A 71,843-nucleotide genomic window follows, 5' to 3' on the forward strand; every position below is an offset into this window, starting at 1 on the left:
GTTATTATATGAACATATATATATATATATATATATATATATATATATAGAGGGTTAAAATGCACCATCCTTTTTGTGCTCCTAATAGCGTGCATCATCTCCTCATATCTTCATTTTCAAAGTTTAAATACTCAATTTGAACCTTTCAACGTGTTGTTCATATTAAAATGTGCTTGGAGACCAAATTTACTATTTTTTCATAATTTTTGAAAATCATCACTTTGCTGAATTTTTTTTTATTGTTTAGTTTAATAAAAAATTCTGAAAAAATAGTAAAAAAATTTCAAAAAAATGTAAAATTTGGTCTCCAAGCACATTTTAATATGAAAAACACATTGGAAGGTTCGAATCGATTATTTGAACTTTGAAAATGAAGATATGAGAGGAGGGTGCACATTAGGAACACAAAAGAGAAAGTGCATTTTAACCCTCCTCATATATATATATATATATATATATATATGAGATGAGCTATGGTGAGCTATAGAGTAAAAGGGGTTTTTTACTCCATGGCAAAAAAATTCCATTTTGAAAATTCAAACAACCGATCCGAACCGTTCATCTTGTTCTCCATATTGAAATGTGCTTGGAGACAAAATTTTATATTTTTTGGAAATTTTTTACTATTTATTAAGCCACTTTGAAAATCGCCGATCTGGTGGTCTAGAAAATTTTACTGTTTTTTACTGTTCAACCGGATTTTCAGATTTTTCAAAGTGGCTTAATAAATAGTAAAAAAATTCTAAAAAATGTAAAAATTAGTTTCCAAGCATATTTTATTATGGAGATCACATCTAACGGTTTGGATCGACGATTTGGACTTTCAAAATGAAAAAATAGCGTGGAGTACAAACGCGTTTTACTCTGCGTCTCACCGTAGCACATCTATATATATATATATATATATATATATATATATATATATATATGAGGTGGGCTACGGTGAGTTGCGAAGTAAAGCGACTATTTTACTTTACGCTTATATTTTGCGATTTTAAAGTTCAAATTGTCGATCCGAACCGTTCATCTTGTTCTCCATGCTTGAAGACCAAATTTTATATTTTTTGGAATTTTTTTACTATTTATTAAGCAATTTTGAAAGTCGCTGATCTGATGGTCCAGAAAATTTTACTGTTTTTTTACTGTTCACAGCAAAACAACAATTTTCAAAAATGCTTAATAAATAGTAAAAAAAAATCCAAAAAATATAAAATTTGGTCTCCAAGCACATTTCAATATGGATTAAACATCTAACGGTTCGGATCGGTCGGTTGGACTTTCAAAATAAAAATACGGCATGAAGTAGAAACGCGTTTTACTTCGCAACTCACCGTAGCCCATATATATATGAAGATATAAGGCTACGCTACTTCGTGAATTAATGAAGGTGTTTTAATTCGCGCTCATATATATCTAGTTTCGAAGTTCAAATAGCCGATCCAGATCGTTAGATGTTTAATCTATATTAAAATGTTCTTGGAGACCAAAATTTACACTTTTTTGAATTTTTTTACTATATATTAAAATGGTTTGAAAATTGCTATTTTTATTAAAATTCTGCCCCATTAAAAAACAGCGATTTTCAAACCATCTTAATAGATAATAAAAAAATTTCAAAAAATATAAAATTTGATCTCCAAGTACATTTTAATATAGATTAAACATCTCACGGTTTGGATCGGCTATTTTAAACTTTGAAACTAGATATATGAGCGCGAATTAAAACACCCCCATTAATTCACAAAGTAGCGTGGCCTTACTCTCTCTCTCTCTCTCTCTCTCTCTCTCTCTCTATATATATATATATATATAGAGTACGGCTAACGCGCTTCCTCTAATATATCAACAATATGCTTCCGGTCTCTAAAATCTATCGAATCGGCTTCAAATAACAAATCTAAACCGTTCAAACCAATGTCCTTAACGAGAGCTTCGTTTCCATATAAAAAAATTTAAGTTTCAAATTTATTTACTATCAAGTCAAGCGGTCAAAAGATGAAGGATCTTATGTGCATTTTAATGCACTATTTTGGTCATTTTTTTGACCGCTTGACTTGATAGTAAATAAATTCGAAACTTAAATTTTTTTATATGGAAATGAAGCTCTCGTTAAGGACATTGGTTTAAACGGTTTAGATTTGTCATTTGAAGCCGATTCGATAGATTTTAGAGACCGGAAGCATATTATTAATATACTAGAGGAAGCGCGTTAGCCATACTCTATATATATATATATATATATATATATATATATTAGAAACTTAATTTTATATTATATATGCTACTAGAAAATAGTCCAATAAATTAAGATCAATTAATTCTAAACAATATTTTAATTCTAAGAAGAAAGTTGTTTTTTTTTTTATATATTTTCCGATTATGATATTTCAAATTTGCATGCTAATATTATAAGTTCTAAAATATTATTTCTGTAAGTTGAGGATCGACATATAATGTCATGGCGGTTATTCTTTGTATCCTAAATTATTCTCTCTTTTTAATTAGTTTAAGTAAATATAGTTAGTGCCCCCAAAACCCAAATGCATCCGGTGTATGCACCAACTACATTTACTAATAAAAAAAAGAGCTATTTGATAACAATGACTAATTAAAATAGCTTAATTACATATTGATACTTAATTAGCAGAACTCCTATAGAGCCATTTAGCACTTGCACGTGCAAAATTGATTCAGTTGAAAAGATAATTAAACTAAAAAAACAATGGTGACAGATATAAAAAAGCGTCAATTTAAAAAATAAAATAATTTCCTGTGAAAAAATTATACTCAGTTGGAAATACGGATTACAACAACAACAACAACAACAACAACAACAACAACAACAACAATAATAATAATAATAATAATAATAACAACAAAAACACTGCAACAAATATTTGAGTCCAAATTTTCTTTATAAAAAAATAAATAAGACAACCGGACATCAACATGTAAATTTTCAAAAGACATCCGTGTGTCATTATTTAGTGAAATCTTAGCAGGCTAAATTCATCTTAGTAGGCTAAATTTATCTTGGTCCATGCTCCATCCAATCACAAAATTGACTCTCCATAATTAGCTGCTGAAACATATCATTAAAACATATTGATCTCTCCCCGTTACTCCAGCGGCTGTCATGGCGTCACAATCATCTCGCTTCTCCCCACTCACAATGCCGCTCGCACCTCTGTCATATACCGCCGCTTTCGTCACCTCTGGGAGGCTTCTCCATCCCTTTATCTCCACTTCCTCCTCCTTCCCAACCCCCGATATAAAAAGTTTATTTCCATGGCGAAGCGTGCGCTTCTCGATCGCAATGCCTCCCACCCCTTACTTAGCTTGCAACTAATGATGTGGCCATGTGACCAAAATTTCTCAATTCTTTCTTCCTTGCTTACCAAGGCCCGCTCTCTCGACTTGCGCCAGCTCACCATTAAGGGTTTCCGTTTGTCAGATATAGTACCTATCGTCCCTATTATCTTCACCATTAACTCTCTTAGGTGCCTCACCCTTGATTGTTGGCCTTCTCATGAAAATTAAAAAAAAAATAGTTTTCCTTCAGGAGCCAATTTAACCTGCCTAAGACGTCTTTCCCTTGGATTAAGTCAAACAGACCCGACCAAACTGAACCAACTTATCTCTGAATTATGTTCCTTGGAAGATTTACATCTTAATATGCAAGGCATGCTTGGGCTTAGCCTTTCCTCCCGCACAATAAAAAATCTCAAACTGATTATTAAATTCACTCCACAACTTGATAATTTAGTGTTATCTCTTCCTTCATTAGAGTTACTTCATTTGGAAACTTTGTATGCCTTTCAAAGTCAGTCTACCATTCATGTAGAAGTTCCTTTGTTGAGAAAAGTCGTGATTAACTTTAGCGATATTTGTGAGAGAGATGTTAGTGTTGCTGCTCGGCTGCTGAATTGTATCTCACATGTGGAAGAGCTAAGCCTGTGTATAAGAGAGAGCACGGTAATAAATTTTACCTTTCTGCACCTCTTAATTTGTTAGGTATGTGTGTTTGAACCTATAAGTCTTTTTTAAATTAAAAGTGATGTGTTATGATAGTCAGATATGCATATGAATTAGGTATGCCAATTTTATATGCTAACTTCGTAATGTAATGTATGGTACAATTCTTGGTTGATGCTTTATTTGAATATACTTGACATGTTTTTTTATTTCTACAGCCTAAGAACTATCCAATTCCTATTTTGTCGAAAATAGGAAAAGATGTGCAACATTTTTCTAATTTAAAGCACTTGGATGTGACCCTTTGCTTTCATGAGTACAATTTAGAAGTTGTCACCACGATGCTCCATAATTGTCCCGTTTTGGAATCTATTAAGTTGATTCATGAGGTGCATAATCTCTTTTATTTTTGTAAACTATATGCTTAGAATTTTTCATTATATTTTCTCTCATATGAATGTTTGATGATTCTTTGACGAAAATAATCAACACAAGAAGGGATCAAACTTTATAATTATAAATACAAGCTAAAACTAACATTTTAGTTATGGAAGCAACATAATTGATAATTCATCATATTATTTATCTGCTACAATAATCTCAATTTAGCGTAGTGGTATGGCTGGGATTGAACTCTTATTTATTTATTTTTCAAAGAACAACTAGGATATATATAGTTGGGAGGATAACAATACATGATTTTATTCAATATAGCCCGTATAATTTTGGCTAAAACTTCCGTCGGTTGTTCTCGACCTTGTACTTCTTTCAATTCTCAATTTTTTTATTTACTGTTTTGTGTTTTAATTATTCTCAATTTTTTTCCTTATAATTTCTTTATGAAAGTTTGAAATAATTCCTGAATGTCCGCATTATTTTGAATTGTCAATCTTTCTTTATATTTAATTGTTTAAATGACCCTAGAACTTTTAGTTGGGTTGAATTGCATTTCTTAGTGTCGCCTCCATTGGAATAGAATGTGAACTAGTTTTAGTTCCTTTACTATGGTTGAGATTTGCTAGGGACACAGTAAAGTTGTTTTACTCAGTTTTTTGTCAATTGCATCATTTTTTATATATATATTTTGTCTTTCCAGATTCTATAGTATATTGCTACTGACTATATAATTATAAAATTTGTTTTTTACATTAGGTTTCCATGTTCAGTTGTTATAATGAACGACGAAAGAAAAGGAAAGAATGGGAATCAAAGCTACCGTGTAATGCTGATGGTAATAAATGCAATGCTTATTTCAGAAATCTTCATATGAAAGAGAATCGTAAAGAAGTCATCAAGTTGCTTTGTAAGGAATGTTCCTCTAAGAGACAAGCTTGTAGCTCCTAGCTTGGGCTTGCATATATATAGTCCAGCTAAATGAAGTCAATTTCATTGCTTTGTTTGTATTGATTATTTTAGTTGGAGCTAAATATCCATGTGTTGTGTTGACATGAAACATGCGTTTGAATTGAAGTTTGAAATGAAGGAGTGGATGGCATATTGAATTGCTTCTGCCATTGTGTTGACATGAAACATCCACTCCTGCGTTACATCCACTACTGCGTTTGAAATGAAGTCAATTTCTCTGTTATGTAAAATTTGACTCAATTTCGCATGCATGCAGGCTGACATGAAACATGCGTTTATTTTTCCTTTTAGACTAAATTCTAAACCAAGTGATATAAATTTCTGCTGATTTTACTCAATTGAAGTTTCGCTTTTAAATTTTACATTTGAGTGCTATTTCAATCTTTCAATTTACGCTGAGAAAGGATATATAGCTAGATTTCAGCCATTCTGAATGTCTGGTTTAGGCATTTTGAAGAGAAGATAACTTCTTAGCCAAATTCCCAGTTATACTAAGACTGTTCCCTAACTCTGTGGCTGAAAATGAAGAGTGTAACCGGTGTCATTATGTATTATATACTAATACTGTTTGGACTTTCAAAATTTTGAAAATGAAGAGTGTAACCGGTGTCACCAAAAAAATGGTGTAACGGATCCCTTCTCATGATAACATAATTGCACTCTTGAAAGAGTGTAACCGGGTTTAGGGTTTAGGGTTTAAATAACATAATTGCACTCTTCATTAAATATCATATCGTAGTCATTTAAATAATAAATATAATATAATATTAATTTAAATATTATATTAATATTAAATAAATATAATACCATATTAGATCAGTATTAAATAAAATATTAGATTAAATATAATATAATATTAGTTTAAATATTTAATATAATACAGTATTAGTTTAAATATTAAATGTAATACAGTATTAGTTTAAATATTAAATGTAATATAATATTAATTTAAATATTAGATTAATAATTAAATAACTATAATATCAAATTAGATTAATATTAAATAAAATATTAATTTAAATATTATATTAGTATTAAATAAATATAATATTAGTTTAAATATTAAATGTAATACAGTATTAGTTTAAATGTTAAATGTAATATAATATTAGTTTAAATATTAGATTAGTATTAAATTAAATATTAATTTAAAAATAAAATAATATTAGTTTAAATATTAATATAATATAATATTAATTTAAATATTAGATTGAAGTATTATTGAAAAATATGATGCTTTATATATATTTAACAAGTCATTATAAATATAAAAGTTAGTTGAAAAAATAAAAACAAATAAATCATTATTATATTTCTTCCTTCCATTTGCTATTCCTAACATACAATCCAAACAACATTTCTACTAATTCGGAATAGCCAAAGTTAGTGCTATTCTTGAATCTCTTGAGTTAGCACTATTCTCAATCACTAACCCAAAAATCGCTATTCTTGAGCTATTCCTTGCACGATCCAAACGTACCAGCATATATATTATTACCTGGGACTACGATGTATGATGTAGCGCATAATTACTAAAGAAACTACAATTAAGAAATTAAAACCAAAAAGAAAAGAGTGTTACATGCAGCTGATCGTTTGGTATTTGAATTGAAAACCGCCAGGAACGCCACCCCTCAACCTCAGCACCATATGCACTGTCCACTCAGCTGAAACATAAAATTCACATTTCTATTTTTGCTCAATAGCCATTTAATAAATAATAAGGGACTGAATTGTAAAGACAGAACTACAACATTACCCTTCTGTATGTCATAATCAGCAAGGGTACGGCCATCCTCAAGCTGCTTTCCAGCAAAGATCAGGCGTTGCTGATCTGGTGGGATACCTAAAATATCAAACACCGATAAGGCCCAATTAATTATAGAGCTTGTAAATAGTTTTTAACATCAGATTGGCACCATCACAACTAAAAGATGTCACTTAAGAAAAACATATCTAAGATCAATTTTCAGAGATGAAATAAATGCTAACTAGCACAAAATGATTTTATATTTTTACTATAACAACAACAAACAAGTCGGGTAGACTAGAAATAAAAATCAATCATAATCATAAAGTCAAGGCCACTGTTTAATTAAAAAGACAATAAAAAAACAAAATCAGAGGTAATATATAAGCAGTTAAGAACCTTGCAAATACAAAAAGATAAACAACACTGCAACTTATCAAGAAATCAGAGTATGTGTAGTCTTTGCACCAATCATAAGAACTTAATACAGATCTATATATGGACCTGAAATTGTATTCTTGTGCATCAATACATCCACTCTCCATAGGCAAAGAATCAACCCAGGTTAAAAGATGTGAATTAATCAGCTTTACGGGAATTGACAAGACAATCAATGTCTGGACGTTGTGAATTAATCAGCTTTAAGAGAATTAATCGGCTTTACTTGTGAATTGATTAGATAATCTATTTTTTTTTAGAAAAGGTAATGTCCCCGGGCTACAGTTAGGGGTGTCAATGGGTACGATACGGGGAGGGTGGAACCATTTTCATACCCATACCCACTAAGAATTGACCTTACCCATATCCTACCCATACCCATTAAGAATTTGTCTTACCCTACCCTACCCATACCCGTTATGATTAACGGGTAACGAAACAGTAGTGGGCGAATAACGAAAATACTAATATAATGGTTCAGACAGCATAAGGTCAATTTTGTCACTTGTTACATTATTTCTTCTAACATTTCATTCCATCTCATTCAATTATTAAATATATATATTCATAGTATAACCTTGAGAAAACTGACATGTGATGCAAAATTCAGACGCTAACACCTGAACTGACATTAATGGATTACTTATTTGGACCAAACAATACATTATTGCCAGAAAATAAGGTGAGGATATATTTTATTTGAAACATGAAATATTTTCATTTGTAGAATTGAGAAAAAGGCAATAACGATGAATAAGGAAGAAAACAAGGAAATGAATTCGTTGATATATATGTCTCTAGTGTTGATACAGGCATACAACAATATGAAAAAATAAAATAAAATAAATAAATTGGATATAATATATTGATATGTTTATATATAATATATTTCATATAATTACCCATTACCCAACGGGTACGAAATAACCTTTACCCGTATCCATACCCGTTTATCTAACGAAAAAAAATCTTTACCCATATCCATACCCAATAAACTAACGAAAAAAAAACTTTACCCATACCCGTCTTATCGAATATAATACGGGTAGGGTAAACGGGTAAACGGGTGTCATTGACACCCCTAGCTACAGTCCCCCAAAAATTCCCGTGTATAAAAGCCTTCCCCTTTTAGCTTAGTTCTGACGCGTTTTTAACTGCCACAACTGCCATAATTTGAACTGCTATAATTTTAAGTACACTATGTATGTTTACAGAATTATATGTGTGTGTTTATAGGATAATATGTGTATGTCTACAGGATAATATGTGTATGTTTACAGGATATTTCAACTTCTATAATTTTAAGTACACTATGTATGTTTACAGGATAATATGTGTATGTTTACAGGATATTATGTGTATGTTCATAGAAGGTGGTCCCCAACAGCTGTCACGCGTTTTCGACAGCTGTCACGCGTTTTCAACAGCTGTCACGCGTTTTTAACCGCTTTCACGCGTTTTTAACAGCTTTCACGCGTTTTTATGTTTACAGAATTTGTTGAATTAGTTTACAGAATTTAGTATTGATGTTTACAGGATTTAGTATTGATGTTTACAGAATTAGTTGAAAATCTTCGGGGATTTTTGGGGGACTGGAGTTGGGAGACTGTTAGGTGCTTCCATTTTTTTTACCCCAACTTTGTATTTGCCCTATGGATGACAAGACAATCAAACTGATCAATAACATCACATAGCTCCAATTTCGTAAAAGACGTTGTACAAACCAACGTCCAGATTTTTTTTTTTTTTTAAATATCTGGACGTGGTAGACTAAAACGGCTAGCTTAAACTGCTAATTAGTGGTTAATGTTATTTCGCTAATTTGGACGTTTCGGTTTATAACGTTTTCTGGACGTTACAGACAATCATGTTTTTATTATATGCCGAATTTCTCCAAATCATTTCTCCATTGTTGATAATTTTTTTTCCAATTAATAAAAATTTTGGTTCTCAGGGGACTTTGGTCTAAAACCCTTCAAATATCAGGATTAATAAAAAAAAAAAAATCTTCTGATAGAGACTTCATTAGTAGAAATTTACATCGGCTTGAGTCACAAAATTGATATTGGATGCAAGGAGTGAACACAAGATGAGCCTCGATATTTTCTGTTTAGTTCAACATAGAAAGAATTCTCTTCTTACTTTAATTCCTTTTTATATTTGGCTCAAAGTCAGTAATCCTTTAATCAAATTATTTTGGAAAATCAGATGGCACGGAATTTTGGTTCAATAGAAAAAAAAAACATTATTTTTTATATTTATTTTTTTGGAAAAAAAAAGGGATGAACTTAAAAATCCTGCGCTAAGATAAGAGTTCTAACGCCCACCGTGGGGCTCGAACCCACGACCACAAGGCTTTATATTATTTTATAATCATTACGGTAAACTACTCTCTTTACAAAAAGAAAAAGGTAATACACACATTGCTGTAGCGGTTGTTTGCTCAACAGTTCGTCCGAACAGCACTGAGAACTGTATATTAAAAAAAAGAGTGGAATTAGTCCACCGATTTCAGTGAAATCCAAACATAGTGTAAGGATTTTTTTTTTCTTTAAATAGAATTCTTTTTAAATTTTTTAACGGAACAAGCACGGTGCGCGGCATTTTTATAAAAATAGCCTCTTCCATCGATTCTAGGAATCAGTCTAGCAAGAAAACAATTTTCTCCTCCACCGATTCCTAAGATCGGTGGAGCCATTTTTATAATAAACTTCACATCTATCCCTAGGATCGGGTGCAAAAATGACTCCACCGATACTTAGGATAGGTGCAAAAAATTATTTTCTTGATACACCGATTCTAGGGATCAGTGGAGGCTATTTTTATAAAAATTCCACATAAGATGCTTGTTCCGTTAAAATGATTAAAAAGAGTTCTATTTAAGAAAAAAAAAAAACCCGTGTGAGGATATCAAGATGTTAAAATTAGCACACAGCAGATTCAGTGCATAGCACATACCAGTATCAAGATGTAAAAGTTAGAAATGCCATCAAGTGCAACAGTCAGAACAGCATTGAGAACTGTATCATTTTAAGGGGGCCTTTTGCTTCAAAAAAAATAAAAATAATAATGGGTCTTTAAAACAAGTAGTACATCACATAAATAGCCCCCTAAAAATGAGCTGCTCCGATTCTCAACATCTATTCCATTTCGTTATTCACTTCCATCAGTTGACAACTACACTACAAAACTGTTTATCAGAAAAGAGTTATGAGTCAAAAATTAACATCTTTTCATTCGCTGTCCTTTCTAAATAAAACATACACAACTAACTATCCCAAGTTGCTATTTGCTAATAAAATAATTAATTTAACCTAATCAACCTTAATGTTACTCAAATTAAGGCTCCTACAATCTCTTCCATCCATGAGCTTTCTAATTCCTTCTTTTACATCATCCACCCCTTCCCCCAATACAGCACAAACTGGGTATATATCCACCCCACAAATCCGTTTCTTCAACTCTTCTAAAACTAAATCAGACCCCTCTTCATCTATCTTATTTGCAACCACTAATGACGGTTTCTCACTCAAACCCTCCTTATAACACTCCAATTCCACCACCAGATCACGGAGCTGTTGCCACGGTGAAATGCCCTTTCTAAAATTCAGCTCAGCTGATAAGTCTACCACATAGGCTAAAATACTAGTTCTCTCTATATGCCTCAAAAAGGCATGGCCCAGACCCCTATTTTCATGTGCTCCCTCAATCAACCCTGGTATGTCAGCCACTTTCACTGAAAAGAAATCGCTGCAAGTCAAGTTGCCAATGTTTGGCCTTAAAGTGGTAAATGCGTAATCTCCAACAGCTGGTTGAGCCCTAGATAGTGCACCAAGCAAAGTGCTTTTACCAGCATTTGGAAACCCGACAAGCCCAACATCAGCAATACTCTTTAGTTCTAATATGAGAATGTTCTCAGATCCTGATTTACCTATGTTAAACCCAGTGTCACAGTTGTTATCCGTCTTATCTTGAAATTTGTGATCTTTGGGTAGAGATGCATTACCAAGACCACCTTCACCTCCTCTTGCAATTAATAACCGTTGACCTGGTATAGTAAGTTCTGCAATCGAATACTTTATCTCTTCCATTTCCGTCTCCGTCTCCAGTCCCAACTCTGTTTCCTTTTCAGATGAAATGCACTCTTCTGCTCTGTTTGTAAGTGGCTCAGGAGAATTGGAAATTTCATTTGAGACATTTTCAGGGTTTGTTTGCAATTCTTCATCAGTACTTATTGGAATATCCCATGGGTTTAAGGATGAGGTCGATTTGTCTTCTATGAATGATGGGGTTTCACCACTGACTAGGTGAATTACTGTCCCAACTGGTACATGAACTACCTGCACCAGCAATTATTTGAAATTTAAAATTCATCTCAAGGTCTTATTACTCGAAAGGGGAAAATGGAATATCATTATAAAATCTAAAACCTTATCTGATCCACGTGTTCCAATCTGGTTCTTAGAAATTCCATGCCCACCTCGCTTGGCATTCTGAATAACAAAAAAAAAAGGAATAAGAGGTTACCATAATTCATTGTCTTTCTCTTTTATTCTAGATAGACAAGTCTGTTTTGTTTTTGTAAAGCTACCACATGGTGTTGTAATCCACTGAAATCCCAAACAGCTTGAGAGCATTCCACGAAAACCTACCACATGGTATTGTAATCCACTGAAATCCCAAACAGCTTGAGAGCATTCCACAAAAACATCACCACCTCTGCCTCCATTCCCACCTAAAATGCAAAAAAAAAGAAAAGAAAAATTAATTTGGTACAGATGTTAACTGAGGAATTAACACAAACAGTTGGTGGGCGCACTGCTCACTTATGAATAGAGATAATGAGGATCTCACCATCAGGCTTGCCACGCCTGTCAGTTCGGGTTCGCCTAAAGCTACAGCAGCCATTTCCACCTTCTCCTCCCTTGGCCCACACACGAAACCTATCAATCATTCTTCTCTCCTGTAAAGGTGCCAGCTTTCCTTTTTTGATGGGAGCATCGTCTGAGTAAGATGTGACCGAAGAACAAACAGACCACCACGTGATATCGTTAGTAGAATTCTTGTAGTATGAAGAGGACCTCCTAGATAACAGGCCATGGGCATGACGAACAGTTAAATTACGCCACCACATGCTGCTCTTCTCTCTTCTAGTTTGATCAAATTGAGAGCAAGTTCTGTCTTTTTATCTCCCTAATTGATCATGATGACCATCAGTGGCGTAGCCAGGAATTTTGCCAGGAGTAGGCAAACATATATGAAAGAATATATATAGTTGCCTTAAAGGCTTAAACCAAACATACCCCAAATCAATTTCTCTTCATGAAATAGATGAAGCATGGGAAAGCACAATTGTAGCAGTTATGTATTCATGCCTCATAAGAAATGTAAAAGAAAGGATGAACAAATGAAAAGGCTATAAATTGAAGGGGGTTGCTTACAGTGCATCAGCAACTTCTGTTACTGCTCTGGTACTAATGCTGATAGCTGACGACCCCGTTCTCTCCCCTTGTGCTTATCAAAGAGTGACCTCAGGAAGTGGTTCAAAAATCTCCATCCCTGCTAAACTTTTTTTTTTTAATATAGTATAAATAATTGAACTTTAATGCACCAAATGTTTTAATTGTAAGTGCATGAATTTTGATACAGTAACCTTACTGATTTACTACACCCCCTTTTATTTCAATATAAAAATTTCTCATTCAAATTATCCAATATATCATCACTCTTTTTGACTCAACATACAATTGACTGTATTTGTTAGAATTTAGCCAAAATAACAAGATCAAGCATCTAATTGGTTTGCATGAATGGTACCAGACAGGAGAAGTAGAATTGTGAACTTGACATGACAAATACTAACTTTTATAGAAAAATACCAACAAAAAGCATAAATTAATGAATTTAATCTGGGCATGATGCAAGTCAGCAAAGACAAATCCTTCATTTGAATATTAAATTGTATAAATTCACTATCCAAACATCAATTAAGAAGATTTCACTGACGGAGAACGGCAAGGATGGAGATTTCAAATAAATCAATCAATTAAGAAACTAACCAGTAGAGAACGGCAAGGAGCAGAGGTCAGAGAGGCGTGGTCACGGAGAGGCGGAGGCAGTCAGTCGCGTGCGTGAGGGTTAGGCGGAGGCGGAGGCGGAGGCGTGGTTCTGAGTGCCGCTGTCTTTCTTCTGCGAATTTTTTAGCATTTGACTGACTTCCTTTTTCTTCTTGTTTTCGGCTGTGAAGCCCGTAGGCAATTTGTCTGATTTCTTCGACTAATGGTTTCTGATTGTGAGTGGGGAGTATTTTGGGCCGGATTTGGAAGGAAAGGATGCTTGTACGGCCCATATTCTTTTTGCCAATATCTACGGCCTCAAATTGTGCTTGGTAATTAGGATGTAAATATTGGTTTGGAATATTTCGCCTCCTCCTAACAAAAGTGCGCAAATATGTCAACCCCGTGAGGTAAGAATCGATATATACTCTGTTATTCAAGGTAAAATCAATACTAAACACAAAATTAGCAGGATCTATGTAGTACTATAAACTGTAATTTTGTTTCCTTTCCTGAAAATAGGTTGCTTTATTATTGCTGTATATGTGTAGTTGTTATAAGTTTGTGAAATATGTATTAAAATTCCTTTTTATTGTTTTCGATTTTAATAGTATTGTGGTGATAATATAAAATCTTCGAGAACTAGACAGTTGTGGATTTTTTTTTTCAGATATAGTTTAGTTATTAAGATCAAAACTTTATTAAATCATGCATGCACACTTTAAACAGTTTTTCTTATTAAAGTTCCAATATACTTATGCATTAATTAAACTAATTAAGTATCGTGCAATGGCGGATTCATGTATACTAAATGGAAGTTAATTGATTCTCATTTATTTTTAAAATTTGTGTATATATCCATATTTTTTTTAAAGTTTAGAATAAAATGTTATAGATACTGTAAAATTGACTTTCCATACTCAGTATGAAATTTTTATATGTATTTGACACGTATAATTTGAAAGTCTGACTCCGACCCTATCTCACGATAAACTACAGGCCATAGGTTTAGTATATATATTTGAATATTGCATGAGGGAATAAATCAATGAAGATAGAACATGCAATGGGCATTAATCTCTCACGCTATCATAAGTGCAATTCCAAACAGAAGACACTATAATAATGAATCAAAGTTATTTCAATCCTAAAATACTGCTTCATGCAATGTATTTGATTTTAGCTTCTAACATAACAAGGTTATCCTTAATGTAGATCACATCCTTCGTCTTGCATTGGTTTCAAAGAAAAACTTGGACTTTAATCTAGCTTTTAGCTCATAAAAATTGTTGATTATTAATTATTAGCTCATAAGATTCCAATGAACAAGTCCAAAATATGCTACGTAGTATTGTGGGGAGATATTGGTGAGAACTAATGAAAACGATACTTATTTAAATTTGCATGAAGCTCTATGAAAATCTCAACCACATGGATGACAAGTTTATTATTTTGTATTGCTTTGGCAATAACTTGTTGCGCCATTATTCTAACTATAGGTTAATCCTTTAATTATCTTTGCTTAATTTAGAATTTTTCTTCACATCATTGCTAAGATCATTTTTCTTTTCAAGTAAAGAGTTTTTTTTTTTTTTTTTTTTTTTTTTTTTTTAAGAAATCAAGTGCTCTCCGCTGGACTTTAATCGGGGAATTTCATGTACATCCCTCAAAAAATTCGAAATTACGTATTCTCACTCTAAAGTTCATAATATCGAATTTACCCTTCTAAATTTCAAAAACTCACAAATTTACTCATTTTATTGTCTTTTGTATTAAAATTCATTTTAAATCTATAAAATACCTATTTTACCTTTTATTAAAAAAAAATACACACACACACTCTTCAAAAATTGCCAGTCATCTAATTGATCATTTTCCGAAGACAAATTATTAGTTTCTCACTTTCTCTACTTATGACGCTTACACAAGCATATACTTAAATGTCACCATAAAAACGTAGAATTAGAGAAATTACGCATTTGTCCTCAAAAACCGACCAATTAGAAGACTGTCATGTTTCTGAAATAGGCTACATATTTTTTTTCCTTTTTTAAATAAACGTTAAAAAGGGTATTTTGTGGGTTTAAAATGAGTATTAATACAAAAGATAAAATGGATAAATTTGAGAGTTTTTAAAATTTAAAAAGGGTATTTTGTGAATTTATGAACTTTAGAGGGGGGAATACATAATTTTGAAGTTTTTGAGGGATATACATAAAATTCCCCCTTTTAATTATCTGAAAATCCTTGTTAGTATGGCACATATTAAATAATGTATTCGTATTTCTATCCTAGAAATAGCTACAATATTCTCAAACGGATCGAATAGAGTTTTGATGATTCAATTTATATCTAATCAAATTTACAAGGACCGCAATTTTTTAATCCGTATTCAATCTATTTTTTCATCAAATAGCTCATAAAGGAGAAAAAATGGTAGGTCACAAGTTCGAAAATCTAGTATAAAAAAAAAATCGAATCCTTACTTTTGCAAATTGAATGGATCTGATCATGACTCAGAAACTTTAAATTTTGATATCGACCGCTAGCTAATTTGGAAAGTGATTCTATCAAAGTTGAAAAGATTCAAATAGAGATCCGTATGAAACGGTGAAAACCAGTAAACGCATGGAACGGTGAAAGCCAGCGAGGAAGGAGCCAGTAGATATACAAATAGGAACACTGGTTGGGCTACTGTCATTCAACCGAGGGATCGATGACACTTGACTCTTACTTATACAAGTAATTTTATCTAGTTAAAATTGAATAACTTTTTATTTGGGGAATGTGATGAAATTCTTTTCAAGTGCTGACCAGTATATTTGAGGATCATAACAATTGGGGTATATATTTATTTAAATTGACAAAAAAAAAAAAAAGTATAACAGTGAACTTTTTATCATCTACATATATACCGATCTTGTATCTAATAATTTTTTTCAATAGTAAAATGAGAATATCATATCATACTCATCATAAAACCAATTAATATGATGCGTACTTGTATAGTTTATATATGTGCATATGAGGGTGTTAATCGGGTCTAATTTAATTAGTTTTAAATCAAACTAAGAGAATTCGGATTAATTAGATTTTTTTTTTCAGTTAAATAGATCGGTTCGGTTCATTTTTTAAAACCAAAATAATTATTTGTTCAGTTTGATTTAGAAATTTTAAAATCGATTAGACTTCAATTTTAAATGCATCATCTCCAAACTTTAGTGATCGAACCGCTCTCTCATCGTGCTCACGCAGTTACCAGACACACTTCACGATGTCTTCGCTAGGTTTTCTCTCACAGTTAGTTAAAAAAATTCAAATAATTAACAAAAGTTGTTTATTTTTATAATTAGTCTATTTATTTTGGTTCAACCGAATTATAGATATTTATTTCGGTTAGTTAATCTCAGTCAATTTAGTTGATAAGTTTATTTAAGTCAGTTCAATTGTATTTTCAAAAATCAAATATAATTTTAATTTATCTATTTTATTTGGATTTTTACGAAAAATTAATGAACAACCTTAATTAAATATCATTTCCCAACTGAATAACATTCTGATACCCGAACCAGAGGTTAAGGTTAAGGAGCGGTTTGGCCCCGTTGGAGAAGAGGGGGGTGTCCGATGCCCATCGGACCAGAGTCTGTTCGATGGGCGGTTTATACCGTCCGATTGGAAATTCTGATCTGTCGCTTAATTAACGGATCAATTGATGAAAATCCAATTAAACCCACTAAAATTTCTCTCTCTTCGTCTCTCACTCTTAGTCGATTTCCTCTTGCGTTGTTAGGAAATTTAATTTTTCTTTTGCTTTTATTTGATACTATACTACTTAATATTCCAATCAAGTGCAGCCATTTGCGAGGAATATTGTGATTGGGCAGAGCTTTTGAAAATTTTCTGATTACTAATTCTAAAGAAAAAATAAAATTGAATTGGGTAAGTTGTGTGTATTTTGTAAATAAAGTTTGTAAGAAACAATGCTAATTAAGCTTTGAATTGCTATGAAAGATGGTGCATATGACAATGTGACTGAAGCAAATTATTAGTGGTGACAAGTATACATGCATGGAACTTAAAATAAGCGATTTGTTAAATTTCAGAGTAAAGAAATTCACTTTCAAGTTTCAATTTTAGCTAAAAAATTATCTCTGCTCCTCATTCGGCTTCACCTCCGACATTAGCGCCCTCTTCGTGCTCTCTCTTCTTGACTCCACCTACCTTAGTAGCCACTAGGTCCACAGCTGCATCTGGACCACTAGGTAAGCAAATTCATTTCTGAAGCATATAGATATGTTCTTGGATTGGTGAGAGAAACCATGCCTAAGATGGAGGAGATCATCTCTGAATCAAGTCGAAGTGGCCAAATAGATGGCAACTAATTACCAAGAAATGAGGCATCCAAGGTCATTTTGGGAGCAACATATAAAAAGCGAACTACAATAAGAAAGAAGGAAAGCGAACCAGAGTCTGTTCGATGGGCAGTAGAAGCCGTTGGATCAGAAATTTGTAATCTTCGCTTGATTAATGAATTCGTTGATGAAAACCCAAAATAAACCAGCTAACGCTGCTTCTCCAGTTCTGTCTTCCTCGATTTTTCTCTCCATCTCCGCTACAGAAGGAAAGTAGGTCGAAGGCATCCCTACCAACACCCTCCTCGAATCCATCCTCTGCGATTCCTACTTAGACCCCTACTCCTATGACAGTAGCCGCAGCCACCACTACGTCCTCTCCTGTCGTTCCCTGCGAAGAAATTGAGTCTTCGATCGTTGTTCTGAGAACTCGCCTAGGGTACTTCTGGTACTAAAAACTGAGACGGGTGACCAATCTCTAGTCGAATGGGTATCCAAAAGCTATGCTTCCTCCCATACAACTACAAACAGTTAGGATAAATTATGTTTAACCGTCTCAGGAACATAAGTCCTTTTGAAGACAATCTCACTGAACTGGCTTGTAAAAGGGTCTCCTCTTTAACCATTAATTTGTCTGAGCGGATTAATTTGATTAGAAAAATGAAAGATTGATCTTCCTCGCATTCAGGTCTGAAACTGATTTTTTTCCTTAAGACATGAATTTCAATGTAGTATATCTAGATAGGCTTTTAGCAATTGATTTCCTTATATCACCAGTTCTGGTTCAGTGAAAGCTCCCTAAGTAAATTTAGTTCAATAGAACAAAGAAAACACTGCCAGAAACAAAGCCAATTAGTACACTGCTAAATAGGGGAGATAGAAAATGTAACAATGATAAAATGTTGTTCCTATTGTGATTTGTTTTTAACTTTCGACTTCATACAAGTGATGAAAATGTGTTCAACGTTTGCAAGATATGGTTGCCATGTTATATGAATTTTTTTAAATGCTCCTTGTTTTTGTTTTTACAAGTAAACAGGCATTTTTAAAGTGAAGTGTCTTTATTGAGAATACAAGAATGGAACAGTATTCACGAGGGTAAAAAGTGACTATTCACGAGGGTATATCGAGATAAAGGTGTTTTTCTATTAGTGACAGTAGTATCCGCAACGATATAAGTATCCCTCGTGGCCATTCTTATTTGAAATTATTTAAAAAAAAGTATGTTAAAATACTAACATTTTGTTTTTTATATTACGTAATTTTGAAGTGATGTGATACTCAATTATCACGAGGAGCTAGAAATAATTAAAAATAGAGACTAATTTGATGTGACAAGATTACCAAAAATTTTATTTACACCATATTCCAAAAAAAAAAAAAATCAAAACACTCTCGTTTGGTCAGAATTCGATAATTATCCGGGCCGTAGATTGGCTGTGCGGCCCCATTTTTGGGAGGCCGTACAACCAATCTGCGGCCCCTGGGGTATATAAAGGGGGCCGCTGGTGCTCATTCCATTTGTCTCATTTGAATTTCAATCTCTTCGAGCTCGGATAAGTTTTCTTCTTCTCTTCTTTTTTCAATTTTTAGTTTAGTTTAGTAATTAGATTTAGATTTAGATTTAGGGTTTAGGTTTAGATTTAGGGCTTATGATTAGGATTAGGATTTAGGTAATTTAATTTAGGATTATATAATTTAATTTAGGACTATACAAAATTTAATTTAGTATTAGGTAATTTAATTTAGGATTAGAACCAAAATTAACTGGAATATGACCATAATTAGTTGTTTATGTTCTAATTTGAACAAAAAATTAATATTTGACCAAAATTGATCGACCAAAATTAATATTTAAACAGAGGGCGTTTTACCAATAATTGTTTGACCAAAATTGATTAACCAAAATTTATTGACCAAAAATGGTTTGATCAAAACTAATTGTTTGACAAAAACTAATTAATTGGTTGACCAAAATTGATTAACCAAAATTATTTTGTAACAATATCAATAATAAAATTAACAATACAGCATGGCATCTAGTAGAGATATACCGTGTTCCAGTACGGATGTACCATCTTGTAGTAGAGGTACACAACATATAGCCACTCCGTACAAGATGTCTCAGTACATCAATGACGCTATATATGGCTAGTGTTTCGGGGATCCAGAGTCGCATTAACAGGGTCAACGACTTTTTGTGGTATCTGAAATCGAAGCACAGAATTTTAGAGGCTACTACTGGGGTAAGTTTTAAATTGATAATATTTCTTAAAAAATGCAGGGTTTGGATGCTTGTACAAGTCATCACAACCGCATGTCGCTCCCCTACCAAACGGCGTACGGAGGGACACTGCGTGCGATGGGGCTGTACCAGTTATCACATATGACCGAGGAGATATTTGATAAGGGATTGTGTTCCGGTCTAATAGAGATAGCGTCCTGAGACACACACCTTTCATCTGCCCCATGTCAAGATGACAGTCACCTCACAGTAAGTCAACTATCAGTAGGATTTGTCCAGGCCACATCCATTCCCTGATTCCCTGAATCCTCCACACAGCTCAATGACACATTGCCTTTTTTGAAAACCAAACTCTTACCCTCCTGATCCTGGTGTGTGGCAAAGATTTGTATACCTAAGATTCGTATCCGATGCTGAGCAGCATCGAAAGGCCAAATTTCATGCGCTCCATTGTGTAGCGCTAAATAGTAGTCAAAACCATATACCTTGATTTGTATGACCAGCTACTTTTACGCTTTCATGATAGGTTGGAAATTATTATTGAGTTCAAAAGATATGTATTATATACCTCAATTCCTTAAATTGACTGAAGCATTCGACTATATATCATGGAACAGGCTAGGGCTGAATTCTGGTCAACCCTATAAGTTAGCTTCAAACTTGTTCAAATTAGACGGTCTTTTACCAACTTGTTGTGAATATGGTACGCCATGAAGTTCTCTCAATAGCTCTTGAGAGCACCTCTGCTATTCTTGCCAAGCTAGCCATTGTAATATCCATAACAAAAAATCACATAAAAAAAACTCATAAAATCGTTTGCTATTTTCCACTTTTTGTTTTGAAGTAGGATAGTTTCATATATAAGATATTGCCTATATATATATAGTTCCTGCAATAACAAGCAGCAACTTAACAAACCATGCATTTGTATATGCTTCAGACTAAAAATATATCATACATTAAACCGACTGATGACCAGGAATGATACCTGGATATCCATACATATCCTTCTAGCACAAGTCATTCTAGCTAGAATTAGCTAAGCAAGTTCAACATAAAATACAAATTAAGTTTTAACATAACCAACCACAATACTAATAGAGGTTTGTCTTAAAGGAAAACAAAAACATAGATATATAATCTTGAGCTGCCATATACAAGTACAGATCTACTAAGCAAGTCGCAGGTCATGCATGCCGAATCCCATGTTGTGCAAATTAGGCTGACTTGGCAGCACCCGATAACCGTACATGTGGGCTCCACCATTTGCCATAGCCAATGTGTTCTCATAGTTGCCTGGGTTGTTATCCACATAACCATAAATTGGGTGGTCTTCTTTCATCTCCTGCAAGGGAGTTCTTTAGTTAGTAAACTTCAGCAAAACAAATTGTTAGAATTAAGCATTACTAATTTCATCAAACATATATGATTTGTATTCAGTAATATTGTAAACGGGTAGTATATACTATCACTTGCATGAAACAACAAAATGCTTCCATTGCCATTAATTTGAATTCCATGAAGTGTAGTGCATAAAAAAAAATATATAGTTGACATTACCAAAGCAACTATATTGTGCGCCAAGGTATTGTACTGTTCCTGGGAGCTCTTTACCTACAGTGTCAACAAATAAGCATCACAATCTTTACAAGCATTGTTCACACGTTCCAATGTACAGACCATGATGATAGAAAATAGTTTGTCACGTCAAATACATAAAATAATTAAAATGCTTACTAGGTACAGAATAGATGGAGATAAACTGTTCTAACATAAATGACTAGACAGAGAACTCTTTTCTCATGGACTTAGTTTGATTGACTGTTTTAAACTATCTGCGAGTCAAATGAACCTGACATGCATGTTGACCTTTCAGTCTACATAGTTCATTGAAGGTTTGATAAAATATAATATATCGTTTTTTACCCTTTTGGGTAAATTCTAAAAAACCCTAAGCCCAAGGCAACTCAAGGAGCATATATCCAAAGGTAAAAGTCATGCTACCATGATATACCTTTCATGTCATCTACTCATATCTCTTTCTCTCTCTCTCTCTCTCTCTCTCTCTCTCTCTCTTAATATAATTGATGGAGCATCTGTCAACCCAGAATTAATTAAGGAGAAAAATACTCCTGACATAAAATATAACCTGTAGTACACACAAGGTAAATAGCTGAACCAGGATTGATACAAGAAAGTCCCCGGTCTAGGGTTGCTAGCTTTTGATTAAAAAAAAGAAAAACATTTGAAAAGACCTTGAGTTCAACTTAGTTTGAAGAGAGGAATGGGATATAATATGTTTGTTAGACAATGGTTTGCATGACTTCTTTTCAACGTGATTTGTATATTTGTTAAATGTTACATACTAAAAAGAACCTAAATGCTCTATTCATAATCAAAGACAGAAAAGGAATTTAATACTCGTAGCTATTTAGTTTATGTTAATATACTTGTTTGGACTCGAAATCAATACACACCCAATTAATAATGGAATTATTCACTGTAGATTCTTTTTAATTTTCTCTCGAAACCATGTACCTATATATCTTTACATAATTTACTTCATTGAACTATATTCATATTTAAATGTAAATACCAAATAATGTAGTTCTTGTACAGTAACAATAAGCCAGCACTTATTATGTCAATTAATATCTCTGTAATAAGAATTTATTTAACATCTAGGGGCATAATTAACATTCAGTTTTACCATTGGATATAAACTGAGAGTTGTAACCAACAGAAACATATATAGAGCACCTCAAGGGGAACAAATGCAAGATATATTAGTTACTGTTGAATTGAGCAACTACAGTGCAATTTTAAAAAGATATATTATCTAATATAAAAAAATTATCAAGTCTGTTCAATTTAAGAAAGCTTTTGACAGAATGAGAAATTAAGTTAATTTTTTTAGTTAGTTAAGTTTGAAAACCATGATAATATACAAGCTAATAACCATAATCCAATTCATGAAAGCTATGCAATAATATTGACCAGTTGACATGTAGCTTATTTTCTATTGTGATTTTTAACATTGTGTCTTCCAATCAAAGAGAAGCAATGTCAATTATGTTTTGGCAATATATTAAGATAGAAGGCATTTTATTATATGGCTTAAATGGACAGAGAAATCATAGCAAAAAAAAATATTTACTTCAATTAATAGATTGTACTGTTAGAATTGTCCATTATATACATGTTAACTTTTGTTTCAGACAATTTGGATGATTGTTGTATAATTTAAAGTTATGCCAGTCATAGAGTACTACAGTTCCCTTCATATTATTTTGTACACAATTACGTAGTCCATATATATATATTAGCATTAGCATTTTTGTAATCATGTAATGAATTACCAGATTATAACAAAGGAATTACATGTGTATAAAAAGAAAATAGACAGGAAAGATTAGTTAAACTAATGGATTAGGAAAGGTGAGAGTGAGACCCTCATTCTTTTGGAAGGCAGGTATGATTTGAAAATGTTGTTTTGAGCACTTATTGGAAGATCGATGGTTTGTCTTATGTTCCTAAAATATTGCTCTAAAAGACATTTGATAAACAACATGCTCCAAATTATTAGAATGAATCTAAATTAAAATTTATCTATCATTCGCTCATGTTGACTACTTGACAAATGTTATCAAAAGTTCGGAACCATGTTTTTGATATTATAATTAAGTGCTTCAATGCTTATGTATGGTTTAGGGATATGAAGTATTTCAGGGTAATGCATTTGATTCAAACAATTTTGTTGTTTCTCCAGTACATAGGATAAACCTTTTATGATCAAATTTCTAGGGTCGTTATTTGATCAAATTTCGCAAGCTATAAATACTGTTAACAAGTTTTGTTTGTGAGCATCATATTACCTTCTTCTTGTAGGTGTCTGTCTGTGTTTGGATGTATGAGAACTGCCATACAAAACAAAATTGGAGATATTAGCCACAATCCACAGAAATAGTTAATCAAGAACTACAAAATTATAAGTAAACAAAACGTATGCACACATGACACAAACACAATCTGCCTAGTTAGCTAAAAAAACCATCCACAAAGTAGGTTTCCTTACCTTCTAAGAAGAGGTTCCTATATTAAAGTTTCCAATGATTTGAACATTATAAGATAAATGTGATATAAGAAGAAAGGTTTTCTAAAATAAAGTTATTTGTGAAAAAATTAAATGGTAGAAGTCCATTCATATATAAGCTACATAATTATGTTAGGTTTAAGCAAGGTCTTCCAATTCTTATTATTGATCTTTAGAAATATTTGGTTTATATTTGAACATATCCTTACTTTCCGATTACGAACAGTTGTTAGTGACTGGTCCAAATCTGCCTCAAGATCCCGCAATTTATCCATGTCAAGCTCTTCTACATCTGCACCAGTGCGCTGCCTGCAAAATTCTCAGGTAAATCCTTATCACAATTACATTTTATTTAAAAACCTTACAGATTTGCCATACAAAAATCATGAAAGGATTGCAATTTCCACATGAAAACTCCCACCTTATTTGCTTGCGAAGATCGTCGTTGACCTGCTTGAGCTGTCTCAAAGTGTTTTGCATTTTCTGGAAAATTCAGAAATGAAAAAATATGAATGCACCTTGAAAGAGAAGATTAGTAAAATTTAAATAATTAACAACAATCAGTTCTTTTGTCATAGAAAGAGAAATTTAATTGCATTAACACCTCATATTGTGTGCTCCAGAGATCTGTTTGTGTGACTTGTTGATAGCGGTCATACATCCCCTTGATGCTGTCAGAATAAATGAAAAGAAGTTTGCAATCAGACGCATAAAATAAATAAATTAGAACTCAAAATTCTTTCAGATCTTGAGCTTTTCCTGGATGAACAAGTCTTTTTTATTTTTTTGAAGAAAACCTGTATGTATCTGGATGAACAAGTCAATACTCAAAATTGCGGATTGTATTATTTCTTGAGGAGGAAATGAAAATTTAAGAAATACAAAACAATTTCTCAACAAAAGAATTTCCAAGCTATTTCTAGGGTTTTCTAGAAACAAACTCAGAAGTACCTTCTGTCACTTGTTAGCAAACATCAAACAAAGTAAATGAGATCTAGTCAATTCTACTTCAAATTATATCAGAAAAAGAACGATATATATAGGGTTAATCAAATGCCACAGCTCTCTTCTTTCTCACTAAAAATATCCATGTACCTTTCTGATCAGCTTTGCTAATACACTAACCAAAGAGAGAGACTAACTCAGTGGAAGGGCTGCAATACTCATAATGCTTGTTTGTGTTGGAGAACATTATGATGGCAATCTGTGCATCACAAAGCACCGTGAGCTCGCGTGCCTTCTTCAGAATTCCCGAACGACGCTTCGAGTAAGTCACTTGCCGGCTCGTTGTGTTCTCGATCTTCTTTATCTCTATCTTGCCCCTCCCCATTTTGCAACTGCTCTGATCTATTGCTCTTTAGTTGAGGTGTAGGTGTTGTAACTTGTAACAATGGAGGCACGATTTGATGGTGTGGATCAAGAGAGGGGAAAGAGGAGGATTCTATAAAGCGTGTGTACTCAGTGAGGTTGGATGATGGTGAGAGCATAGATGGACGTGGCTTAAAATGGTGTAGTGTTCCAATTGGTGAATACACAGTTTGCATTTTTTTTTTACAGAATTAATATTGAGTGTTGTTAATTGTTACTAATTGGAATTTAGATTGAATGCGAGTTAGTAAAATTTCTCAACATAATTATGTACATTAAGATGTACCACTCGAGTTGTTTACAATGTATTTTTTTTAATGTTTCTTACATAAAACTTATATAAATTTGGCAAATATATAGTTGTTGTGATATTATTTTATGTTGCAAACTTTTATATCTAAGAAATTTCATGCCAAATTTTAAGGGAAATCATTGCGATATGCTATCTTTAAAGGATAAATTCATTATTTGACCTAACAAAAATTGTAAGTATCTCTTATAAATTCTTAACTTACACCGAAACGCAATAAACGAATAAATTTTCCACATATAACTATATATATATAAAAATTCTTAGTTTTTTAGAGACTATCATCCTAAAAACGGACAGATAAATTAGGTGAATGTATTAATGACCGTCAAAGAGATTCATGTTAATTTATATCATCTAAATTTTATTCAAGGAAATTCAGTACGAGTCACTGGAACTGATATGAAATTTTTGACTTTTATCTCATAAAATAGAGAATTAGTAGCTATACCCTAATATAATTAAGAGCAAATCAATTCTGAAAAGAAAGTAAAAATAAAATCTCCGTGCCACATGGAACAAGTTCAGAGAGGTGGAAGTAGATGACTAGATGGGATGGTTAGGGTTATCTAAAAGGAAGGGGGAGTGAGAGAGACTCAGCCTATCATGGACTGGAAAGAGTTTCCATTTTGGTGAAAGTCTTGCTGTGCACTGTAACGTGTGGTGTCTTCTTCCTTTTTAGAATCCCCTTTCTCTATTCACTTCCCAATAAACCTCTTCTTCTTTCTCCTTTCTTACTTTTCGACACATCTAGCCCTTCAATTTTTCTCCCAAGAATTTGTGCCTTTTAAAGAATATATATTATGCTGACAAATATGTAACACCTGATATATATATATATATATATATATATATAGAGAGAGAGAGAGAGATGGGCTATGGTGCATTGCAATGCATGAACCTCTTATGCATTGCACTATAAATCACGGATTTAAAGTCCAAACGACCGATCCGAACCGTTCATCTTGTTCTTCATATTAATATGTGCTTGGGGACCAAATTTTACATTTTTTGGAATTTGTTTACTATTTATTAAGCAATTTTGAAAGTCACTGATCTGGTGGTCCAGAAAATTTTACTGTTTTTACTGTTCACAGCAAAACAGCAATTTTAAAAAATGCTTAATAAATAGTAAAAAAATTGCAAAAAATATAAAATTTGGTCTCCAAGCACATTTCAATATGGATTAAACATCTAACGGTTCGGATCGGTCGTTTGGACTTTAAATCCGTGATTTATAGTGCAATGCATAAGGGGGTTCATGCATTGCAATGCACCATAGCCCATCTCATATATATAAGAATATGCTAGCATGCTATGCATAGCATAGAGCCCCTCCATGCAACGCTTTGGATTTCGACTTTTCAAAATCCTAACGGTCGATCCGAACCGTTCATCTTGTTCTCCATATTAATATGTATTTGGGAACCAAATTTTACATTTTTTGGAATTGTTTTACTATTTCTTTAGATTTATTGAAAATCGCTGTTTTTTTATGGTCCAGATTTGCTGAAAACAACGATTTTCAATAAATCTAAAGAAATAGTAAAAAAATTCCAAAAAATGTAAAATTTGGTCCCCAAACACATATTAATATGGAGAACAAGATGAACGGTTCAGATCGACCGTTAGGATTTTGAAAAGTCGAAATCCAAGGCGTTGCATGGAGGGGCTCTATGCTATGCATAGCATGCTAGCATATTCCTTAGTGTAATTATAAACTAATTATATCTTCTATGGAGAGATCTTAAAAAAGAAAATATTTTAATATTATTGACATTGTGAGTGGATAATTTTCAAATTTCATCAAGTTTGATACATGTTGTTTTAAATAACAATGGACGCGCGTACGTCTAAATATAGATTTTTCATATAAAAAAGTTGGATAGGTTATATTGATAACAAGGTAATTTGACAATCATGACAACATATAAAAATTTATCATATAAAAATTTAAAATTAAAGATGTTCTCTAGCTATTGTGCAACATGAGAAATTAACTAATAATAGTCATTTTTCTGGTTATTTGAAAAGGTAAGAACTCAATTTTATTGCGATTTTGGACCAAATTTTGATACAGGACCTATTAAACTATAGAAAACATATTTATAATCTTAATTTTGTTAATTTTGATAAATACTTTTGTCAGTTGTCACGGCTGTCAAACTTGTACTTGTCAATATTAACCTTGTTACAAAATTCTAAGTTTTTTGTTTGCAAATTTTAACGCTAGTTGTTATATTTGTCAAATAAATTTTGTAACATATATCAGTCGTCACATTTGTCAAATAATATATGTTGTGAATATATCTCTCTTCCTTATCTAAACCCCAATTTTATTATAATAACTATATTTTTTGTATCATATAAACTACTTGCCTATCAAAATAGAGAAGAGAATTAGCTATTATATATAATCATGCATGCTTGAATGGACAAGTGTCTTGTTTGTGGTATTTTGCAATTGGTCTTTGTATAAATACAAAATTGGTATATATAGAGACACTGGTCAGGTCAATGAGTACGCTTAAGATGCAAAAGAATACAATTATTAATATTATATATGCTCTTATAACAACAATATCACCAAGCTTCCAAAATGTATTAGTCGTCACTCGTCACCAATCGATTCCAATCATGTTAACTCTTGGTCTGATCAAAGACACATGTACACAAATGAACATTAAAATTTTTGCATCTTCCCTTTTTACTAAATCCATACATGAGGTTTCACTGTTTAGACCACTATGAAAATGAGAAGATTGGAACTGGTAATAATTAATCTGTCCAGCGTGCAAAAGGAAGTGTTTTTTGGAGCAGTCAAATCTGTATACTTTACCTCGGTAAAATGTAGAGGAGATAAAATCATAGAATGGTAGCTAGGGACTGTCGTCTTGGACTTGGAGGGCTTATAAATTAGATTTATTTCTCTTTTTACAGAACATTCTTAAATTGAATTGAACATGGACATGACCTAACAGAGATCCCCCTCATCTACAATTATTAATGTAGAATACTCCAACAATTTTTTATTTCTACTAACCTCCTGCTGATTAAGGCCGGATATATATACAATCAAGCCGAGGTGCCAGTTGCGTAGTCATCCATGATTTTAAAAAAAAAAATTATGTATATGAAAATTTAATTAAATTTTCTTTTATTTTTTAAGTTTTTATATATAGTTCATGTTCATCATAAAATGTTAAATATGTGTTTATAATCTAGTTGTTAGAATTTTATTTTATTACTGTAAAAACTTGAGTTTAAATTTCTATTGCTAGTTATTTTATCTAAATTTTCTAGTTTCGCCTTGCTATTAATTGACACTATTAATGTGATTAATTAGTTTTACATTGTTTGAGTGTTTCTTTTACTCAAATTAATTTACTTTAGTTAGTATTGACCGAGATCCAAGTTCAAAATCAAATTAAGTAGCTAGCTAGAGGACAAAATTTCAGAAGAAATAATAATGTTAAATTGTAGAGGACAGTAGCTTTATGTTGGTACTTGGGTTGGAATATTGATGTTGCAAGTGACAAAACATAGTTGAGCATAACTGTAGACATGAAAGCATGAAAGCTTGTGGTCATAGCTTAAGCTTTGAGAGTGGCTCCGAAATTCGTGCATGATAAAAAAGAAGATGTACTTCTTTCAACCAAACTTTTTATTATTACGATTCAATGCAGGCAAAGTACAACTTCAGAATCATATCCCAACTAAATACAAGTTTTTGGAATCTTTAATTCAAGTGTGTTTATTTATTTTTCGTGCTGATTTTTTATGTTAATTTGTTACAAAAAAAAAATTATTGTTTGTAGGTGGACTTTTACTATTAATTTGCTTGTAAGCAAAGAGGTCAAATTAATCTTTCAAGAGTTATGCAGAAATTTTTATTTTTAGAAATATTGTTAAAATAATATACAGGAAAAAAAATAGTACATATTTATTTTGTTAACTAAAATAATTCACTTTACCCACCTTCACTGCACTTGCGCACCATCGTTAATTTTATATATATTCAATGCATGTAATAGCTGTAAGGAGATCATATTATATATATACGTACAATGCTTTGCACCAGAAGGACTGACTAAATCTCAGCTCATACACGTCACATTATAAACTAGCTTTTAACAGATAGAAAAGACACATGTAGGGCATGTTCGGCATTTCCAGTGAGAATAGGAGTAAGAATTGAAAATTTTGAATTAAAAAATTACTGTTTATCTGAAAAAACAAATTTAGTCCGAATGAATTTTATTTTTCTCACATGAATAGTATCACACTGAACAGGCCCGTAATGGCAGCAGCAGCAGCACAACTAGTACGCCCTTTAATATAGTTTACATGTCCCAGTATATTGGTCTGCACTATGAATTTTAGGAACGGATCTAGAATTTTCGTGGAAACAGGGAAGATATATAACAAATTGGGCGTTTAAATAGCTAATCAAGCTCAAATAAATCAGCTAATTAAGTACTAGCTAGTTTATATAAAAAATAATGCTCTAACTTCTAATTTTTAATGTTTTAACTTTTAATTTTCTAATGAGACTGGATATTAATTACAGTTGGTGCGATCGAAATAGGACCTAAGCCTTAACATTTGTACTTACATTTGTTAAGCATTTTCATTAGTTTTTATGCTCTAAATATAGGTGGGTCAAAAAAATAAAATTAGAGGAGAGCAAAAAAAATTTAAGCTTATACATCTTATATAAAGTTTCAAAATTTATATAAGATGTACAAGCTTATACATCTTTTATAAAAAAAATTGAATTGATAGATCTGAAATTTATAAATCCTGATAGTGGTTGTCAGTTTGAACTTTGAACAGAAATTAAATTACACCCGCTATATATATCTCATCTGCCATATCACCCATTCCTACAATTCCTACAAATTTTTTTTTTTTTTTTGATGAAAATTCCTACAAATTGCTAGCCCCTGTTCCCTGCATCTTTTCACAACCAGCTAATTAAAGCCACTGTTCATCAACAGTATTTTAACCACATGCAAGCTTTCAATAGGTTCCTAAAATCCTTCCTTATTTTAGGATCAGTATGTGAATTTTTTACCTTTCCAACCTTTTTACAACCATCTAAATCCACTATTCATCAACAGTATTTTAATTAGCCACAGACAAAGCGTCCTGCCAACCTTCGAAGTTCGAACTACATATGCTAGTTGCTACATGAATATTATAGCATTAGAGTTAATATACGTAGAAATTTCAGAAAAATATATGTAAATTTAAGGAAGTATGTGCGAGGGTACGTAAAAAGTGACTATATATATCAGCGAGAGTATACTAACATAAAGGTGTTTTTTCTATTAGCGACAGTAGTATCTGCAACAGTATACGTACCAATAGTGTCTCTCCTTCTTGTGGATACCGACAGTATCTCTCACGGATACTTACTATATATATAATTTATTGATTTATGATATGATTTCAATCTTTTACACTGTGCCTATTTTTTGACAATAAAATTTCAAAGAAAATATTTCCTTATTATAAGATCTGTTAATTGATTCTAATTGATCTTCTATTAATGTAACTGATCTCTAAATTGATTTGCCATCAATGCAATTGATCTTTAATTCCCTTATTTTTTTTATCTTCAAAAGTTAAATAGTAAGTCTAGCATGAGTGCTGAGATTTTTTTTTTTTTTTTTTTTTGAAAACCCAATAGTAGCTATCAGGGAATATATATATACAACCTAGTACCGGTACCGTATGAGTGCTGAGAATTCATATCGTTCGAGATAATTAAAAATTTGAGTTTGAATTCTGAATTGTCTGTTACAGATTAATTGATATGAATTTTAAAGTTGTATGCTTCTTATTAATCTGCTCAGTAAATTCTGATTAGGTCTGATCGGTTTTGAGCGAATTCAAAATTTATTTTATTGTCGGAGGTACCGATCGAAGGGATTTCATTTTTAATTATTTAAATAAAATTCAAAATTCCACGATATTAAGATATTCTTATTTAATTATTTAATTAAAATTATTGTTATGTTGTATTAACAGAGCTTGCGTGTGCTTGTTACTCGTACTTGATCTGTATTTAATTTAATACAGTTGTGAATTAACTTGAGACAACACAGAGAAACCATGCATGTGGTGCCATATATGCATCTAGTTTCTTCGCTCTTTAATTCCTCTTACCTTTTCTTTTGCATCCGAAACAATTATTTGGGAATGGGGCTTGGTACCGTCTTTGCTCCGTAATGTAAGAATTAATGCAAATAAAAAAAAAGGGAGATATACGACTATACGAGCCCATTTCGTTGAAACATATTGGGAAAGCATGCATGCATCATTGCAACATGTAATAATAAAATATTAAAAAAAAACATGTAGTAGACTAGCTAGGTACAGTAGGTTTCTCTGCGTAGCTCAGCTTTCCATTTGGCCATACCAATATCTAGGTGTCACATATACAAGTGTTTATGCTACCTTTTTATATGTTCTTCTCACGCTTTACTTTTCATGAAGATTGACGAAGAATCAATCAAATAATTGATCCGCTTTTACCTACCGGGCAGTAAATGATATGATATGGTAATAAAGATTATAAACATTAATAAATTAAAGTAGAACTAGGGTGTTCTTAAGTTCATCAAGCTTCTTGATGAATTCAAATCTAAAATCCATTAAATTGGTTTCAAACAACGGATTTGAATTGTTGAAATCCTCCTACCTTACAAGTGATGCGTCTACGTGTAAAAATTTTTAATTTTGAAATTAATTTTACATAGAATCAAGTGGTCAAAAAAAGGTTCATAAAATAAATGCATTAAAATTAATTTATTAACCTTCTAATTTTGACCGCTTAACTTTATACTAAATTAATTTGAATATTTAAAATTTTCATAAGTTGACACATCACTCGTAAGGTAGGCGGGTTTGAACGGTTCGAATTTGTCATTTGAAACCAATTCAATAGATTTTAGACTTGAGTTCACCAAGGGGCTTGGTGAACTTAAGAACACCCTAGTTCTACTCAATAAATTATGTAGTTTAAAGTAAATTAAATAAGAGTATTTATTTAAAAAAATTTAGCATAAGATGAAAGTTAAAATCTTTAAATCATTTAGCACTGAGTTTTAAAATATATATGACTGTTGAAACTTAGCTTCAAAAACTCAAAATTTACATTTCAACATATTCTCGCTTAGAACGTCCATTTGTATATTTCAGAAATTTGAGGGTTAATTTGAAATTATATATTTTTTAATTGTGATTTATTTACTAATGACTAATTATTATGTTCTTTAAAACTTCAATTCCCTCTCTGTATTATATATTTTCACCCTCTCTCCAAGGATAAAAAGGAACAAATAATATATTTTTGAATTTCTCAGTTTGATTTTCTAAATAATAACTCGTTGATATTTTGTTGGATATTACAAAATTATCATCAATCGTTTTCATGATCGTGTGCAAATACCAGCAACCCAGAATTATTTTGATTGCGGTTTCGAGTCTTGAATTAATGATGGAAACAAAATACATAAGCTTAGTGATGTTTATCATGATTCTGATAACATCAATTCAACTTTATTTATTTTGATTAATAACATTGCTATCCGAATTTTTGAAAAATTAACCCCAACAATCTCAAGTGTAAACTGTAATTCGGATGGTAATTAGTACAGATTAATTATTTTATTTTTATAGTTACAATGAATAGTGTCGAATTTTGATTCTAGATTAATTACTGTTTATGTATTTAATCTGGTAGTTAGGGAAAAAATATGAATCATGAAGTACCAATCAAATGTAACTTTAAAACAAAGAAGTCAACAATACCCTTTGATTAAATGTCAACGGTTAATGTTATAATCTGAAATTTATTAATAGATTAAAAATCCTGAAATTAAATTCAGTAAAGTTATAATTAAGTAGCAATTATGGATCATGTTCCGCCTTTCTAGTTGGAAAAATAATTATTTAAAGAGGCATTCGGGAGCATCTTTAAATCAGATGGCCAGTATATTTTTAATGAAATATTGGGACTTCGGCAACATAAAAGGTGCTCACAGTTCGCCACATAAAACTTGAAAGAAACCAGACACGTGGCAGAACATCGTCGGCTTGTTTCATGCTGATGGTGGTCGATCGGGAGTGCGTATCCTCTGAGATATCTCGACTTTTGCGGGACCGACGTGTATGTGGTGCCTATTCCGGGATAGTGCAAGGGGTCAATATTATATGTTCTTTGAGATTCGAGCATAACGTATTTGAACAGTTGAGATTTTGCATAAAAACACTCATAGTTTGGGATATCTTAGAGGATGTGAATTCGTAGATCGTGGGTCGTGGCATGGGCGGCTCCTCAACTCTAGCACGGAGAGGAAGGAAAAAGAAGAGAAAGGGAAGGAGTGCCGCGTCGTTACTATCGCTAAAGTGAAACTTACAATCCGATTTTGAGGGCACAAATTTCGTAACTTTGTAAAGCGTATTCTTCCGCGTTCTCCTCGCTACAGTACTCGCGTTCTTTCATTTTCCTCTTCGATTACGCTCTTCTGGAGCAGATAAACAGCGTGGGCTGACCGTGATTGTGCAAATTTTCTCTTTCTTCTCTTTAATGAAGGAGTCATCCCCCTCTCTAAAGCACAGCCTCATAGAATTCATAGCACCTATAATATATTTTATTTAAATCCGAGTCGTCCGATCAGAATCTACACAAGTGATCTGGTGTATAATTATATTTCGCATGGAAATTGATCCAAATTTTGTTCGGACAATACGATTCTATACACAAATATTATTTTAAACTTAAAATCTGGGACGTTTTTTTAATCAGGCACGAATCTAAAAAAAAACCTTTTATAGTTTTCATAGGCATCAGATTGAGTTATGCCTAGCTTAAAATAATCTGGACCGTCGTTTATAAAAATCTCACCTCAAGTACCTGGGGATACGGACTCCAGAAGATATGTATGCGCTCATGCAGCGTCATGACCAGAGCTGGCGGACTTCAGTTCTTCTAAATCTAATTGAGGTGGCGCTGCGGAAGCCAGAAGGCCTCGGAAGCTCCATTGACTTTGAGAGGTAAGGAATTCACTTTTTGGTGAATTGGGCCTTTTGATGAATTGGGCCTGAGTTGATGTTACTGAAACCGAGCTTACGTACATGCACTTATCCAATATCCAAAGCCTTGAATTTTAAACCTTAAAGCCACCATGCATTTCACTTTTACGATTTTGCCTAAATCCAGCAGTAGGGGTGAAAACAATATGGATGATATTCAATTCGTATTTAATCTGTATTCAAAAAAATTGATGTGGATATATTCGAATATCTGTGTGAATATAAATACTGATATAGTTTTACGTTTTAATTATCTATATCTAGGAGTGTAAACGGAACGAATTCGGAGCAGATAATGCTAACACCATACCTGTATCCGTCTTTCAATGAGCGGATACTGATAGTAAACATATATCAAAATTTAAAACCAAATATGCCTTAAACGGATACGGATACGAAATGAATAATTATCTGATAATTGAGTTATACACTTTAAGATACAAAAAAGTGTCTTGTTGTTGTCTTGAAACAATGGCTAAAATCAATTTAACCGAGACTAAAAATACACTGCATTCACATACTATGTCTTGAATGAAAAATAATGGAGAGTGAAGAAGTGGAGGTAAAAATGAAAGAAAATAGCGCTATTGTAGCACCATCACCAGCGAAAAAGAAATTAAATTGGAAAATATATCGTATTATCATTTATTCCACAGCCAAGATTGAAATGAATATGGGATAATTATATAACAACTTCTATCCGGAGCAGTAAAGTCGAAGTCGGTTGGGAGCAATTTTGGATCCAAATAATTGCGGATATTGATAAAGATATTCACTTTCATGAAATTATCTGTATCCGTTTCCGCTATTATTTCACCATATTCAATGAATGCGGATTCACCCATGGTAACATTGTTCTTTTTTTTCCCTTTTTTTTGAGAAAGGATTTATTTCCCTTTTGATGTCTTCCATGTCAATAGAGTGGGAAAAATATTTGATTCAGTGCATCTCGATCACGCGTAAGGAATGATTTGATACATTGTGATCTATCTAAAGAAATAAGACAAATATGTATATAGTAAAAATAATCATTGGTCTCCTATCATTACAATCAAGTAATGGTGATTAAATATGTGTTCACTGGATACACATATTCATGTGTGTTTTTACTTGTTTACAGTTAAATACTTTCAAAAACAGTAGTAATCATATAACTCTTTTTAATTAATACAATTACCTGTGTACTTTCAATCAAAAAAAAAAAAAGCGTGATGCTTATCGAATCTACTCTTTTCTCAACCAGATGTCGGGGGAAAAAAAACCAAGACCTAATTGACTTAGTACCGCATTCTGCCAAAACCCAGCCAAAACCCAAACTTGGTCTTACAAACAAAATCTGAAAAGAAGATTTCAAGGAGGGCTAGAGACTTTGGAGAACATTTTGTTGCAAAACAAATAAAGAGTTCTTCCTTGTGTCTCCATTATTAAATTGTGTCCATTTCAAAAAATACAAATGAGGAAGTAAAAAGTGGATTTATACCATATTAAATTTCTTCGTGGAGCTTTTGGCTGAAAGCATTTATGAATTCTTACATTGATCTATTGTTCTGCATCTAGAAAGTGGGGAGATTTCTTGGTATCCATCCATTTACAGCGAGCGGCCCACTCGATGCCACTTGACGATGTCGGTGGTATAGCAGTATAGCACTTTGACACTGGTCGTTGAATTTTGTGCAGTGCCTTCTCTGTAGCGATCTGTGTAGCATCTTGATTTAGCTGAGAAATTTTCTAACGGAAATCAATCCTGTTGTATATTATCTACTTGTAATGTTAATATGATATAATTTCTCTAACATAATAACATAAAATATGATTAATTTAATAAATGAGTGAGGCGTACTATGCATAGCGTATATTGGTATGCACTATAAATCAATATCTCTATTTTTAAAGTCCAAATAACCGATCTGAATTGTTCAACATAATATTCATACGAAAATGCACTTGTAGACCAAATTTTACATTTTTTTTTACTTTTTTATTATTTAAAAATGTAAGGATAAAGATGCTCTAAGTCTAAAGGTAAATAAATCAAAACACCTTTGAAAACCAATAATATGCATGATAGGTTGTCAAAAAAAAATTAGATAAATCAACCAATGTTCACAGTAATGGTTTGTAACTTACCTTATTATGAAGAGTCAACAACAAACATATTGTGTAGTGATAGCCATTTTTTTTTGCTTGTTTCATGCCCATAGGCCAAGTAGTGATAGTCATTGATTTGTTCAAAAAAGAAAAAAAAATAAAGTGTAAAAGCATCGTTATCTATAAATAATTAAGTATACAACTTCTCAAATAAGAAAATATATTCACCAACACTTTCCTACCATTTTGACCAATAATATATAATCGAGCAAAATCTCAAAATATTTGATTTATCCAGAACTTTTGACCTGAAATAGTTAGAGTAAATTTTATTAGAGGTTATTAATTTTTTTTTTTTTGTCATGAATTGATCACTCAAGTGTGACAAAGAGCAAAATTTAGTGACCTCTGACAAAATTTATCCAAAATAGTTAATATATTTTTATATTATTTATTTATGCAATATAGATTTAGTGTATAATATGCTCTACTTTTCGTAAAATTAAAATACAACAATGCAAAAGTAATGCAGACGAATGAAGTAAATATTATTTCTATAAAATAATAATTTATAAAACACTAACAAAATACTCATAATTGATTTGTTTATTATAAAATTAAAATATGATTATAAGATCTCTTGTAAATATTTTAAATTTTTTTGAGAGATTTAAACCTCACCGATCTATCAAAAAGAAAAAAGTCGGAACAAAGTTTCAAAAGAAAGAACAAAATTCATTTAATACGTTTGGAGTTAACTAGGCGGTAGCTGCATCTGATCCTGCAGCCTGCAGTGCAGATCTGATTTCAATCGCACTGCAGTGTGGGGCCTCTGCCAGCTAACATATTCTGTGCCAGTATAGCATATCTGAGATATCTCAAACTTTGAGTGTTTTTATGGAATATCTGAACCGTTCAGATAGATTCTGCACGAATCTCAAAGTACAAATAATGCTGCACCCTGTGCTAACCCGAATAGCACCGTGCACGTCGGTCACGCAAAAATTGAGATATCACAGAGGATACGCACTCTACCAGGTTCTTATTAATAGTCCAGGAACTGGGATGTTTTGTCTTTAATTTTTGATGGAAGTACCATTTTGTGGGCTTTAATTAACTCTACACGTGACTTCACACACACTGTTTAAGTTTCAATTCGGACAGTTAGATCAGAATTCAGACTAATTGGGTCCAAATATGTAATGTGCGATACTCTTTAAAATTTGTGATATATTGGACGGACCAGATTCGAGTTAAAAAATTAAGGTCCCAAGATGATATGAATTTGTCTCACAAGAGCATGTATTTTCTAACAAGGAATCCAAATTTTACAAAACAAAAGGAACAGGAAGTGAGAGAATGATCCATAACTTAGCTTAAAGTAACTTTAATCAATTAATAAGCAAGAAGCCCCAATTCTTCAAATTATTCATAATACGGAAGTAGTGTCATTATATGAAAACACATTATACATATTTTGTTATTTTAGTAGAAGTACAATTTGAAAATGATATATTGTATTTGCATAGCTCCCAATTTTTTTAAAACTGTCCACTAAACTGAAATCCAAAAGATACTTGTTGAACAGTTCAAGAAAAACTGCTTGTACTTAATTCAAAATGGTTAGTTTCTGGATTATCTAAAAAATAAAATTCTGATGGATAATCAACGCTAATACCATAGTTACATCATATGCAACTGAAAAGTGGGCTCCACATACTACTATTCTTAGGTGTCGGTGATACTAACAAAATGGCCGTAAACTGGTAAACACCTTTAGCCTTCAGTAGTTCTCTGTTAGTTCTCTCCGTTTCTATGAAACGGACGAATCCAGTAATTTATATACTCCAACGTTAATGATAAATCTCAACCATAGATCATAACAATTAACATGAAAACAGCATTCGCTGTCAGTCTGTCACTAGTCAGGTATCTTCGGTCAACAGTAGAACTGGAGAGGATTTAATTCTTCTATATTTGCATTTTCCTTTCGAGAATCGCGCGCGCTCTCTCTCCTCTCTCGAATTCAGTCACCTCGAGCCCGCATCTTCTGCATTACCGTACCGTTAGAGGATAGATCAAGACCGTCGGATCAGAATCAGGGCCAATCAGGCCCCCGCCCTCAATACATGGGGTCCTTCGAGATTCGTGCTGATATGTAACGAACGATTTGGATTAAATTCTAGCAGTGCGTTAACGCAGAGAATATTGATTCAGTCACCTTATCTCTCTCTCTCTTTCCCCTCGTCCCACATTCCCTTAAATCACAAACCCCAATCTGACATCCAAATCAAATTATTCAGCTATGGGGGGTTTCAACCGAAATGCCAGGGGTGGAAAGCGCTCCTTCTCCTCTTCTCCGTCTTCTTCTTACCCCTACGCCTACTACCTCACTACCGCCATTTTCGTCATAATATGCATCGCCGGAGCGTGGCTTCTTGGCTCCTTCTCGATCTTTCCATCCGGTGCCACGTCATCTGGTGGCCTGAGCCACAAATCGCGCGCGCTCTCGCTCGCGGACTCGGACCCACCGCCGGTGATGGAAGACACGCAAGTGGAGCTTCCGGAGGAGACCACAAAAGATCCGGTCGAGAAGGACACCATAAAGGATCGGGAGGGCGAAGGTAGCGAGAGCGATGGAGAGGAGGCCGATCCGGAGCGGAAGAAGGAGGAGGTGGAAGTGGAGGTACTGCAAGCTGAGCGCCAGCCAAAGGAGTTGCAGGAAGAGGTGTCGTCTGAGGATCGGGAGAAGCAGAATGAAGGTGAAACAGGTAAGTTTCTTTCTTTTGTTTTGTTCTTCTATTAAAAGATCACATCTTGAGCTATATAATGTATTAATGAAAGCTGGCAGCAAAGCTGGTTATGTTTTTTTTTTTTTAAAAAGAGAGACTCCATGATAGTACGATGATCATTCCCAATTCCTCAATGTTAGTTTTACATGGAACTCAGGTTTTCCTGTGCTTCATTGTGCCGGATAATATATATATATTTTTTTCCGAGGGATTCATGCCTGTGGCATTTCACTATTAAAGTAATAATTTATATAGTCTGCTTAATGTGTGATGTATGGACTTGTAATCTCCCCCAATCACCTGCATACCTGGAGGCTGGATACTGGAGTTTTTAAATTAAGTTGTGGATTTGTTTAATATAAGATTTAATTGAACATTAAAACCATTATTTACTGACAATTTGACATACAAGAAAGGATCTTCAGTGTCAAATTGCTGTTCCATAGTGATGTAAACCTGAGAAATTGACAAAAAAGAAAGGATATTTTGTCTCTAATCTTTGTTCCGTATTAAGCAAAAGACTATACCAATTTCTTTAAGATTTTTGTTCTTTTAAATTATTTTTTGTGCTGTTTATGTCTCATTTAGAGTTAATCGAGGCCCTGTAGTGTGATCATCATTTAAAATGTCTCATTGATTTTCTAATTTTCCTCAACTTCATCACTTCATTTAACAGATGGAGGCGAAAACCGCCAAGAAGAAGAGACTGTACAAGAAATCAAAACATCTGATCAACATTCCAACCAAGTGCACGAGCAAGAAGTGAATCTGAAGCAGAAGCTGAAGGAAGAGAGCCGCCTCGATGGTGGCATGGAGGAGGAGCAGAAGCACCATGATGAGGCCCAGCAGGAGCATGACGAGCAGCAACCAACTGAAGATGACAGGCGTCAAGATACAGAGACAACAGAGAAAAGTGAGTCCAGAGAGGATGAGAAGCAAGACGAAAATGGGCGACAGACCAGTGGGACCATAGAACAGGTTTTTATTTCTCTGCTTATTAAGATATAATAAACAATTTGGCTGATTTTACTGAGATTTCTGATAACATGTTGCCAATTTTTGAATTGGTCTGGATAAGAGTATTCAGTAATTCATTCAACATTACACTCTCTCGCTTGTAATATTATTGTGAGTTACACATTTCACATTAACTTAGTGAGTAAATTGGGTAAATTACAAAAGAAAAAGAGAGAATCTCACTTCTACTGAATAAGTAAAATGGTTATGGCTTCATCAGCCTTTCTCTTTGCAATTCAGTTCTCCTCCAGGGTTTTAGTCTAGACACATAGGCCCCACAGTGCAGATACTATTCCACACATGTCCTGCTTCTCCTTTGTTTTGCATTCCATTTCTCAGTTCTCCTTTTCTTTCCTTTACAATGCGAGTGACACTTCTGACAGGATGAGCCTTAGTTTGCAGTGTTTTTGGCCCCTTTTCCTTTCATTTTTTTGTGGGTCTACCTGTCTCTCTTGCCTTCTTCAGCCACTTGCGTTGTGACTGTGTGGGTTCCACCTGTGAGTCTCTTGGGTTATATCTCATCAGGATGATATATTGACCCCAAACAACCCAATTTCAATGATCTGCCCATCCTTTTCCCTTTCTCTTTTTCTTTCTCTCTCTCTTTCTTCCTACCATTTGACTAAGTCTTTTTTTTTTCTTTAAAAAACCGTTTGACTAAGTCATGATTGGGTTTTCACAAAAAAAGAAAAAAGAAAAAAAAAAAGACTAGGTCATGATTGGCAAACTCAACGGCTACTTCCTAAATATGTTTTGCCGCATCTGACATCGCTCCTACAATTACTACAACGGATTGCAGAACGAGGATGCTGTACCTCTCTGTTCCAGTACCGTCACAAGTTGGTACTTTCTGTACCTGCTTGATCTCACTGTATTCCTCCCTTTTCTTTTCTTGGCTTGTCGTATCGCAAAACTCAGACATTTAGGGTTTTGTATTTATGTTTTTCCCCATTGCAGTTGTATTAATTATGTCCTTGAACTAGTATCACGTTATATTTTGTATTTTAATTTGTAATTACGTTCTTTAGTGAGTTTGTATAAAGCTTCCTTTTTCAAAGTTTTTTGATTTACTTTCTTCTTTAATAAGCTATTAGTTCATTTTTTATATGAGGGCAATAACTGTGTTATGCTTTCCCAAGAGATAAATTAGTAAAATTAATCTCCATCTCACAATAAATCCAGTAATTTCCCAAAATAATAAGGTACTGCTTAGATCTACAAGTTTTTTATAAGATCAAACTAAAATATCTAGTGCATCTCATTATATGTCAATCTTATCAAAATAGGTGTCTGATGAAAATCAGAAGGACACTGAGGAGAGAAAGGATGAAACCAATAACGAAAACCAACAACAAATTGAGTCACAATCTGAAACCGAAGAAACCAATGAAAATAGCTCAGCTGAACAAATCCATACAACTGACGAAGATAGAAAGGAGGTCAATAGTGAGAGCTATGGCGAGAAGAGGTCTTGGGCCACACAGGCTGACCAATCTGACAAGGAGAAGGAGAGACGGGCTGAGCATGGTGAAGTAGAGAGATTGCAATCGGATGATATAGAACAACACCCTGAAGAGTATGATTGGAAGTTATGTAATGCCACTACAGGGCCTGACTACATCCCATGTTTAGATAACTTGAAGGCGATTAAGAAGCTAAGGCCAGAAAATTACCGGCATTATGAGCATAGGGAGCGGCACTGCCCTGAAGAGGCCCCGACTTGTCTTGTCCCTCTGCCAAAGGGCTACAGGAGATCTGTTGAGTGGCCTAAGAGTAGAGATAGGGTAATTATTTTTTTCATTTTCTTTTCTTTCTGGAATTGATGTGGTCTTGTCTTCCTTGGTTTCTTTAATGATTATTGTGTCTATTTCCTTGTATGCAGATTTGGTACAACAATGTGCCTCATACTAAGCTTGCAGAGGTTAAGGGACACCAGAACTGGGTTAAGGTCTCAGGCCAGTACCTTTCTTTCCCAGGAGGTGGCACACAGTTCATACACGGTGCTTTGCATTACATTGACTTTCTTCAACAGGTATAACTTATCAATCTAGACTGACTAGATGACCAGGAAAATTTTGCCTATTCCTTGTAATTCTTTATTTTAAGTTAGTTAAATAAAGTTATTTTTTTAATCTCTTTATTTTACGCCATGTTGTTGTTTAGTCGGTGAAAGGGATTGCATGGGGAAAGCACACGAGAGTGGTACTAGATGTCGGCTGTGGGGTCGCCAGCTTTGGTGGGTACCTGTTTGAGAGAGACGTTCTCACACTGTCATTTGCTCCCAAGGATGAGCATGAGGCACAGGTACAGTTGGCACTTGAGCGGGGCATTCCAGCCATTTCAGCTGTCATGGGGGCCCACCGCCTCCAGTTCCCTGGAAATGTGTTTGATATTGTTCATTGTGCCAGGTGTCGTGTCCCTTGGCATGTTGATGGTAATTTCTTTTCTCTCACTGGGTGTTTTATTTTAATAGTACTTGTTGACTCGTATTAGTGGATAGAAAATTGATTTGGTACAAGTACACACTTGCATATCCCTTGAAGAAAAGATCTTATATAGATAGTGAAAAATACTTGCATTCTACAATATGCTAGTTTCTTAGTGCTCCACATATTGGTATATGTGGCATGTCTCACTGGACAAAGGCATATGTGCCCTCTAATTTTATTTTAATCCCATAAAGGGGGAACCTTTCGAAATTGGATATTTCCAAATTGCCCTTTGCCAGCTGATGAGATGATTAAATGATACAGGTGGTAGGCTACTGTTGGAACTGAACCGTGTACTACGCCCTGGGGGATACTTTGTATGGTCAGCAACTCCTGTCTATCAAAAGCTGGAGGAAGATGTCGAGATTTGGAAGGGTAATTTCTACCAGACTTGTTAACTTGCCAGCACAATTAAATGTAATTACTGGGAAATGAAATATAATTTTCTTTAATATTCTACCTAAATTTTTCAGCCATGAAATCTCTTACAAAATCAATGTGTTGGGATCTTGTCACGATCAAGAAGGACCGGCTCAACGGCGTTGGTGCGGCATTCTTTCGCAAACCGCTTTCCAATGAGTGCTACACAGAGAGGCGGCATCAGAACCCTCCGATGTGTGAAGAAAATGACGACCCAAATGCTGCGTGGTACAAAATTTTAACTTACTATAAACTCTAAAGCCAAAAACCTTTGTCATGCTTTTTCAACCAGAACCATTTCTTTCTATCATCTAAATCTTTTTTAACTGCTGCAAATTACCCAATGGGAGTTTTTATTTTGTGTGGTTAAAGTTTTATTCAATTTCATTTCCTTTTGTGAAACCAAATTATTCCTTGGTCCAATTAGTTGTTCCATCTTGAAACCATACCTATGTACAAGACAGTGAAAGTGTTCCTTGTCAGAATAAAATTTCTCTGTTACCAGAATAAAATATTTCTTTTTGTAGGTACATCCCATTGAAGACATGCATGCACAATATACCAACAAATGAATCAGATAGGGGCTCCAGCTGGCCACAAGACTGGCCCCGACGGTTGCAGGATCCTCCTTACTGGTTAAGTAACTCTCAAGCCGGTATCTACGGTAAACCACCAAACGAAGATTTTTCGACTGACACAGAGCACTGGAAGCGTGTCATCACAAAGTCATACCTTTCAGGCTTTGGCATCAACTGGTCTCGTGTCAGAAATGTCATGGACATGCGAGCAGTCTATGGAGGGTAAAAGCACAAATTCTAGTTGTTACAAGTGTATAAATTAAAAGAATGACAATTTGCAGCTTATTGACCATGGGTGTTTAATTGCTTTAGGTTTGCAGCAGCGTTGAAAGATCAGAAGGTATGGGTTATGAATGTGGTAAATGTCGATGCGCCAGATACACTGCCAATAATATACGAAAGGGGGCTGTTTGGCATGTACCATGACTGGTGTGAATCATTTAGCACATATCCAAGAACATATGACCTTTTGCATGCTGACCGCTTATTCTCAAAGATTAGAGACAGGTATAATAGATTTCCATTTATTGTCTATTTTGTATAATGTTTCATAGCTTTACTGATTGAAGTACCTCGACATGTTAGGTGTCCAATTCTAACAGTGGTAGTAGAAGTAGACCGAATAGCAAGGCCAGGCGGTAAAATTATAGTACGAGATGATCCTTCAACAGTTGGTGAAGTAGAAACTTTGTTGAAATCATTGCATTGGGAGGTGCAATTGACCTTCTCCAAGGATCAGGAAGGGATGCTTTGTGCCGAGAAGTCTGATTGGAGGCCTGAGATTTTTGTTTATTAGTCTTGGTAATTAATTATTAATTATTGTTTTATGGGAGCTTCTTAGATTATTTATTCTTTCTCGTATGGTATTTACCTTTGTTATAGAATTTTGGAGTAACTTGTTATGTAGAAGCAGCTCACTCTCCTGCAGTGATGATAGGGTACTGGTAAATAGTTTTGTAGAAAATCTGTATGAATAATTGTAATTTATCATTTTAACGTTTCTAATTAATAATGTCCGAAATTAGCAAGGACATACAGATGCTTTAGTTTACTCTCTTATTAATTATATTGTCATTTGTCAATATGTGCTACAAATGGTTGCTTGTATGGTTGCCTGATGTAGTCGTACTAGTTGTATAGGTGTATTAACTATTAAACAAAAAATAGAATCCAGATATGCGGCATCATGTTTCTGTTTTCAATTAACATGTGCAGGGTTACCATTTGTAATTCAAATATTAATCACAACTTCGACCTGATAACAATTGCAGCTTAAACCTATATCCTGAGGTCTCTACTAAAGTAAAAACTTGTACACAATTTAATATCCATGCATACTTGCGCGCAGAAAAACACATTCAGGCGGCAAACAAGGATGCCAAAACAAACAATTTGAGATGGTTCTTTTGTTTGAGCTGATAATATCCGTATAATAAAAAGAATAAAACATCAGTGTTAGTTCACCAAACTATTTGGTGAACTTACATTGTTGTTTCACCGCTTGACTTTATACTAAATTAATTTGAAATTTACAAATATTGCATGTAAATGTATTATTTATAAAGTTGACTGATTTTAACAGTTTAAATTCGTCATTTGAAATCAATTCAATAAATTTTGAAACTAAACACCCAGGGAGCATGAAATGATACATTTACCAAAATTAACCAAAATATATTAAGATACTAAGATAGTCAGAAGAGGTCAAAAGAAAGTCTAATGCGGACCCATTTACACCCAGGGAGCATGAAACGCACTTCTGGCAACATTAATTACTTAAAGAGACCACATTAACCATGCTATAATAAAAAAGGGTACAGCATACTGTATTCCACTCTGCTGCTTCGCTGTAGTGTAATCAGAATGTTTTGTTAAATAAATCATAGCCATATGGCAAAATAGCAGAGCAATTAACTATCTGTCTCCACTGGCTCCCCAATTTGTTTGCTCTTTACTCTCTTCTTTAATCATCACATGAGCCATTAATCAATGTAAAATGTCTTGTGGGTGGGCCCACAACCTTTTCTGAGGGAAATATTTTATTTTAAAAAGTGGGCTTTATATTTAGCAATAAAATTTGTAATTTAAAAAGGATTAGTCTTGATCCTCACTGAAGGCAATATAACTAAAATAAGCTTAATAAAGGAAGAGGCGGTAAGCTTTGATAGCAAAAATATTTAGTTTTGAAAAACGAAACAAATAATTTGCTTTCCATCATTGAATAAACCTTCAAGCACATTTAAGACCATTGCATTAGCTGTCAGCAGATCTTACTCAGATTTTTACCCCAACTTCATTTTAACATCTTTTTTTTTATTTTTTCCATTTTTTAAAGTCATTCATGCGTCTCTCTCATTATTTCACATCATAATTTTGGCAATAACTTTTCACTTTTAGGTTGACATTTATCCACGCCATGTTGGCATGTTCAATGCTATCTGTTCACAATGAAAACCCACTACACTATTTGGTACCAGATGAGAACAAGAAAGGCAGAGCTCCACTTTTAAATTTCCCTTGTTTCTTCCCTCCTTGTTGCCAGGCAAAGCAAATTCTCTTTACCTGCCCCTCAGACATGGCTGCCATATTTAAATTAATCTCTTTTCTCATACCCTTCTCTTGTCAATGCCATTTCTAAAACAAGCAAATTCCCCTTTGTAGGCAGACAACATAAAATCCACGTAAGTTTCTATAAATCTAAAATGGATACCTACATTTACTCGTCCAAACTCATACTTCTCCTCTCTTTCACATTATTCAATCACTGTATCGCATGCCACCGCACCGACCGATCAGCGCTCCTCGCATTCAAGGCCGGCATCACCACTGACACATTAGGCCTTCTAGAAACATGGGATCACACCACTGATTGTTGTACCGAATGGGCCGGCATTGCATGTGACCCAGCCACTGGCCGTGTTGTTAACCTAACCCGGCCGGGCTTAACTTCTGGGCCCGACTTTGTAACTGATGCCTCATTAGTCGGCATCCTTTCACCTGCACTTGGTTCACTTTCTCATCTTCATGTTCTCGACTTAACTAACCTAAAGCGGCTCACTGGTCCCATACCGGCTTCACTTGGGTACCTCTCGCACCTTACCGACCTCCTACTTTCATCCAATGAGCTTACCGGGCCCATACCATCATCTCTCTCAAGGTTACATCGTCTCAGGCGGCTCTTTCTCAATTCTAACCGCCTCTCAGGCCGCATTCCTCCTTCTATCTTCTCCTCCAAATCACTGATTCAACTAGCTCTTTTCGAGAACCAATTCACCGGTGGTATCCCGACATCCATTGGGAGGCTTGAGTTTCTTGAAAAACTCGATTTTCATGACAACCTCTTAACAGGTCCAATACCAGTAAATATCGGATTGCTTCATAGACTGACACATCTTGACTTGTCAGAGAACAGGATCAGAGGCAATATCCCAACCTCGATTGGGAACCTCACAAGACTCATAGTCCTTGATCTTTACAAAAATGATCTCACCGGTAACATTCCAGCTTCCATCTCTGGTATGTCTTCCATCCAATTTTGCCGGCTTTCATACAATCGCTTAACGGGAGCACTGCCTAATTCCATTGGATACCTTCCAAGAATCCAAAAGCTTGTTCTTGAAAACAATGCAATAAGTGGGAAAATCCCGAGCTCAATTGGAGGCCTAACCACACTCAATGACATTTTTTTGGCTAATAACCGGCTCACTGGTAAAATCCCTTCTTCCATCGGCAAATTGAAAAATCTCCAAACCCTAGACCTCGCCAGAAACCGCATCTCTGGGCCGATTCCTCATGAGTTTGCAAACCTCCATAACCTCCAGTCATTAGACCTCTGCTATAATCCAATTGGCTTCACCTCCCTACCAGCCTGGTTACTGGAAATGAGTATCTTCAGGCTAATGCTATCAGAAACTGGCATCATGGGCCCACTCCCAGAATGGCTCGGGTTGGCAAGCTCCATTTCAGCTCTGGATCTATCCAATAATCACATCTCCGGTGAGTTACCTTGGTGGATCGGTAACATGACAGGTCTCACCTTTCTAAACCTCTCTCGAAACGCAATCCGTTCAACAATCCCAAACGAGTTCAAGAACTTAGCTATGCTAATGGACCTAGACTTGTCATATAACAACTTCTATGGACCACTTTTGCCGGTGCTAGACAAAGGAGTAAGCGAAGCACTTGGACAGTACAAAACATTAGATGTGTCACGAAATGGTTTCACTGGTGGAATTGATGAGAATATCGGTGAGTTTGTGGCAATGCAGGCGGCAGAGGTATTGGATTTCTCTTATAACCCGCTGGGTGGTAGGATTCCAAAGAGCATGGCGAAAATGTCAGCACTAAAAGAGGTAAGATTGGCCAACGACGGCTTGTTAGGTGAAATACCAGATGGCTTACTTGATCTTGAAGAGTTGACAGAGTTTGATGTGTCGGGCAATGAGCTTACCGGGCACATTCCACGACATGAAACGCCATTACCAGCAGTTTGGTTTAGTGGAAATGCCGGGCTTTGCGATGATCCCTTACCACCATGTGGAGGGTGAAGAAAAAGAGAGCCGTTGTAAAGATTTAGAATTAAATGATCTAGTGAAACAAAAACAAAAAAAGAGAGAAGGGAAGGAAAACAAAAGAATTCTAGTCGTTGTTTTGGTTCTCAAGGAAGCATGCCTATGAGCAAACGAGAGAGGTTTGGTTTTAAGTTTGGGCCTATAGTGTAGGATTGTTATTTTGGGCTTTAGATCTTCTCAAGTTATGGATTTTGCAAATGGTTAGTATAAATACTCGTGTGTGTGGAAGGTTATCAATGTGTGCGTCGTGAATCTTCTAATTTTTATAGAAAAATGGTTATCATTATTAAGTTTGATAAGTAGTATGAATAAAACCAAGTAGAAGAAAATAGTGGAGTAAAGAGTGACTTGGGGACTACTAGTAAAAAAGTTGATATCAAGCACTCATCATTAGCTCGCTATATATAAGGGGCAATAAAAAAATAAGTGCAACATATGGTAGTAAAACAATCAGTACGAATTTATAAAACCCCAAACAAATCATATTATAAATCAGTAAATCAAAATTGTTTTAAGCTAAAGTTACATTCTGCGCCGTTGATTTTTAGCATTACAGGATGCTAAAATCCTAACATACAAAAGGACCTACAAGAATCTTGAATCCTGCCTCGAAACTACAATTGTATGATCATTCATTAGTAAGAACTTTAACATGGTAAGAGAAAAAATGGAAACAAAATATAGAAAAGTTATGTCCCCCTTCTCCACCTCATTTTTATTTCATTAACAGCCTTTGATAGAACTTTAACACAGGCCGCAAAAAATCGGAAGGCACTATATTTGCCAAGAAACACTTAACAGTTCACACTGCTTTCAACCCGCAGCAGCATTAACTGCAATTCTATCAACAACAACATTTCTCCCACCATAAAGGGGGTCCCCCTTTCCAAGCTCCCTGAGACGCCTCATCATATCATACAACCACTCAAACGTGAGTATCGATTGTTTATTTAGCTCCTCTCTAACCTCCGGGTGAACCCTAAACCAATCACCTAACATTTTGTGCACATGTGACCGTATCATTCGCCACGGTACTGGGTACTTCTCACACAATTTCAGGTATTCTACCACCAAATCAGCTTGGTCCAGATCCCCTTCTTTATCTCCCTCTTCTCTCCATTCAACGGTCTTATAACCGGCAAAAAGTGCAGGGTTTTCCAGAAGCGTCTCAGCTGACAGTACACCATCCACGCCAGTCTCTTCCAAGCACGAATTGACATCCGCCATGTGGCGAATGTTTCCATTAGCTAAAACTGGAATTCTTAGGGCTTGTTTTACAGCCCGTATTGCTGCCCAATCGGCCTTAAACTTAGTGCTGTCTTTTTGGTCTCTGGTACGGCCATGTACAGCTAAAAGAGAACAACCTGCCTCCTCTAACATTTTGGCATATGATATGGTGTCGTCTAAATTAGGGAAAATACGTATTTTACAAGAGACCGGTACATCAAGGTTTAGAACTAGAGTTTCTACAAGGGATTTTATAAGAGGTTGGTTTTCCATTAGAAATGCACCATAGTAGCCGCGTCTCGCAATCCTTTGAGGACAACTGAATAATAAAATAAAATAATTAATATTCCTAAAGTCTTCCAATAGTAAAAATGGAGATAAATAACAATTAAATGGTTAACTAACCCGAGATTAATGTCAATATAGTCACAATAAGCTTCTACCCTTTTTGCGGCTTCCAACAAAATTTTGGGGTCATTTGCACAAAACTGAACAAATAGTGGTCGATCCTCCTAAACCAAGCACAATCAAAACAATATTGATTTAACTCTACCTATGTTACATGATGAATAATTCATATCAAGCAGGTGTATTTTCACATTAAACTAATTGGAATTTGGAAATTTGACAAATGGAAACAATAATTCAACTCTCTAACCTTGCAAGTCGAGAATTCCATGGATCGATACTTCTCATTCTCTGAGAAAATTCTCGAATGAAGCATCGGTGTGTAAGCCGCCTCAGCACCGTACTTCCGGCACAGCATCCTGAAAGGAAGCTCCGAATTGTCCACCATGGGCGCCACCATGAGCCGCGGCGCTCCAAGATCTTTCCAGTGGGCCCACGCCCGCTCCACCCGCGTCACTCTGGTGAGCACCCGACTGGGCATATCCAGTGGAGACGGCGACGGCGCCGCCGCATCCAAGGGGTCGGGGATGGTGCTGCCATTAGTCGAGTTGTTGCATAGGGTTTCGTCCGTGATCAGAGTTGACATGGCGGAGCTAGGGTTTTCCAGGGTTTGGAGGAAGCAGGAAGCAGGGTTCCTGGTGTTGTGCGTGTAGTTGTTTTGTCGGTGAAGAGAAGCAAAGATAACTCGTGAATTCATGTGATAGGTGAGAATCCAACGGACTAGGGTTGCATCTTGGTACAAGATAGCCTTACTTCAAGGGCCATTATTTCATTTTATTTTTTTTAATCGCTTTCTTTTCATTATTTTCCAATATTTAAGAAGAATGCTAAAGTCTAGCAGTATATGAAATATATAAAATTGTGACCAAGTTTTTTCAGAATTATAGGTATTTAAACAAGACATTAGCAATATCAATATGCATGGAGAGACATTTGAATCCTACATTCCATTTTTTTTTAAAAGAAATTGGGCCGAAATTTTTAAAAATACCATAATCCCAAAAATAATAAACCAAAACGCCACTTCTGAAAAAATCGAATTTTAACACGGCCGCATCCCCTAGGTGCGGCCACCTTTTTGCGGGCATCTAGGGGATGCGGTCAGATGCGGCCACCCCCTTTCTTTTTTTTGTTCAGACTGAACTGCCGCACGAGAAGGAAAAAAAAAAGGTGGCTGCTTTTCCAAGATGCAGCCATGCTATTTTTCGAAATTCCACAGAATCGTAGTCTTTTGGTTTATCATTTTTTGAGGTATGGTATTTTTAAAAATTTCGGGAAATTGAGGGCAGTCCAATGAACTTTAGATTAAATTCGGTTTAATGTCCGGTTAAAATCGTTTAATTAGTATTAAGATTCACATAAAAAGCTTTAACGTCCGAATGAATAAAATATGCACAGATCTTGATACAGATTGAATGGTTTCAACCGAACATCGGACCGCCCTTTCATCATCCATCGTTTTGTATCATGAACGGTAAATAAAAGTAACACTCGGTCCTCTGCAGTTTGTTAACATGAATGGTAAATAGAAGCAATGGACGGCTCTGATCCGTTCTACTTTGTGTTTATTCAAGTATTTCTTTTGTTTCAATAAAACAATAATTTCTTCATTGTTTTTTTTTTTTGCTGTTTCTTTCGATGATGCTGGAAACAGTGAAATTGTAACTAATTTTTCATGTCAAAAGATGTAAGCAAACGGGAATTTTTTATCTATAGAAATTATTAAATTTATACGTACGAAAACATAAAGAGTAATTGATTTCCAACAAATCTAGAAAGATTTGGCTCAATGAGTTCGATCCAATTATATGGATCAGACTCAATGGTCCAGATCCATCGATATATTTTATTTTAAAAAAATAGATGTTGATGTTCTGGAATATAGATGTCACGAAAAATCAGGTTTAGAAATGAATCGGCCTCAATGATGAAGATCCAATTATATATTGATTACTGTGACAGCTACCATTCATCTTTTGTATTGAATTTAAAAATAAAATAAAAATTATTTGGATCTGACTCAAATCTACTTAGGATTAATGAAATGTGGCATACAAATTTTTCATTTTTACAGTTAAAAAGAAAGATAAAAAATATCGATGGATCTGGACCATTGAGTCCAATCTATATCTTTGGACCGGACTCATTGAACCAGATCTTTGATCTTTCTAAATTTATTGGAAATCAAGTACTCTTTCTGTTTTCGTACGTATAAATTTAATAATTTCTATAGATAAAAAATTTCCTAAGCAAACTGTAAACAATTGGTGTGTGAGGTTTTTCCTTATTCTTTTTATCTCTTTTTTCTTAACGAGAGGGTTGAAGTCAAGCCACCTAACACTATATTAAACCCCTGTTATTACATCAAAAGTTTTTCCTTATTGTTTTTTTTAATCTCTAGTACAACTAGCTAGTAATATGTATTTTGGACATAAATTTTTATTAATAGAAAAATAATTAAATAAATATTGATAATGGAGAAGGAAATTGTGTTTTTTTGACATTTGGAAGTTATAAACTATCAGGCTAGCTTAGCGAAAATCTAATTACTCTCTTAACTAAACCGTGAAAAAAAAAACTCTGAACTTCATAGTCCATCACGGCCAGAGGACTTCATAGTCTATCATAGTTAGAGGGAACAATCTGCTTCGACCTTCACAGTTCACACAACAAGCAATTCAATTTTGTACCCATCTTAATAAATAGTAAAAAAAATATAAAATATAAAATTTGATTTGCAAGCACATTTTATATATATCCATCATGTTGAACATTTTGAATTGACTATTTAAACTTTAAAAATGTTAAAAACATTGGATATAATTTGATATCACCAAAAAAGAGTGTTAAGTGGATCCCTCCTCATAGTAAAGATACTTCTACTATAAAAAATGTTTGACACAATTTGCTTTGAACAAAACTGAGAAACATTCTTACCGTAAGAAAAAGTTTTAGTTTAAAAGGAATGTAATATTGTTAGATAAAAAACTTGCGAGGAGCAAATATCTACAGTCTACACCCTTCTATTGGGCTAAAAATATAAAGACTGTTACTGGGCTAAAAATATAATACCAGGCCTTACCCAATCGGGCTTGTATGCTCCGATTATGCAATAAAAATACTTCACTTAGAAACGAGCAGCATTTCATTTACTTTCATGTCTGATTCAACTAAAAATTTTCTTTTGCGAAAGAATTCAACTCCAAAATTGAATTCAAAATATTTTAATGATAGTCATCAGGTTGCTAAAATATGGCACAGCAGCACTGTAAAAGAAAAAGGAGGTTCACAGAGAAATGTAGGTTTATACAGAAAAAAAAATAAAGGATTGTGTAATCAATTTACCCAGTGTAGCTGGATATCAGGGAATTCTGATCATCCCAGGTACCTGACTCAAGCAAATTACAAACGGATGGTCTAAATTTGTTCGTTTAAATTGGCACGAATCTCAAAACAGAACCCCTGTAGTTTTTGTAGGCACCGGATTGACTTTGGTCTGACTGAGATTAATCTGGACCGTCCATTTATAATTTGTTTGAGTCAGGTACCTGGAAGGATACGGATTCGATATCAGGTGAGGTGCTGTGGTTAGTATCGTACCGATTCATGATCCCGAGACGAGTCGAGATGTGGATTGCAAGGGTGTATCGATTGAGGATCAATGTTGATATGTGCATTGTGAAAAACAGCCCGACGATCATAAAAATATATGAAAAAATTAGAATAAAATAAAGGTAATATTTCTTCTAAAATTCATTGGTAGATCGTTGTCAGCCGATTTCACTAAAATGCACAATTAAAGAATCACCTTCATCTTTGCAATTTTGTATTGTTAGCAGATTCAAAATATAATTTTAAACTTAAATAATAAAAAGAAAAACACATTTCTTGGATTTAGTTTGTTGGACAGATATATAACAATTTCCAATTTTCCATAGTTTGCAGAATTTCCTAATTAAGTTAACTCAAACTTTGAGTGTGAATTCAGATTGTCTAATTAGAATCCACACAAATATTAATGAGTCCCATAAATTCTAATTTGAACTAAATCGATTCAAACTCTGATCCGACGGTTCAGATTTAAACTCAAAATTTGAGTTACCTTAGAAGATCTGGACGCGTAAGAGTCGCATACTAGTGTTTCAGTGTTTGAATCTCCAAGAGAAGAAGCATGGGATGTTCTTTATTAGTAGCTGTGTTCAGTAGGGTTCATGGGATTAAATTTTAAGTAGGGTTAAAGAATTGGTGTTTGGTAGAACTGGATTAAGAAAACTAGTTTTAAGGATGTAAAAAAATCTTAAGGAGGTTTATTTTTAAAATAATAATGTCTTAAGAATTGAGACAAGAGGGACTTAAACTTAGTGCTTAGTAATTTGAATAAAATGAACAGAAGTTAAATTCCCACTAAGAAGATGTTGTTCGCTACTAAATATCCACAACTATATGCTCGATGCTCAAACCAACACATTATGATAGACACTTTAATCAATTCACAGGGTGTTGCTGTCAAATTTAGAAGGAGACTAGGAGGGGTTTTACTCAATGAATGGCATGAAATCATATTCCTCATTAGTGCTTGTAGCTTTACTCACAATATAGACAAAATAGCTTGGAGATGGACCACTCATGGAAAATATACTATTAAATCATTGTACCATTTTTTGAATTTTAGGGGCATTAATAAAAATGAGTTCAAGCTTTTTTGGGTGTTGCCGGTTCCACCAAAAATTAAGATTTTTATGTGGTTATTAGTTAACAACAAGATCCTGACAAAACAGAACCTACAGCTTAGATGATATATGGCTTGGGTCCATACAATGTCAATTTTGCTCTTATGCTGAAACTACCAACCATATGTTCCTTAAATGCCAATTTACACAGCAACTTTGGTTCTGGCTAGACCAAAGTCAATTTCTCTTTGACCGATGGGATATACTGTGTTAGACATTTTTTTTTTCTATTCAAATACTTTACCCTTTCATCAACAGATGGCATTTTTTATAGTTCTTAGCGTCATGTGCTGGACTTTATGGAAACATAGAAATGAAATCATATTTTCTCAAAAACCATGTAAAGATCCATTATGCTTCTAATTGTGTCTGTGTGGGAATATTAGACAGGTCCTCTAGACAAAAAGATCAAGGAAGCATCAGCACTGTGGCTGCCTGTCAATCTGGATGCAATTCTACTCAGAATCTGGGATCCAAGTGACAACCAGATGGTAGTGTTCCTAGGAGATGAGCTGACTGCAGTAGTACCAGTAGCTAGTGAGGAGGTGGCTGGTAGGTCCAGCATCAACGTGCCATGCATATATGCATGAAAGCACACCATTTATCTTTTTGTATCGATCCAGTAATAGGATCATTTGGCCTTAGCCCCCGTATAGGTGGTTAGTAGTAGGGTCCTTTTCGATTACTATATTTTTTGGTGGACAATTGAACATAGAGCCTTTTGTTTTTGTTTCATCAAGGCTTATTTCATGCATGTGCTTGTGCTTAGTGACATGGATTTTAGTTTGACACCAGGTAATTAAACTCTTATGTTTCATATATGAAACGGGCTCTTGAGGCCTTTTATCAAAAAAAGAGAAGATGTTGTTCGAATAGATGTGAACATCTATGTGTCTAAAGAAAATTTAAAAAGGATTTATGAGGGTTTACAAGCTAGGTACGTAATATTTATTTTAGATCAGATTGAGTTGACAGGTTGGATCTGAATCTTTGCAATCTAAAATAATCAAATATAAAAAAAACATCATCATCCAATGATCGATGTTCCTGCAGTTGGAGAGGAGACTGATCCGATTAAAAAAATTGGAGATGCGCTGGCGGCATTAAAATGCTATTGCTAACATATTAATGAGAATTTGAGTGCATTGATACCGACTGAGAAGTAAGAACTTATTTTTTACTGATTTGAATTGTCGAAACGAAGACAACAGCACGAGTTAGATTTTGAGTCATGCGACTAATAATGAATTGCAATGAGTTATGTATTTCAGCTAATATCAAGCTTAAGTATTTTTTATTTTGACGCATTATGATGCTTGGGATTTTTTTTTTAATTTCAAGGATTTTTTTGTTGCTGATACGCAATTTAGGAACAACACGGATTATAATTAGGGGTGGTAACCAGCTGGTTTGGTCCGAGTTAGGTCCTAGCTCAGTTTGTTAATTCTAAACCGAGTTATAGCCGAGTGAGCTGGATCTAGGGCATCTGAGTTAAAACCTCAGCTTGAAATCGTGACAAGTCAGTTCGAACTAGCTCGCGAGTTGGCTCGTTGGGCCTGGTTAAATCTTGTTTTACGAAGAAAATAAATTATAAAAACTTTTTAGATCGAGCTGGACCAAACTAGATAGTATAAAATGTATAGAAGTTTAAACAAATTCACAAATTGATGTATAACCGAGCTAACTTACGAGTTGGCGAACAAGCTAAGTTCCAACTTGAACTTGTAAATTATGAATCGAGCCAGTAACGAACTGGTTCGTTAATAACTTGTGTCCAATAACAAACGAGTTGTTAATGAGCAAATCAGATGCAACTCATGATCCAACCACGAGCTACCACCTTTTTTTTGCCACCCCTAATTATAGCGTTGTATTTTTCTTCTTAAAAAATACATCTGACAATCTAAGTACCTGACGCCCTCTAGCTCTAGGCAATAGACGTTTGCTAAACCCCTAACGGGTTCAGCCCGTTTTGCCCGGTCCGTACCCGTTACCCGAGCTACCCGTACCCGTTGCCCGGGTACAAACGGGTAGACGGGTACGGGTAATAAACGGACCGGACAACCTAATTTGAAAAAAAACCCGTTATACCCGTACCCGTCTACCCGCCTACCCGTACCCGCCTACCCGTACCCATCTACCCGCATACCCGTACCCGCCTACCCGTACCCATCTACCCGCATACCCGTACCCATACCCGACCCGTTTCACTTCAAAAAAATTTGAATTTTTTGAAAAAAACAGAAAAAAAAGGGAAAAAACAGAAAAAAAAAAAAAAAAAAACCGGGCGGACCGGACCCGTACCCGGATACCCGGATCCGTACCCGCGGTACCCGTACCCGTCAACCCGCAACGGGTACGGGTAATAAACGGACCGGATAGAGGTTTTGGAAAAATTACCCGTCTACCCGTTACGGGTTTTACCCGTACCCGACCTACCCCTTTACCCGTCCTACCCGTTACCCCTAACGGGTAACCCGTTAGCAAATGTCTACTAGGCAATATATAACTTTTATTTATTTTTTATCAAAAATAAAGAATAATAATAATAAAATAATAAAAGGACACCTCGACAGGTGAAATGAGACTGGAGGCATCAGTTTCAAACAACTCCAACCATGATTATGTGCCCCAGTCAAAAACGGACATCTCCAGTCATAACCTGCTGTAGTAAGCTCCATGTCGGAATTCAGAAAAATGAGTAAAATTACACAGGAAAACATATGCAATATGGAAGACCACATAATTAACGACTCAGGTGATCAAACAAATGTCTGCTGAACACTACACGTGTCATTATGGAAATGGCGAGATCTGCTATTGTGGTACCAATCACGTGGGAGGGGAGATTTTGTGCCCAGTTTTCTGCAGATTTCTTAGCCGGAATAAAAGTTATTGCAACTCATTTTCATAGCCGCAAAATTTGCGAATCAAACTGATGTTAAGCTGAACGTCGAATTATTCGGTTGATAGAACTCTGATCGAATTAAATTCGAATAATTTGTAAATTTTACGAATTTTTTTCAAGACATTATTTTTTTGGTTTTTTTTACTCTCTTGCAGAACTGAGATCTCTAATTCAAATTATTCTCAAATTAAATCCGAATTATTCTCGAATTACGAATTTTCAATTTTGCCGAACTGAACCTGAATAATTCATTTGTCACTATGCTCACTTTAGATAAATATGAAGCCGCTTAATTCACTACACATAAAACAATACAGTTTGGAAATTACTGCAAAATAACAGAGTAAACGTTCTGAAATCTGGCGCGTTCAATATTCATCTCCAAGGAAATCTCGACCTAATCGGACGGCTGAAAACAGTTGAAGCAAAAGCTGGATACCGCCCTTGTTTTGAACCATGCTTTGTAGCTAAGATACCGTTAATATCCTAAAGAATAGCATCTAAAAGAAATTAAAACTATTCGAGTAAATACTTCGGTCGCAAAATTTTAATTATAATCAGGCCGTTAAAATAATGCGAAAGCATTATTGTAAAAGAAAAGGGAGGTTCAAAGAAAAAATCAAAGATTTATAAAGAAAGGTCAAAACCAATCGAAAACCCCTAATCTGTAACCAATCCCGGTTAATGAAATAAGGGCTTGACCCTTGTTGTTTACTCAAAAAAAATAAAATAAAGAAAGGTCAAAAGTGTAAGCCACTAAAGTACTAAACTAGTCTAGGCGAGAGTAGGCTAATATGACATATTATAAAGATAATCTTCACTAAAATTCATTGGTGGATCATTGCAAAAATTCATTGGAGACCATTCCAAAATAAAATACGGAGATTTGCTGGTGGCAATGTGGCATTAAAATGCTAGTATACAACTGAGGACTGAGAACAAAAACAAAACCAAAAAATCCAACTGCGCTGCTTTGGAAAACGGGCGGTGCCAATTTTCTAGTGACAAAATTTGTCCTTTTTTGTGAATTTAACAAAAAGAAAAAACTGCCCGTTTCAAGTATTTAAAAGGAGAAAAAAATTGTCCTTTTCAGGCACATTTAAAGCAGCTTTCTCCCAAATCTATTCCCCTTTTCATCGGCAAGAACAAAAACGAACAAAGAGATTTGCTGTAATTATGCGCTGTGTATCAGTTTATATCTTTAGAAATTGATAATTCAAATTATGAATTATGAAAAAATTTACACACACACCAACTTCTTCATGATAAGATCAAACCCGAAATCAAACAAGTTTAGCATTACTTGAACAAAAAGAATTAATAGTTTCTTCCTATTGAGTCAGTGACTAAAACTACAAGCTCCTCACTTCCAAGACAATTAAAGTTCTGGTACAACAATCAAGCCGAAACTTATAGCGGTATTATACAATGGTACGTCGACGGATAGCGATCCGACTTGCACCAGGCAGACAATGACAGTCCTATTCGACATCTAACGGATAGTTAAACTGTCATTTTAGACTTCCATGCCTCCTAATGCAAGATAAGAACAAAAAAAAAAGAAGAAGAAGAAGAAGAAGAAGAAATGAACTAAAAGAAGGAAATAATTTCCGGATCAACGAGCAAGCAAACCCTACTAATTTAACAGATCAACAAGTTCTTAATTATTGGCAACACCAGATAGCTTCCTTTGGTGATGTGTACTTCGATCAAAATATGCGCATCCCTATAATTCAATTTACTCCTTAATTTAGTAATACCAGAATGATGGACGGGAGCGCTTGCTTGGCGGGACCGCCTCCCTTGGCGATATCTGCGGTACGGTGAACAGGTCGTCATTCCAGGAATCCCTGCTCGACTTCATGGTGGGGCCCACACCTTTGGGCCCCATCATAGGAGTCTGGAAATGTGTGAATGCAGTACTGGCGGTCGTGCTTGTGAAGTCGAATGATTGCGGGACCCAGATTGGCAGGTCAAAGCCGTTCCCCTCGAGATCAGCCTCCAGGAAGGGTGTCAACTGGTTTCCCTACAATCGGAACATAGAATTATGTTGTCATGATAAAAATTCAAAATTCTATTATAGTGAATTTAACTATTCATGCGCCTTTGCGGTTGCTCTTGCATTCTAATTATTAGTCTCGATTAAAAAAAAAGTTGTCATTTAAAAATAGTAATTAATTGGACTTGATTAAAGTTGAAATTTGGTTTCACAACAAAGAACTCTAGCTAACAGAAAGGAATCTAGAATCAACATTAGAAGGAGAAAAATCGACAAGTCACGGACCGTTACAGTAGCAGCAGCCGCTGCTGCCGCGGCATCATCAATAAAGAGATCTTCGACATGCCATCCGGGACATTCCTTTGTGAGATACTCTGATATACTACTTCCATTACTTGCAACTGCAGTTGTCGCAGGCACGGTTGTTGTAAGTGCAGTTGCAGTTGCAGTTGCGGTTGCCTCGGCATTCTCTTGATTATTTTTATTTTGTAGTTTCTTCATGTTTTCATTTTTGGTGACCAGTGGTTCGTCTGGTTGATCTTCTGATGAGGTAGAGTCAGAAATGGAAGAGGAAAGGGGTTGCACTGACAGGCGGGCCCCCACGAGTAGAAAACGGTTATGTTTCTTGGTTAAGTCATTTGAGCTGTGAATCGGTTCATCGCATTCTTTGCATAGTATGGCTCTGTCCTCTTGACAAAATATGTATCCCCTTTTTTCCTGTATTTCCAAAGAAGGAATAAAATCAAGAAAATTTCAGAAAGATTTACCTCAAAAACATCAGAAAACAAGTACCGAAGCTCAATCCCTAACCCAAAAAAAAAAAAAAATCCTATCTCAACATGTTGGTTTGTAAATATGCGCATTGAGAAAATAAGGTGCTATAAAATAAAGTTCACATTTTACAATATAAGCAAAAAAAATATGTGCAAATATTTCCTAATTAAAACAAGATATATATACTTTAGATGTGTCACTGCTATAATACATGGATCAACTCAGCAACATATATAGTTAAAGGCAAAAGATAGAATTAATATTAATGACTAAACTTACTTGCTATAATTAGATCACCCATGTAACTATTAAGAAACAAGTTAAATGCATTTTTTTAGAATAATAATTGAAATAAGCCACGCAACACAATTAATTAACTAACCTGACACACGTCACAATTTGAAGAAGCATCATCAGAGGCAGGTCTAAGGAGCGCAAACCGGCGGTGCTTCCCGGCAAGTTTATTGGCACGATGTACCTTATGGTCGCATGCATCACAGAGTGCCGCTTCGTCGGCACAACAGAAGATTGAGGCCTCTTCATGACCACAGACATCACACTGTACCTTCATCTCAACCTCTATGATTTAGAGAGGGAGAGAGAGGGAGTTGATGGGAGAAGAAATTATGGGTCAATGAGGGTTAGAGAAGAGGAAGGAGATAGTTTGAAGGGTTTGAGTGGGAATAAACTAAGCATAGTGGTGGGGATAAGGAGGGATGGAGGGGGATTAGAATAAGTTTTCTTGCAAATGGATGGAAACAACTAACAGTTCCTGTAAGATTTATTGAAAGATTAATGTTGCATTATATATTTATTATTTATAATTACATTATTTTATCATATATAACAGGAGAAAGAGATTCCTGGAATTTATGCTTCTGATGATTGACCGACTGATCTGAGCTTAAAATTTCATTTTTACTTGTCTCCAGTTTAATTGGAACTGGAGACTGGTTTTAGGCACACTCCTAAGTCGGCAAGTTTGTTTTTACAGAGCTGCTATGCTAGTTTATTTACATTCACATTACTTCTCTCAATTTACAAGTTGAACGATAATTTTTTTGAAACATTAAATTTTAATTATTACTCTTTCAATTTTTCAATTTACAATAAATTACCTGATAGTTAAACAATTAATTTATGTTAATATATGACAAAAGATATACAAACAGGGGGGCCACTTGGGGCTAAAAGAGGCAACTTTTTTTTTTTTTTTTTTTGAATTTTAATAAAGATATGCGACCGATTTTGTCTCCTCTGAAATTTTATATGCCTCTCTCTAGATTTCTAATTTGTAATTTGAATTAAATTTAGAATTAAATTAAAATAATTTTTTGAATTATGATTGGTAAATATAATTATAAGTTAGAACATCAGTAATTATAAGTAATTATAAGTCTGAGCATTGAAAAATATAAGTTTAAGCATTGATTTTTTATCGAGCACTCAATTAGTTTATGGGTTTAAATCTGATGCAGTCAAGTTCATACGGTTTTGAATATATGGGCACATATACGGTCCATGCGAACTTGAGAAAAAGTCTAAACATATTTTGCAGTGGAGAAGATTAGAATATATAACATTTACAATATGGTAAAGAGCACAAATCACTAGACTAAACAAGTGTTTATATATAAATTAGTTTTATTTGATCTATATTTCTTTAACAAAGTATAGTAAAACTATATATGTACTTCTGCATACAAATCGGTATATGCAATCGCATGCTACATATACAGTATGCAGTGATCTTCCACATGCATAAACAAAACTGTATTTTAAAATACTGGTTGATATATATATCCGGGAAACTTTTCTTTAGAAATGTTTAATTCGTACTTTTTATTTTCTTAAACTCCCAAGAAAGTTTTTTTTTTTTTTTTTTTTTGAAGGTTTACAGCGAAGTGCCGTAAACAATTGTATTAAGAAGAAAAGTAATTACAACCCAGGAGTATCCAAGAAAGTTGTCATTTTTCTTTAAGATTTTGAGAATTATATTTTAGAATTTTATTAATCTGACGTATAAACGTAAAAGAAGGGACAAGTGCAACAGTATGACACGTATATATAATTGGAAATGGTCCTGATTATGGATCAAATAGTGGGAGACCTAGGTATGTGTTCCAGATCTGTATATAGTAATTAAGATCTTTCCAGTTTGGACGCAACAATTCCTTTGGCTCTTTTATAGAGTAATTAAAATAACATAAAAATAAAATATCATACCCTGAAGATGCCTTTTTAGGAGGATAATATAATATAATACATACATACATACACATATTTATATATATAGAGGAGGGATTAAGTTACAATAATTTTTGAGTTACAACAAATTATCACAATTATTTTCTACATTTTCAAAGTCCAAATCGTTGATCCAAATTATTAGATGTGATTTCTACAATAAAATGTGCTTGGAGACCAGATTTTACATTTTTTTGATTTTTTTTTTACTATTTATTAAGATGGTACAAAATTTAATGGTCTGAATTTGACTAGTTTTTGTACCCATCTTAATAAATAGTAAATTTTTTTCAAAAAATATAAAATTTGGTCTCCAAGCACATTTTATTGTAGAGATCACATCTAACGGTTTGGATCGACGATTTGGACTTTGAAAATGTAGAAAATGGTTGTGGTAACTTGTAACTCAAATATTGTTGTAATTTGATCCCTCCTCATTTATATATTGGTTGGCTATTTTACTTCCATAAGCATATGTGAGCATATGCTTATAACTCGTTTTTAATGTCTAAATGGTTGATCTGAATCACTCAGCATGTTCTCCATGTTAATATGTGTTTGGAGAGCAAATTTTACATTTTTTGGAAATTTTTTACTATTATTTCATAATTTTTCAAAACAGGTTTTTTTCATATTTTATTATTATTTTTTATGACTGTTTTGGTAAAAAATTCCAAAAAAATTCGTTTTATGACTGTTTTGGTAAAAAAAAATTAGTAAAAAATTCCAAAAAATATAAAATTTGGTCTCCAAGCACATATTAACATGGATAACATGTTGAGTGCTTTAGATCGATCATTTGGACATTGGAAACACAAAAACGAGTTATAAGCATATGCCCACATATGCTTATGGAAGTAGAATAGCCAACCCCTCTTTCTCTCTCTCTCTCTCTCTATATATATATATGAGGAGGGATCCGATTACACCATTTTTTGGTGACACCGAATTACACTCTCCATTTTCGAAATTTACATAGATCAAACAGTTGATCCAAATAGTTTAACTTGTTGGATATGTTAAAATGTGCTTGCAGATCAAATTTTAAATTTTTTGGAATTTTTTTACTATTTATTAAGTATTTAACAAAATCGCTATATTCATAGCGTTGAATTTTTGTACCCATCTTAATAAATAGTAAAAAAATTCTCGGTGATTTCACAGTGCAACAATTTGTCCTCGTATGATTTCATTTGTGAATTTTAAAATTAAATTCTAAAATTTCGTGTCTCGTATTATTCCGTGCTACTCGAACATGCTCCTATCGTAAATGCAGAGAAAATGTTTGTCCAAATTTTGGATTAAGTTGCTTTCTTTCCGTCACTTGATTAAGTAAAAAAGTTTAGAACCTCATTAATTAAAACAAAGAAATAGTTAAGGTTCTTATTGGCTAAAACATATAAATTGAGGGGCCTGATAATTTAAAGTTTAAACCAGCTCAAAACTTTTCAAAGTCAGCCTAAAGCCCTGAACTTTAATTTTTTAATTTGACCAAGATGTCTAAATTATTGATTAGGTAGTCGCAACTTCATAAATCATTAGTCAATTTATGATCATCTCAATTTATTTTACGACTGATCCCTTAATAAAATTTAGCACATGTATAATTTACAATTTGCAGCCATAAAAATATAAACTTATGATACTAGATGTGCCATAATTTATTTCCGTATGATTAGAATCAAACTTTTGTATTTAAATCAGTGTTCTAAATAGCGCGTTATAGTATTTTTGGACCTTAAATACTAAGTTATGAGATAAAAGTGTGTTATTTCAGCTACAACCGCTATGGTACTAATAGCAGTCCGCCGTAACACATAGCGTGTAGTGCAAATAGCATAGTTTGTGCTATGCTAGCTATATAGACTTTTATTTTAAGATCAAAATGGAAAAATTCTTTTAAGGACCAATTTTTTTTAAAGCCCGTATTACTTTTGCTTCTAAATAAAAAAATATAGATAATTTATGACATGCTACTTATGTATTTTGAATAGAAGGTAAAATAATTAGTTTATGACATGATGTTTAGGTTATTTTGAATTAAAAAAAGATATATTGTTTATGATATTACTAAAGCTATTATGAATAGGAATTTGAATTTTGCACTGGTTTAATATGATGAATATTATAATTTCTTAATTAATTTGATGTTATCTATTGCTATATGAGAGTTTAGATAATGCTAATAATTAATTTGTAGAATTATATAATATAATTTTTGAAAAAGAAAATGTTATGTAAGATAGTTTTCACTATAACTACGCTATTCACAATATTTTTTTTAATCTTTTCATGATAACGTGATAATCACTATTTAGAACCTTAATTTAAATCATTCAATTGTAAATTGAATGACCTAGGGCCACTATGGTACATCCATTATCACCCAAAATTTTTAAATATACCATTTGTTTAAAAAAAAGTAAACAAAAAAACCCTTGGTTATTGTAAATTCCATTTTCATCATGGCCGCACTATGCGGATGCGGCCTCAGAAAGGGGTCCAAACTATGAGGATGCGGGTCCATATCTCGGGCTGCATGCGCATAGTATGATCCTCAGTAAATAGAGCCGCATCCGTATAGTGCGGTCATGGTAGAAACGGAATTTTTTAGAAAGGAGAGTTTTTTGGTTTTTTTTTTTTTTTAAGAAATAGTATATTTAAAAATTTCGGCATTATCACTACAACAATTAGCAACAGATACAGACTCTTTCATATGTCCCTACATGCTACCACATTTTAGTGTAAAACCTAGATCTCTGTTTAATTTTGTTGCCATCATGGATTTAATACCGTTAAATATCAGACACTAACAGTTATGATTTTTTTATTCTCTCTTAAATAGTTCCTGAAAAATACAGTGATGTTGCTTTCCAGTCGCAATCACTGGGTTTTTTTTTTTTTTTTTTGATGAAAATCATGTAGAATCAGTGAATTCATATCGTCTGCTGTTGATTTTTATGATTTCTGATGAGTATATTTGCTATTGAACAAAAAGTTGTGTTATTACAAAGTTCTTTGTCTCGGTTTATACTACAATGTCCAACGGTTATTTTATTGTACCTATGGGTGTCAACGGGGTATGGTAAGAGTCTGATGAAATCATTTTCAAACCCTTATTCGTATTCTATTTTTATCTGCTATAAATTATCTTATTCATACTTTATCCTTATTCATTATAATTGTCGGATAACGAAACGATAGCGGTAAAAAATATGTAATACTAATATATTAATTATTTTTATTATATATTAGATAAAACCTATGCATTCATTTCATACATATATATAGTACTTTATCGAAAAAAATTATGATCATACTAAACGCAAGTAAACTAATAAAGTACTCTTTTTAATACTTATTAATATGTATAATATATATATTTTTATAATTACTCAACCGGGTAAAGGGTACGGAATAGACTTTACCCATTCGTTTAGATAATGAAAACAAATCTTACCCGTACCCGATAAGTATATGAAAAAAATCTTACCTGTAGCTATCTTATCGGATATGGTACGAATTGGATAAATGGATGAAAGGGTGCCATTGACACTCCTAATTGCCGATTTTTTTACAAATAGAAGAATAAATAAAGAAATATACCCCGATTTCGTAAAATTTTGAAATATAAGAAGAACGTGATAGAATATCACATCTACTGAATGTTATAAACTATCACGTCCAGCTAATTAAATACCGCACTTGTTAATTAACTAAAAAAAAATCTGAACGTGATATCACGTCCAGCCAAAACATGCCAACAATTAAAATTGTCCACTATGTGTTTGTTTTCTTGAAAATTTAAAATGTAAACTAATGATCAAAGCAGAAATTTTATTCTGGACGTGAAATACTATCACGTCCAGTAATATATATATATATATATATATATATATATATATAGAGAGAGAGAGAGAGACTAATATGCTTTCGGTAGTATATGGACTGAAGTAGTACCTGTTCAAATTTGAAATTTCAAAATTCAAAAAGTCAATCTGAACCGTTTATCTTATTCTCTATATTAATATGTGCTTGGAGACCAAATTTTACATTTTTATGATTTTTTTTTTACTATTTATTAAGCCACTTTGAAAATTGCTGATCCAACAGTGACTTAACAAAACAGTAAAATCAGAAGCCACCGTTGGATCAGGGGTTTTCAAAGTGGCTTAATAAATAGTAAAAAAAATTCATAAAAATGTAAAATTTGGTCTCCAATCATATATTAATATGGAGAACAAGATGAATGGTTCATATCGACTTTTTGTATTTTGAAATTTCAAATTTGGACCGATAACACTTCGGCCAATATGCTACCGAAAGCATATTAGTCTCTCTCTCTCTCTCTCTATATATATATATATATATATATGAGGTAGGCTACGGTGAGTTGCGAAGTAAAACGCGTTTCTACTTCACGCCGTATTTTTATTTTGAAAGTCCAAACAACCGATCCGAACCGTTAGATGTTTAATCCATATTGAAATGTGCTTGGAGACCAAATTTTACATTTTTTGAAATTTTTTTACTATTTATTAAGCATTTTTGAAAATTGCTGTTTTGCTGTGAACAGTAAAAAAACAGTAAAATTTTCTGGACCATCAGATCAGCGACTTTCAAAATTGCTTAATAAATAGTAAAAAAATTCCAAAAAATGTAAAATTTGGTCTCCAAGCACATTTCAATATGGAGAACAAGATGAACGGTTCGGATCGACATTTTGAACTTTAAAATCGCAAAATATAAGCGTGAAGTAAATAGTCACTTTACTTCGCAACTCACCGTAGCCCATCTCTCTCTCTCTCTCTCTCTCTATATATATATATATAGGAGGGATCGGATGACACCCTTTTTTTGTGAGATTGGATAACATCGTGCATTTTCAAAGTTTTTAAAGTACAAACGGTCGATCCAACCCGTTCAACTTGATGGATATGTTAAAATGTGCTTGCAGATCAAATTTTACATTTTTTGGAATTTGTTTACTATTTATTAAGTATTTAACAAAATCGCTATATTCAGACCGTTGAATTTTTGTACCCATCTTAATAAATAGTAAAAAATTCAGAAAAATGTAAAATTTGATATGCAAGCACATTTTAACAAATCCATTAAGTTGAACGGTTTGGATCGACCGTTTGGACTTTGAAAATGCACGGTGTCATCCGATGTCACCAAAAAAAGGTGTCATTCAATCCCTCCTGATATATATATATCTATAGATGGGCTATGGTGCATTGCAATGCATGGAGGGGTTTGTGCATTGGACCATAAATCTAAAATTCAAAATTCAAATGGCCGATCCAAACCGTTCATCTTGTTTTCCATATTAATATGTGCTTGGAGACCAAATTTTACATTTTTCTGAATTTTTTGACTATTTATTAAGTATTTTACAAAATTGTTGATCCAACGGTGGCTGCTGATTTTACTGTTTTGTTAAGCCACCGTTGGATCAACAATTTTGTAAAATACTTAATAAATAGTCAAAAAATTTAGAAAAATGTAAAATTTGGTCTCCAAGCACATATTAATATGGAGAACAAGATGAACGGTTTGGATCGGTCATTTGGATTTTGAATTTTAGATTTATGGTCCAATGCACAAACTCCTCCATGCATTGCAATGCACCATAGCCTATCTCTCTCTCTCTCTCTCTATATATATAGAGTTAGGCTGGGGTGCTATGGATAGCATAGTGGCCTCTATGCTACGGCTCAATATTCGAGTTTTTAAAATCCAAACGGTCGATCCGAACCGTTCATCTTATTCTCCATATTAATATCTGCTTGGAGACCAAATTTTACATTTTTCTGAATTTTTTTACTATTTATTAAGTATTTTACAAAATTGTTGATCCAACGGTGGCTGCACAAAACAGTAAAACCGTTGGATTAGCGATTTTCAAAGTGGCTTAATAAATAGTAAAAAAATTCAGAAAATTATAAAATTTGGTCTCCAAGCAGATATTAATATGGAGAATAAGATGAACGGTTCGGATCGACCGTTTGGATTTTGAAACCTCGAATATTGAGCTGTAGCATAGAGGCCACTATGCTATCCATAGCACCCCAGCCTAACTCTATATATATATATATGAGGAGGGATCAAGTTACAACACTTGAAAGTTACAACATCATTTTTTTTCATTTTCAAAGTCCAAATCGTCGATCCAAACCGTTAGATATTCAATCTATATTAAAATGTGCTTACAGACCAAATTTTACATTTTTTGAAATTTTTTTGCTATTTATTAAGATGGGTACAAAATTGTTGTTTTTAATGGTGCAGAATTTTAATAAAAACAGCAATTTTGTACCCATCTTAATAAATAGCAAAAAAATTTCAAAAAATGTAAAATTTGGTCTGTAAGCACATTTTAATATAGATTGAATATCTAACGGTTTGGATCGACGATTTGGACTTTGAAAATGAAAAAAAATGATGTTGTAACTTTGTTGTAACTTTCAAGTGTTGTAACTTGATCCCTCCTCTATATATATATATATATATATATATATATATATATATATAGAGCACATATTAATATGGAGAACAAGATGAACGGTTTGGATCGGTCATTTGGATTTTGAATTTTAGATTTATGGTCCAATGCACAAACTCCTCCATGCATTGCAATGCACCATAGCCTATCTCTCTCTCTCTCTCTCTCTCTCTCTATATATATATATATATATATATATATATATAGAGAGAGAGAGAGAGAGAGAGAGTGGCTGATATGCTTTCGGTAGCATATGGACCGAAGTTCTACTAGTCCAAATTCGATTTTTCAAAATCTAAACGGTCGATCTGGACCGTTCATCTTGTTCTCCATATTAATATATGCTTGGAGACCAAATTTTACATTTTTCTGAATTTTTTACTATTTATTAAGTATTTTACAAAATTGTTGATCCAACGGTGGGTGCTGATTTTACTGTTTTGTTAAGTCACCGTTGGATCAACAATTTTGTAAAATACTTAATAAATAGTAAAAAAATTCAGAAAAATGTAAAATTTGGTCTCCAAGCACATATTAATATGGAGAACAAGATGAACGGTTCAGATCGACCGTTTGGATTTTGAAAAATCGAATTTGAACCGGTAGCACTTCGGTCCATATGCTACCGAAAGCATATTAGCCTCTCTCTCTCTCTCTCTCTATATATATATATATATATATATATATATATATATGAATATGCTAGCATGCTATGCATAGCACAGAGCCCCTCCATGCAACGCCTTGGATTTTGACTTTTCAAAATCCTAACGGTCGATCCAAACCGTTCATCTTGTTCTCCATATTAATATGTGTTTGGGGACCAAATTTTACATTTTTTTAAATTTTTTTACTATTTCTTTAGATTTATTGAAAATCGCTGTTTTCAGCAAATCTGGACCATAAAAAAAACAGCGATTTTCAATAAATCTAAAGAAATAGTAAAAAAATTCTAAAAAATGTAAAATTTGGTCTCCAAATACATATTAATATGGAGAACAAGATGAACGGTTTGGATCGACCGTTAGGATTTTGAAAAGTCGAAATCCAAGGCATTGCATGGAGGGGCTCTGTGCTAACGAATCAAATTTCTCTGATCAAAATTGTCTGATCTGTATTGGCACAACGAATCAAAATTGTCTGATCTGTATTGGCACAAATATTAAAAGGACCATGCATTAAAAATTTGGACTGGATTGACTCGAATTCGGGTCGAAATGATCGATATTTTCAAACACAAAATCTGAGGTAATGCAGAGGATAAATAGTCTAGAATCAGTTGTTTATCTCAAGTAGCTTGTGACCTTGTGTAACCTAGGAGAGCATATAAACTGCAGTCAACTGGTGTTTTTTATGTGCATTTATTGATCTAGTTCAACTAACTAAAAAGCATAGGACTATATATCTCTATCTAGGAGGTATGGGCTTTTGATGCAACTTAAAAGTATCGCTATCAGCTCAAGATCTCCATCGGTCTCAAACACTATTTACATTCATCTCCAGTTCAAACAAAAATGGAGTAAATATTCCGGAAGTCTATTTACGAGGAAATATATATGAAGAAATTTTTTTAGAAACCATAAATAATTAATAAATTTTACCAAACCATAAAAGATTTCCAGATGTCGCTCAGTTACAACAAAGCTTTATGGGAGCAGGATGGAGAAGCAATTGCAATGATACTTTTTTTTTTGTGGACCTTTCTTGGGAGCAATTGCTTTTGGTTTAGATATTTTCAAAAGAAACAAATCCAACCTTAGATTGCAAGAATACAAAAAATAAAATCCACTAGCATATATTATTACAAAATTTATACTTTTTCAAAAGAAACACCACCACTCTTAGATTGCAATAATATACAAATTTATATCTATTGGATTTGTTATTACGAGGTGTGGTACAGGCGTCATTGCCATTGCCATGTGCAAGTCATTACTGATCGAGACCCCTCCGTCAAATGGCTTGTCCTTAAATGGTTAAATTTGTTTTAAAAAGTTAAATTTCCGGAAAAAAAAAATGTTCATATATTC

At 33.8% G+C, this 71,843-nt stretch overlaps 6 protein-coding genes across 10 annotated transcripts; 1 reads left to right on the forward strand and 5 right to left on the reverse strand.

Moving 5' to 3' along the window:
• Window positions 1–3,075: 3,075 nt before the first annotated feature.
• On the reverse strand, window positions 3,076–7,635 carry LOC144557124 (uncharacterized). The gene is made up of 5 exons (XM_078305655.1): window positions 7,623–7,635; window positions 7,100–7,186; window positions 6,957–7,007; window positions 3,399–3,523; window positions 3,076–3,255 (listed from the first exon to the last, which is right to left on the reverse strand). The coding sequence occupies exons 1-5, from the start codon at window positions 7,633–7,635 to the stop codon at window positions 3,076–3,078; spliced, it is 456 nt and encodes a 151-aa protein (XP_078161781.1).
• Window positions 7,636–10,488: 2,853 nt separating this feature from the next.
• Window positions 10,489–13,756, reverse strand: LOC144557324 (putative GTP-binding protein OBGM, mitochondrial). 4 transcript variants are annotated; one of them, XM_078305889.1, is made up of 7 exons: window positions 13,588–13,756; window positions 12,970–13,087; window positions 12,383–12,721; window positions 12,238–12,263; window positions 12,120–12,176; window positions 11,959–12,021; window positions 10,489–11,868 (listed from the first exon to the last, which is right to left on the reverse strand). In XM_078305889.1, exons 3-7 carry the CDS (start codon window positions 12,660–12,662, stop codon window positions 10,843–10,845), a joined length of 1,452 nt encoding a protein of 483 aa, XP_078162015.1. In that variant the 5' UTR covers window positions 12,663–12,721; window positions 12,970–13,087; window positions 13,588–13,756; the 3' UTR covers window positions 10,489–10,842. The 4 variants fall into 4 exon arrangements, with proteins under 4 accessions (XP_078162015.1, XP_078162014.1, XP_078162017.1 ...); XM_078305888.1 differs by lacking the exon at window positions 12,120–12,176 and having other exon boundaries at window positions 12,181–12,263; XM_078305891.1 differs by lacking the exon at window positions 12,120–12,176 and having other exon boundaries at window positions 12,181–12,263; window positions 12,970–13,090.
• A 7,334-nt stretch (window positions 13,757–21,090) lies between these two features.
• On the reverse strand, window positions 21,091–25,759 carry LOC144557061 (MADS-box transcription factor 16-like). Of its 2 annotated transcripts, XM_078305612.1 has the most exons (7): window positions 25,417–25,759; window positions 24,879–24,945; window positions 24,696–24,757; window positions 24,484–24,583; window positions 24,057–24,098; window positions 21,742–21,795; window positions 21,091–21,526 (listed from the first exon to the last, which is right to left on the reverse strand). In XM_078305612.1, exons 1-7 carry the CDS (start codon window positions 25,602–25,604, stop codon window positions 21,353–21,355), a joined length of 687 nt encoding a protein of 228 aa, XP_078161738.1. In that variant the 5' UTR covers window positions 25,605–25,759; the 3' UTR covers window positions 21,091–21,352. The 2 variants fall into 2 exon arrangements, with proteins under 2 accessions (XP_078161738.1, XP_078161740.1); XM_078305614.1 differs by lacking the exon at window positions 21,742–21,795.
• A 13,598-nt stretch (window positions 25,760–39,357) lies between these two features.
• On the forward strand, window positions 39,358–45,466 carry LOC144557626 (putative methyltransferase PMT25). The gene is made up of 10 exons (XM_078306223.1): window positions 39,358–39,916; window positions 40,614–40,915; window positions 42,241–42,738; window positions 42,837–42,986; window positions 43,118–43,388; window positions 43,708–43,818; window positions 43,917–44,091; window positions 44,391–44,663; window positions 44,754–44,948; window positions 45,027–45,466. The coding sequence occupies exons 1-10, from the start codon at window positions 39,451–39,453 to the stop codon at window positions 45,235–45,237; spliced, it is 2,652 nt and encodes an 883-aa protein (XP_078162349.1). The 5' UTR covers window positions 39,358–39,450; the 3' UTR covers window positions 45,238–45,466.
• Window positions 45,467–49,472: 4,006 nt separating this feature from the next.
• Window positions 49,473–51,367, reverse strand: LOC144557536 (FMN-linked oxidoreductases superfamily protein). Its single transcript, XM_078306117.1, has 3 exons — window positions 50,898–51,367; window positions 50,645–50,751; window positions 49,473–50,558 (listed from the first exon to the last, which is right to left on the reverse strand). Exons 1-3 carry the CDS (start codon window positions 51,342–51,344, stop codon window positions 49,826–49,828), a joined length of 1,287 nt encoding a protein of 428 aa, XP_078162243.1. The 5' UTR covers window positions 51,345–51,367; the 3' UTR covers window positions 49,473–49,825.
• Window positions 51,368–59,588: 8,221 nt separating this feature from the next.
• LOC144557445 (B-box zinc finger protein 20-like) lies at window positions 59,589–61,860 on the reverse strand. Its single transcript, XM_078306019.1, has 3 exons — window positions 61,441–61,860; window positions 60,570–61,001; window positions 59,589–60,311 (listed from the first exon to the last, which is right to left on the reverse strand). The coding sequence occupies exons 1-3, from the start codon at window positions 61,627–61,629 to the stop codon at window positions 60,036–60,038; spliced, it is 897 nt and encodes a 298-aa protein (XP_078162145.1). The 5' UTR covers window positions 61,630–61,860; the 3' UTR covers window positions 59,589–60,035.
• Window positions 61,861–71,843: the final 9,983 nt, after the last annotated feature.

Source organism: Carex rostrata, chromosome 7, assembly GCF_964058835.1.
Source record: "Carex rostrata chromosome 7, lpCarRost1.2, whole genome shotgun sequence".
Taxonomy (NCBI): Eukaryota; Viridiplantae; Streptophyta; class Magnoliopsida; order Poales; family Cyperaceae; genus Carex; species Carex rostrata.

Excerpts from the sequence above, each read along its gene's own strand:
- LOC144557124 (XM_078305655.1), bottom strand. Across the intron at positions 3,524-6,956 it reads GAGGGGTGGCGTTCCTGGCG|GCCAACAATCAAGGGTGAGG; the intron begins GTTTTCAATTCA and ends TTTCATGAGAAG. Across the intron at positions 3,256-3,398 it reads AGTCGAGAGAGCGGGCCTTG|GAGGAGGAAGTGGAGATAAA; the intron begins GTAAGCAAGGAA and ends GGGGTTGGGAAG.
- LOC144557324 (XM_078305889.1), bottom strand. The coding sequence starts at position 12,662 with ATGTGGTGGCGTAATTTAACTGTTCGTCATGCCCATGGCCTGTTATCT. Across the intron at positions 12,177-12,237 it reads ATGGAGGCAGAGGTGGTGAT|GTTTTCGTGGAATGCTCTCA; the intron begins GTTTTTGTGGAA and ends ACCATGTGGTAG. Across the intron at positions 12,022-12,119 it reads GTGGATTACAACACCATGTG|AATGCCAAGCGAGGTGGGCA; the intron begins GTAGCTTTACAA and ends TTTGTTATTCAG.
- LOC144557061 (XM_078305612.1), bottom strand. The coding sequence starts at position 25,604 with ATGGGGAGGGGCAAGATAGAGATAAAGAAGATCGAGAACACAACGAGC. Across the intron at positions 24,758-24,878 it reads TCTGGAGCACACAATATGAG|AAAATGCAAAACACTTTGAG; the intron begins GTGTTAATGCAA and ends TGAATTTTCCAG. Across the intron at positions 21,796-24,056 it reads CAGACACCTACAAGAAGAAG|GTAAAGAGCTCCCAGGAACA; the intron begins GTAATATGATGC and ends TTGACACTGTAG.
- LOC144557626 (XM_078306223.1), top strand. The coding sequence starts at position 39,451 with ATGGGGGGTTTCAACCGAAATGCCAGGGGTGGAAAGCGCTCCTTCTCC. Across the intron at positions 39,917-40,613 it reads GCAGAATGAAGGTGAAACAG|ATGGAGGCGAAAACCGCCAA; the intron begins GTAAGTTTCTTT and ends TTCATTTAACAG. Across the intron at positions 44,949-45,026 it reads TTCTCAAAGATTAGAGACAG|GTGTCCAATTCTAACAGTGG; the intron begins GTATAATAGATT and ends TCGACATGTTAG.
- LOC144557536 (XM_078306117.1), bottom strand. The coding sequence starts at position 51,344 with ATGAATTCACGAGTTATCTTTGCTTCTCTTCACCGACAAAACAACTAC. Across the intron at positions 50,752-50,897 it reads TGGAATTCTCGACTTGCAAG|GAGGATCGACCACTATTTGT; the intron begins GTTAGAGAGTTG and ends TGCTTGGTTTAG. Across the intron at positions 50,559-50,644 it reads TATATTGACATTAATCTCGG|TTGTCCTCAAAGGATTGCGA; the intron begins GTTAGTTAACCA and ends TTTATTATTCAG.
- LOC144557445 (XM_078306019.1), bottom strand. The coding sequence starts at position 61,629 with ATGAAGGTACAGTGTGATGTCTGTGGTCATGAAGAGGCCTCAATCTTC. Across the intron at positions 61,002-61,440 it reads CAAATTGTGACGTGTGTCAG|GAAAAAAGGGGATACATATT; the intron begins GTTAGTTAATTA and ends TTGGAAATACAG. Across the intron at positions 60,312-60,569 it reads CGGCTGCTGCTACTGTAACG|GGAAACCAGTTGACACCCTT; the intron begins GTCCGTGACTTG and ends TTCCGATTGTAG.